The sequence below is a fragment of the Chiloscyllium plagiosum genome, unplaced genomic scaffold (assembly GCF_037043375.1).
Source record: "Chiloscyllium plagiosum isolate Xiang-an unplaced genomic scaffold, Cpla_swu_hap1 HiC_scaffold_48, whole genome shotgun sequence".
Taxonomy (NCBI): domain Eukaryota; kingdom Metazoa; phylum Chordata; class Chondrichthyes; order Orectolobiformes; family Hemiscylliidae; genus Chiloscyllium; species Chiloscyllium plagiosum.
Window position 1 is genome coordinate 40882225 of NW_028270186.1, and position 72089 is coordinate 40954313.

General features: G+C 43.0%; 2 non-coding genes across 2 annotated transcripts; both read left to right on the forward strand.

Annotated features, from left to right (window-relative positions):
* The first annotated feature begins 36637 nt into the window (after positions 1–36637).
* Positions 36638–36710, forward strand: trnar-acg (transfer RNA arginine (anticodon ACG)). Its single transcript has one exon. It is a non-coding gene; the product is annotated as a tRNA-Arg (tRNA).
* Positions 36711–71212: 34502 nt separating this feature from the next.
* On the forward strand, positions 71213–71304 carry trnar-ucu (transfer RNA arginine (anticodon UCU)). The gene is given in 2 exon segments: positions 71213–71249; positions 71269–71304. It is a non-coding gene; the product is annotated as a tRNA-Arg (tRNA).
* The last annotated feature ends 785 nt before the right edge of the window (positions 71305–72089 follow it).

Here is a 72089-nt window from a genome sequence, read left to right on the forward strand (position 1 = left end):
GACCTTATCTTCAGACAGAATCTAGAATCTTGTGAAAGACGGTTTCATACTCTTATTTTTTGGATAACATCAGTTTCGCAGGATTTTAGAAGGGTAAGATTTACAAACCAACCTCTCCACCATAATCTGATGAAGCCGCACACTTTATCCCTAATACAACTTGATCAGATTTCGAACATGAAATGAAAAAGCTCTGGTTACAGTGTGAGATAAAATCGTTCACTTATTGTGTGTGTGGACGAGGCTTCCACCTGTCATCAGACCTTACAAAGCTCAATTGCAATCATACTGAGGAAAGACTGGGGAAACGTGGGGATCCACTCCCTGTCTGAGCTGAATTCACGTGGACGCAATGATACCAGGAACGAGCCATTCACCTGCTTAGAGTGTGGGAAGGGATTCATTCTGTCTCTGACCTGCTGCGACACCTACTCGTTCAAAATGATGAGAAACTATTTCAATGCCTGAACTGCGGAAAATGCTTTAAAACATCCAGCGATTGGAGACCCGAACACCTCGCTCATATTAATTAGGAACCTTTTATCTCTCCGGACTTTGGAAAATGTTATCAACCCTCTATGTGCTTCATCTTTGAGAAATATGCTCACATAAGTAAGAGTCCAATAAGAATCAAAGAGACCTGACGTGTGATCCACGTGCTCACCCGGAGGAGAGACATCTCCAGTTCCAAATCTGTGGGACGTGCTGTAACGTCCGAGCGACCGGATGGCTCATCACCTTTCAACACAGTATTAACAGGTCTTTCTAAATGCCATGACTGCGGGAAGTGCTGAACTCTTTCCTGAATACTAACGTGTCATCAACATGTTCACACTGAGGATAGACATTAATCACTATAAACGTTCCTGGGGACAGTATATCATGAACGTCTTCACATTGAGGCGAGACCTTTCAAACATGTGGTCTGTGGGATGTGCTCTCTAGTCTCTGTAGAACTGATGTCCCATCGATATTTTCGAATTGTGAGAGACGTTTCAAGTGAATTTATTCCAGGAATATGTTCAAACAATCAACTCAACTCTCAGCACACCATCTGTTTTGCAGTTGTCAGCAAGCATTTACCTGCTCCATGTGAGAAAAACAGTTAGGTCACTCATCGACCCTGCTGAGAGAGTAGAGGGATCCCACTGAGGGATGGAATTCACTCACTCATCGACCCTACTGAGACAGCGGAGAGTTTACATATCTCAACACCGATTGAACTTTGTTCTTCACATTCAGATCTCCAAGCAAAGTTTTAATATTCTAGATAACAACCAAAAAAATCTGCTTTGTGTTAAACACAGTATCGAAGTTCATTGGAAGGATGGGATTACAGAGTACGTGAAGCATCAGCACAGGTAGTCAAGAAGAAATCACATTTGACAAATATATTAGAATGCCTTGAGGAGATAATGAGCAAGTGAGACTAATTCAAGCCTGTGGAGGTGACCGGCTTGAATTTCCATAGACATATTTCAAGGTGCAGTACGGCAAACTGCTAAATAAGAGGCCATGGATTGAGGCTTGGTTGACTGGCAGAAGGCAGACAGTTGGGTAAAGAGGTCTCTTCCAGGATGGCAGCCCGTGACTAGTGGAGTTCAAAGGAGTCAGGGTTTGCACCACAGCTATTCACATTATGTATGAATGATCCATTCAAAGGAACTGAGGGTGTTGTTGCTCCATTTGAAGAAGACACAATGATAGGTGGAAGGCCAGATCTTATTGATGAAGCGGGCATGCTGCAGAATGACTGGAACGGAGTGAGTGCTTCGAAAAACGTTGTAGTTGCCATACTTTGTGGAAAATATGAGGTCATATGTTTGGTGGAAAGAGTAGAGGCATAGACAATTTTCTGATAGGAGAAAGAATTCCAAGTTCAATTTTCTCTTATGTTAAGCATGCAGTTTCAGTTGGTGTTTAGGAAGGCAAATGCAATGTCGGCGTTCTGTTCAAGCAAATTAAAAAGCACGGGCAGAGGTTTAGGCCTCAGTCAATAGGAGGCTCTGGACCATTGCATTTGGAACATTGGGAGTAGGTTTTGGCCCCATATCTAAGTGATGGTATGTTTTGCGTGGTGGATAGGAGGTTTATAATGGCTGACTCAGTGGTGAGTAGTAATGTCTTGCATCCTCCGCGATGTTTATTCAATATCTACTTTGGACGAATGTGAATTTGGTGTTGGCACATCCTATCCGTTTCAGCCTGCATTTCCTCCCCAGACGAAAGATTTGTGGCTGACGTTCTTTCGTCATGGGAAATTCAGAGTTACAGGAATTGGGTAGAGGTGTGAGTTGGGTACGATTCCCTTCGCATGATTAGTGGGGGTTTCTTGGTCCAAATCTCCGTTTTGCATATTTTAGGTATTCCGTTAGAACAACGTTGATCGCAGGGATTTAGGCCTTGTCATAAGAATTTTTTTAACCGAGGTGACACCTTCCATATAAACACATGGTTTCAAGTGAACGTCTTGAACGATATAAGGAGTGGAGGGACATTCTTGAGGAGGACATCATAAAGGTCAATGGAGAATATTAAATAGCCTTAAACCATAAAGTTAAGTATAATCTAAAGAGATCCTGCAAGTACATTAAGAAATTGAGACGAAATAGGACCACTTTAAGATGAAAAAGCTCACCTATGCCTTGATCTTCAGCAGATGGAGAAACATATAATGTTCATTTTGCGTCAGCTTACACTGTGGAGAACGAAATGGCGGGTACACCTAAATACTGACGTTTTGAAAGCAGTTCACATTGAAAAAGGGAAGTGCTGGAGGACCTGGAATCTATAAAGTTGGATATTTCTCTGGGATCTGATCTCCTCTATCCCGGAAACTTGTGGGAAGTTAGGGAATGAAACTGTTGGGCCCTTCGTAGAAATATGTTTATCATCTATTATTGCGAGTGAGGCGCCGAATGACTGGGGGATGGCTAATGTTGTACCTTTGTTTAGAAAGGAATTCATGGAGAAATCTGGGATCGATAGACCTGTGTGTCTGTGTCGTGGGTAGGTTGTTGGATGCAATTCTTACCGATAGGATTTATTTGAATTTTTAGATACAAGGAATGAATCGGGATAATCAGCATGGTTTTGAACAAAATTGATTGAGTTTTTTGAAGGCGTAACCAAGAAGATCAATGAGGACATAGTGGTAGAGTTTGCTCACTTGGGCTTTAATAAAAGCTTTTACACTGTTCCACACGGTTGACTAATTCATAAAGTTAAATCACATAAGTTAAATGTAAGGATTCCAATTAGATATAAAATTAGTTCGATAGCAGGATGCTGACAAAGGTGGTGGAAGGTAGTTTTCGGACTGGACGACTGTTACCAATGGTATCCCATTGGCTGAGCGCACATTCATTTTATTTTTCATTTAAATAAATGATGTAGGTAGGAAGATAGAAAGCATGGTAAGTAAGTTTGCAAAGTTGGTAGTAGAATAGACAATAATAAGGTTCTGGAAGGTTGTGAAGCGATTTTCTCGTCAGGTCAGTTTCTCTCTGGCCTCGGGTTTAAAAAGCATGTGGGGGAGGAGTTGTGAAGGGCCATTCGTCCATCGTGAAGCGTACGTTATCAGGCATCCTTCTATTCTCGTCCCAGTTTGCAGCAATGAAATTGTCTATGTGATCTGAAATGACATAACAATGGTACTGAAGGTTGACCTGGTCACACTGTTGTAACCCCTTTGAGGAACGTATTCTCATGTTCAAATACAGAGGGAGTCACGCAGGCACATTCCCCGATAGTGACAGAGTCCTCAGGATTATACCCATTCCATGTGCTTTATATCTACAAGTATCTCCGGAGAAAGGAGGCTTTAAGTGGAATACAAGGCACTTCCCCAGAAAATATGCACCGTTGCTGTGAGCCGTGATATGAAATGGATACTGAGCTGAAATGGTCCCAAACGCTTCTCATGTGAAACTTTCAATAACACAAATCCCACCAAAACAAGCCCTCTGGCTCCTGGGACCTGACAGGTTAGCGCCCAACAGACATTCCTTCCTAAAAACAACGGGCACACGGCAAAACCTAAACACTTTCATGTCTCGTCTTGTTCTGTTTCTGTCGCTGTCACACATCCCGCTTCCTCTGAACGTCTAGTCCCGATGTCAATGAGCTGTTTGATATAAACACAGGCACATCGAGAAAGTAGTCTTTATTTCAAAAGCAGAGCCAGGGATTGTAAGCTGCAAGGGCTTGCTCTCTGCTGGGTAATGAAAAATCACAGTTTCGTTGTCCTCATTACCATATAGACTGATTCCACAAATATGCAACGCAACAGTTATTACCAATTGAAATGTCCCAATGAATACCGTGACGGACAGAAAGATCAGGGGAGAGTAGCTTCGACCCCTTCCTCGCCGAGGGACATTTTGCAAAGAATGTCCTTTTACTTGACAAAATGACCTCCTCGAAGCTGGCCATGGAAGTGTCTAGCACAATAATATCCTTTGGCCCATACATCTGCACCAGTCCAACACAATCCCCTGAACTGTTCTTATCTCATTTGGCGTCAATTGGTTCAGAGGGGCAAATGTATTCAGTCATGGAAGTGGACAACTAAATGGGTCTTACCTGCTCTGGAGTTTTCTGTCTTTTCCATCCTGACAGGCAGTTGGTTGCAGATTCTTAACGTTCCTTATTTGAGTTTACGCATTTCACCTAATCCTGCGATTGAATTTCAAACAAGAAAGTAGAGAACAAGCACTCTTCAAGTTCACTCTCGGCTTTCAATCACAGTCAGCAAAATGCTTAGCTGAATGAGGAATCCACATTGCATTTAACGCCCATCGCCTAAACTACATGGCCACATCTGCAAAAGCGTGCTGCTAAACTGGTTTCAAGTACTCCCTCCCTGTGGAGCTGAGGGACAGGCAATCATTGTTCGGTTTGTTTGAATTCAATCATCACAGTTTCGACAGGGTTAAATGTCAGGACATGTTTGGTCTGTGTAATCAATCTCGGTGGTTGAAATGGTCATTCAGTTAAAAAGAAAGGTAGAGATTGCAGGAGAAACTAAATAGATCTGGCAGCATCTGGGGAGAGACAAATAGAGACAACGATTCAGAGCTTCTCCAGGAGTTTCTCTGAACTCTGTTTTCTCCGACAGGTACTGGCAAACCTGCCGAGTTCCTTCATCAGTTTCTGTTTTTGTTTTAGATTCCGAATGTCCACAACCCTTCACTAGCCAGTCAACAATACAGTAACGCATTTGTGGCTCCTCACTGGATTTGCTTTCCGTTTGGATACGTATCCTTGACCCTATTAAAAACCCAAAAGTGCACAGCAAATGAGTCGGATGGATAAGAACACCTGCCGCTCCATGCGTGTGTACACTTTCTCGGTTAACAGCGAAACGAGAGGACTAATTGCTCCACAGAGACTACGTAGTCCCTTGTAGCAGGATCTCCTAAAGCAGACTGTCAGTGAATTCAAGCTATCGCCTGCCCTTCGCAGAATGAAAATTGTCCTCAATTGGTTAAAGTTTCCAAAATGAATCCTGGGGTATTCATTGTGGACAATAGGAACAGTCTGATCTCATGCTTTGCAAACACATACATGTCACCGGGAAACAGCTCTCCTAAAACGGGGATCTTCTCCCTTTGAACATTCTGAGAAACATTTTCCTGACCTTGGTAAAAACCCAAAACTGTGCGCACAAAAAAAAAACAGATGGTGTGAGAACAGCTGTCGCTCTGTTCCTGGGTCGTAGGAGAACAGCAACCTGTCAGTGAAGAGCCGAACGCACTGACTAACATCGTCACAGAGACTAATGAGCCAACGGCTTCAATGATCCGTGAATGCAAGCTGCAGCCTGTCTCTCCCATATTGACAATCATCCTTAATTAGCATTTTTCCAAAATAAATCCAGGGAAATTCACGGTGAAGACATGGGAATAGTCTGATCCCACCCACTATAGACACACCCATGACACCGGAACCAGTTATCCTCCAACCGGGATTGTCTCACTTCCAGCTTTTCAGTGTCCTATCAATTCCCGCGTTTTCGCATTGCCCTGGAGCTGAGATGAGATTTGACAACCTGACGTGCAGGAATGAGAATACTTCACTATCATAGATCATTTCATGTCCGGAGAATATCAGAGTCAAAGTACCGCCTCCGAAAGAACGGAAAGATTTCTAAACTGTCTCTGCCCAGTCGGCCATTTCACCCTTCATTTTCCACTGAATCCGCGGCCCAAGGAATATCTGAAGATTCTGAAAGCTCGAGGCTGGGATTTCTGTTTTGCTTGTTGACAGTTTTCCCACTTGACAATTGGCAACATTTTCCCAGAATCTTTTCACAATTCTGCTTTGCACCATGTACAGAGATTCACGACCCTGGGAATGTTTTGATTGGAGCAAAGAAGATTAATGGGAAATTTCTTGGGGACGTTGATAATGATGTGGGAGAAAGAGCTGTGGATGGGCGGATTAATCGTCAGGAGGAACTGCTGCCTCTGACCAGGGTAATTGACCAGAGAACGAGGAGTGAAGACGTTTAATGGAAGAAGACAACTTGTTTCAAATAAACTCAGTGAAACCAACATATATCCCATGGGTTTTTTTTATCATCTGTGGTTAGAGAAACAGGTCCGTTTTGAGTCAGGTCCGTTTCTTGTTCAGAACGCAAGTTTCCTGCATGTCAAGAAATGAGTAGACCTGAGAACATATCGAGTTGTTTCGGCGGGTTTTCTGGAGTTGCAGCGATAACTCTTCCAGCAAGAAAACATTTAAAATGAACTGTGAGGGAAACATGCTCGGTATTGATGAGAGATAGAATGAATATGAAGGATCCCTTTTCATGAGCAGAGAGATTAATAACACGGCAATGTTCGAGGAATAACGATGTACTTCTATCGCGGTTTTCAGCTCCACTTTAATCACAGGCACTGAAGCACCTGTGAAGCAAATGTGTCATTGTCAATAATAATGTGATAATCAGGGCAGTTTGTTCAAACAGAGGTCAAAAAAGAAAACTCACAACTGGCACTGGAAACGCCAGTGAGATTATGTTTTACTTTTAAAGTTTATCCTTCTCTTGTTTATATCCAGAATTGTGCAGGACCAGTGATCCCAATCTCAGGGGAAGGCGTTACCCTCTTAACAAACAAATGAGGAGGATGTTCTCACATTCAGTGTGTAACAAGTATGTAGAAGTATTTACAGCCGAGGCTTGTCAAGACTGGGCATGTTCAAGGGTTCAATTATCTCTCTGTTAATAGCATGCAGCAAGTGGCAGTGTGAAATGTGTCCAAATGTGCTGACAATACACACTCGTGGGAGCGCATGTTATGATAAGATCATGGCAATATGCATAGGCAAAGGCATATAGATAGATTGCGGGAGTGAGGACAAACTATTCAGGCGCAGTTTCATGTCCGGATTATTAGATCATGCACTTTGGTCGGAAGAGTCAAAAGACAGATTACTATTAAAATCGAGAGAAAGTAGAAGAAACATGTGATGCAGAAGAATATTATACACGGCACAACGTTTAGTATCATATTCTTTCCCTGACAAAAAGGATGTCTTCCTTCCCGAATGCTGACAATGAAAAAGATTGTTTCCCAGGAAAGAAAAATAACTGAAACTAATAGCCTAATCGAAAATTTAGAGAAGACTTGGATCGTTCCAATGGACGACGTTGATGTTTATGGTTCGCTAACAGAAGGTCAGGCAGCATCCGAGGAGCATGATAATCGACGTTTTGGCCGAATGCCTGATGAAGTACTCATGTCAGAAACGTCCATTCTCCTGCTTCTTGGTTGCTGCCTAACCTGCTGTACTTTTTCAGCAACGCACTCTCCATTGCTCAGACTGTCACAGAACCGAACTTCGAGCCACGGAATCAGCGACACTCAGTGTCATGAGTCAACCTACTGAGGTCACCTGGCAGTGGTGTTTTGTGTCAAGTTGATCTTCATGAATGCGTATCGTGAGTTGTCTGTCCTTTACAATGCGGCTGGGAGTGGGAGTTAGGGAACCTGGGGAGTGGAAGTCAGGTTACCCTTCATCTGTCTACGTCATTTTGTACGTTTTATTTCGCATTTTGGTTCCTGTGAGTGCCCTTATAAACTGTACCCGCTGGGGACTTATTTCCCTGGTTGTTCTTAATCACGACTCGAAAGAATTCAAAATTCTTTTCTCCTTGATTTCGGTGATCTCTAATCAAATGTCACCAGTACCTCGATACTTTCCACGCCTGTTAGCCTTCTTGCAATGTCAGTTGATCCGTCACTGTGTTTCTGTTTCACAAATCAAGAACAAATCACACAGCACCAATAGCATCTAGGTTCCGAACGCAGATAACTGCAGCCGCTCCCCAGAGCACTGCCAACTGTGCGATCACAGAAGCACACATTGAGCAGCCAGGAAACTCAAAACAACAGAAACACTCTTTTGGGTTACTTACCTGGTTGTATATCTCAATCAGCAAACGAATTTTACATTGGTGATCTCAACAGTTCCCTCGCACAAGGAACTAACTATTGCTGCAGACGGAGGAGAAAGTGAGGACTGTAGATACTGGAGGTCAGAATCGAGAGTGTGGTGCTGGAAAACACAGAAGGTCAGGCAGCATCCGAGGAGCATGATAATCGACGTTTTGGCCGAATGCCTGATGAAGTACTCATGTCAGAAACGTCCATTCTCCTGCTTCTTGGTTGCTGCCTAACCTGCTGTACTTTTTCAGCAACGCACTCTCCGTTGCTCAGACTGTCACAGAACCGAACTTCGAGCCACGGAATCAGCGAAACTCAATGTCATGAGTCAACCTATTGAGGACACCTGGCAGTGGTGTTTTGTGTCAAGTTGATCTTCATGAATGCGTATCGTGAGTTGTCTGTCCTTTATAATGTTTCCTGCAGTCACTACGTAGAACATTGTTTGTCCAAATGTGTCCTGCAGATGATGGGTATTGGGCCATTTTTTGGTGAAATGTTGTCAAACGTGGCTTTCGGTTTATATTTCTCATAAATGCGAGTGGTCAGAGGTGTCTGCCTGTACGTGCCGAGACATTTTTTACCTATAATGTAGAGTGATTGGTGTGTTGGGTCGTGGCATGTCTTCCTCGCGTTGATTTTGGCAAGGGATCTGCGACAATATCTAATGTTGCAAAGTATTTCTGGAGGATCCAGTAAACAACACAACCAGCTGTACCGAGTAGCAATGAACAGCGATGACCAGGACAACAAATTCGACTGGATCAACACAAAAATAATAGGACAAGCTAAATAAAGTTCAGCCAGAGAATTTCTAGAATGACGAGACTCATCCAATGACTCCATCAAAAAACAGTTGATCTGAACCCAACATACTGGGACATGCAAAGGACGACTAGAACCAGCAACTGAAAGCTGTGGGAAGGAAATCAAACCAATTCGAAACGCTTCAGGACAGCAGTGTTTCACACGAGTTTCATTTGCCTTGAGGATATCACCGAGAAAAGGGAGGAAACGGCCGCCAACCAACTTCCCAAAACCACCAAACATCCCCACACCATCTGCACCCTTCACTGGAACTGCAGATCTTTACACAAACCTTGAAACCCTGAAACAGTCAGAGCCGCCCCAGCGGGAAAATGAACCCTGGCCTCCCACGTGACAACTGAGGTTACCAAACGCCACCCGGTGGATGTCAGAGCTAACTGAGCCTGCAAGCTACTTGTGCATGCTCTTGTCAATAACACCTGCTTGATTATCCTCATCCCATTTTACATCATTTAACGTTGTATGCCTTAAGCATTGCAAATTCACAGTTAAATATCTCTAAAAATTGTGAGAATTTCTGCCGCTCTGACACATACAAACAGTGATGTCCAGATTCCAACCACTCCCCAGCTGATAAAGTTTTCTATGTACAGCTACTCGAACATTTATGACCCTTATCTTAAATCTATGGCTACGGTTTGATTGATCCCTCCATCATAGGGAAAGTTTTCGTTAAGTGTATCCAACCCATTCCACTCATTATTTCCTACATCTCAATACTGTCTCCTCTCAATCTCTACAGCTCTCAGAAAAACAAGGCCAGTCTAAATGAACTCTATCATAGCTGAAGTTCTTCAATCCAGACAATATATTGGCAAATCACTTTTGCACCGTTTCCACAGCTGCCATATCGCATCTTTTATGTGAATTGCAGTATTGTACATAATACTCTAGTGAGAGACGAATAAAGACTTGAAATAAATGTGGGGAATTCACAAACATTGGTCTTTTCCAATAAAGTCTCTTTCCCTCGAAATTGTTCTGTATCCTTTCATGAACCCAGTGCTCCAATGAACTCTGGTCCATGCAAATCAAACACTGTACATGAGGAATGATAACCAACCACATTATCTGATTGCATAAAGTGGCTTAAAGGTCCTCATGGTGGTATTCGGGCATGTTCACCTAACAAGAGTGACAGCTGCCACACTAACCAACCGGTGTCAATGTGAAAGTGAATGTTAATTTGTGCAATACCCCAGAGACATGGGAGGAGGGATGGAAAGAAAGGATAGTGATTGCGAAAGAGACAAAATTCTCCGAAATTCGATGCAGATAAAGTTTGAAGCAAATAAATCATCACCTGAGAGTATTTTCACATTAAAATTGATTGGTTCCTTTCTGCGTTTGTTTTGCAAGGGTTATGTGAAGTAACATGGAACAAATGAGCATTACTGATACTCGGATTTGAATGGAGGTTGCTTCGGCCACAATGCAGAGGACGAACCACTATACGATCACATGAAAAACTCAACAGTAAAAGCAATGAATGCAATGGCTGAGATTGGCGAGGAACAGCACCACCTGCACAAGAGGACAACGAACTGAGATTGGAATGAATTGTCATCTTCGATGCCCTCATTGGCTGTGGAGATTCCATCATTGAGAATGTTGAAGACTGAGTTCAATAGATTTCTAGCAAAGATTAAATGTACAGGCGATAGTACACAAATTGTTGAAATGTAAGTCTCAAAAACAACGAAGTTTCACATCGTTACTTTATCAGTACAGAGGGACCACGTAGTAACAACTGTTGAACACTCACATCACACCGGTTCCCAGGTCTGGAATAAGAGAAATTTAGTGGTGCAGTGGCGAAGATCCGATCGGAAATTGGGAGTGGAATGAAGGCGTGGATCTCTACTCAATCTGCCAGTGACAATGTCCGTGAGAATGCATTCCTTACTCTGAACGCAGAGAGGCGCGTGAAATGCCCAGGCTGGGAGCTCCAAACTCGGCTGGGGCAACTTCTGTTGACATGGAATAGGGAGCTTTGGGAAAAGAGGCTGGGAGTTCTAACCTCATCTGGATACACTTCAATTGACATGGCGCAGGAAACTTTGGGTTGATGGAAAGTACCCTGAGCCATTTCAATCTGAACTGAAATAGTTTTTGGCAGCATACATCTTTGTGGATTGAGGGAGGATCTTCCCCAGGAAATTGTCGCAATTGTAAATAAACATTTTGCAAAGACTCAGCTCGTGTGGGAGTATCTGTGCATTATGAAATGGACTAAATATCATTGCACTCTGACATTTCTCATATTCTGACACTGCAGTCGGTTAATTTTCTGAAGGATATTTTTAATTTTTTTTGGTGTGTTATTCAATTTCCTGCAAGCTTGTTCTGGTCTGGTCATTGATGTAAAATAAACAACCAGAAATTAGCATGAAGTTAGGATTCGGTTCGAGGTTCCGTCGAATTACGGAAGACCAACAGGAGAGTAGAGGTGAAATTTATCAGAACAGCAGTGATCAAATTGAGTGGACGGGCAGACAAAGGGTCAAAGGAAGCTTCATGGGGATAAATGTGCTTTCTTTGCAAATGAAACGTACCGTGTCACAAAGTGGTGACAATTGAAGTCAAGCATTGTGGGTGATAATATTTGCTGGTTTTGTGAATGTCTCACCTGCGCTGACAGGAATGGAGCTTTTAAGTCCTTCTACACAGAGTGAGGCAGGGAGAATGTAAACACAGCAAGCTCCAAAAATACAGAAATATTTCTTCTTTTCTGAACTTCAGTCCCAAACTAAGATGACCTTTGCAAAATTATTTTACACCATGTCAGAGGAGGATTTACAGATTCGAACACGGAAACCAAATTATGTATCAAGATTAAATCATGGCACTTTATTCGCTAAGACAAAAGCAACATGGAAGTTTTACCTTCTGACTCGCAGTAATTCTTGCACAATATCATAAATTTGTTTCCCATGAAACGGGAACAGCTGCTCTTCCTCTAACTTCCTAAACGTATTAAAACCTTGGTATGTTGAACAAATCACACCTGAATAGTTTTTGATCTCTGTAGAACAACTTCAACTTCTTCACCCTGAACTAAGATATAATATTCCGCTTTTCTTTGACTGTTTTGATAAATCTCCTTTTCGATTTCTCCACAGACATTCACATTCTTTGTCGAGATCACCTGTTTGCGCAAACCCAAATGCTGTGTATTCATGTGGGTGATATTATCACACACAGGTAATTGCTCAGTAACATCACCCTGATTCCTGGGTATTTCCTCGAGTGTGAACGTTTGCTTTGACCACAGTGCTTCTGATTTCGTTCGAGCTGCCGGGTCCAGCATTTGATTAGCAAGAGGAAATCAAATAAATCAAATAAATGACTTCAGTATATTTAACTGATAATCTACTGTTACAATCTGACACAATCTTTTGTACTGTCTACTCTACTACCAATCTTGATATCATCTGCAAACTCACTGACCATGTTTTATACATTTTTATCTAAATCATTTGTATGAATGAAAAACGAAAGTGGGCTCAGTATTGAACCCTGTGGAACACAGCTGGTAACAGTCCTCCAGTCAGAACACTAACTTCCACCACCGTTCATGCCTTCTACCATTAAATTAATTTTATATCTAATTGTAAAGCTTACGTTGAATTCGATGTTAAAAATTAATCAACCTTGTGGAACCTTTTAAAAGGATTTATTAGATTCCAACTGAACAATGCCTACCACTTAGTCCTCATCAATATTCTTGGTTACGTCCTCAAATAACCCAACCATGTTTGTGGGACAGAAATTCTCTCGCACAAAACCAAACTGATTAGCCCTATTCATTACTCGTCTCTCAAAATACATATAAATCCGATTGCTCAGAATTGCTTCCAACAAGTTACCCACGACCTTAGCATGCCTCACAGGTATATCATTTTCAGTTTTCTCCATTCATCCCTTCCTCAACAAAACTACACCCTATTTATTGGGCACATCACTCGCAGTAATAGGTGATGCAAATATTTCTACCAAGGGCCCAACAGTTTATTTCCCTGTTTTCCCACAAAGCCCTTGCTGCACGAGATCAGATCCCAGAGAAATTTTATATTTTCCAAGTCTTCCGGAACTTCCTCTTTTCAATGTGAACTACTTTCAAAACATCAATGTTTGTAGCCTCCATTTCGTTCACTAATGTGAAATGAACATTTAGTGTCTCTACCATCTGCTGAGGTACAAGACAAATGTTAGCTTTTGCATCTTCCTGGGATCCGATTTGGTCACGAGCACTGAATGTACTTATAAAATATCTTTACTTTATTTTTAAATTTATGTGCTAAGGCTATCTAATATGCTCACTTTGCCTTCATGATTTCCTCCACTCCTCATGTTATTCATGAGATTGACTTGAGATCGCATGTTTACATGGAAACTGTGATTTTTAAAAAAAATAAATTCTTAGACGACAAGTCCTTCATCCCTGCGATCAACGTTGTTCTAATAGAATCCTGACAATGTGCAAAAAGGCAAATTAGCCCAAGAAGAACCCATGAAACATTCAAAGATCATTGCACATAAGCTCACACTCTACCCGATTCCTGGAACTCTGCATTTCCCATGGCCAAATGACGTCAACAACGTATTTTCCTTCTGTGGAGAAAACTCACGGAGACACGGAAAGAACGTGCAAACTGCAGACAGTCGCCCGATGAATAAATTGAACCCCCGTTGCTGAGGCTGGAAGACAGCAGTGCTACCACTGTGTCAGCCATTGTAAACCTCCTGTCCACCACTCATAATATATCTCCCCTTAGACACGAGGGCAAAAGCTATTCCAGATAATCCAAATGCGTCTGACAAGAGCCTCTTCTCGCGTCAGTTGCAAACCTCTGCAGTTGGTTCTTAACTCGCTTGAATGAATGCCAACATTGCATTTACCCTCCTTACGGCCAACAGAACCTGCATGTTAAACATAAGAGAAACCTCAACTAGGTCTCTCAAGTGCCTTTAACCGAGGGATCTCTGAAGCCTTTCCCCGTCACAAAATGGTGTATGCCTCTAATCATGCCATTACTTTATGACCTCTCTTTTCCACACAGTGTTCTAACTGCAACAATTCTTTATCCATGCATTCATAAAGTCCATGTCATTCTGCAGCCTGCCCACTTCCTCAAAACTATCTGTCCTTCCACCTGTTGTTCTGTATTCTGCAAAATATCAACAAAACTCTCAGGTCCTTTGACGCATAACGGGAATAGTTGTGGTGCCAAAACTGACTCTTGCTGAACCCCACACGTCACGCGCTGCCATCCTGGAAAAGACCCTTTCACCCAACTGTTTTCAGCCAGTCAGCCAAAACTCAAGCCATGCCAGTACTTTGCCCCTGACACCATAGACCCATATTTCGCAGCTTCCTATACTGCACCTTGACAAATGCCAGCTGCGAATTCAAGCTGATCACATTCACAGAATATACTGTTTCTCACTTGCTCATTACCTCCTCATAGAATTCTATTACATTTGTCCTTAAGAACTTGTGTTGATGCTTCAAGTACTACGGAACCCCATCCTTATATTGATCTCTCGTACGCTATTGAATACAAAATTGATTTGTTTGACATTTATCTAAAATTTTAAAACTTTGCTTTCAGTCCTAAATGTCACGAACAACAAAGTCCAATTGCAGTTGAACTCTGGGCTCTCAGCTCTCTCAGCAGGCTCGATGAGTGAGTGAATTCCTTCCCCCAGTGGATCTCTCTGCGGTCTCAGCAGGGTCGATGAGTGAGCTAATCTCAAATGATGCATGAAAATACGTTCTGCCCACTGCAAACTCGCTGGTGTACTGAGAGTTGAGATGATCGCCCGAACCTAGTCCCACAGTGAAAACAATTGAAGTGTCTCTCAACTTGTGAAAATGTCGATGGAACAGCAGTCCTGCAGAGACTGGAGAGCACATCCCACACACCGGATATTTGATAGTCTCTCCACAATGTGAAGACGTTCATGATTAAACGATCCCAAGGAACTTGTATAGTGATTACCACAATCTCAGCATTTGAAGGGTCTCTTCTTTGTGAATACGTTGATGCCATGTCAGTCCCCAGGAACATTTGCAACACTAGTCACGGTCTGGGCGTTGAAAAGACCAGTTAGTAATGTTGATGAGACTTCACGTCGATCGGACATTTGCAGCAGGTCCCACAGTTGTGGAATTGAAGATGTCTGTCCTCTGGGTGAGCACATGGATCGGACGCCAGGCTCCCAGAAGTTCTAAAGGACTTTCATTCGTGTGAGCACATTTCCCATGCATCAACTACACAGAGGGATGATAATATTTTCGAAAGTCTGGACAGATGAAAGGTTTCTCATAGGTATGAGCATCGTATTGGATAATCCAATCACAGGACGTGTTATCGCATTTTCCGCAATCTAGACTTTGAAATGATTTCTCGTCATTGTGATCGAGCAGGTGTCGCAGTGGGTCAGAGAAGGAGTGTATCCCTTCCCACACATTGAGCTTGTTCCTGATGTCATTGCTTTCATGGGGTTTCAGCTCAGATGGAGAAATGAATCATCACTTGTCTACAGTCTCACGTAAATATGACTACATTTGTAGTTTGTGAGCTCTGGTGGGTGCAGAAGCCTTGTCCACACACACAACAAGTGAACGATTCTCTCCCACCGTAACCGGAGCCTTTTCCTTCCATGTTCAAACTCTGGTCAAGTTCTATTTCGGATAAAATGCGCGACTTCATCTTTCATGGTGGAGTGATTGTTTATTAAAACTTCCCCTTCTAATATGCTGTGAAATTGATGTTATAAGTTTTTTTTTTAAATCAAGAGAATGAGAAAGAGTCTCTCACAGACTGTGGATTGTGCCTGAAGCTAGGATTGCAGTTAAGGGATTTAGGAACCAACAATTTGACAGGAAATTTGCAAGAATCTTTCAGACACACAGCCTCCACTTCTGAGAAGGAGCAGGTCAACAGGTAGATGTGATCACCATCAAATCCCTGTTCGCTTGAGGTCAAACACTGTCCGGACTTCTCTGATGTCATGTCCTGTTGGTGCAGACATTTCCTACAATTGAATCGTGCAAAAGTGAGGCCTCTATCTTCAGTCCCCAACACAAATCCACTGCCTCACCACTGAGTAGAGATTCTGGACTTGGAAAGGCACAGCAGGGCAGGTCGCACCCGAGAAGCAGGAGAATCGACGTTTCAGACAAGAGCTCTTAATTTGGAATGAGGTTTGTGAACCGAGGCGGTACAGAGACAAATAGGAGAAGGCAAGGTATCTGAGAGTATGATAGGTAGGTTGAGGTGTGGGTAATGTAAGATTGGTAAGATAACGAGTTTCTTTTTATTCTTTGTTTTTTCAACAGTTTTTCAACCCCTGGGCCGGACGGGATTTATCCTAGGATCCTCTGGGGAGCCAGAGAGGAGATTGCCGAGCCTTTGACATTGATCTTTAAATCGTCATTGTCCACAGGAAGAGTGCCAGAAACTGGAGGACAGCAAATGTGGTTCACCTGTTCAAGAAGGGGAGTAGAGACAAACTGGTAATTACAGACCAGTTATCCTTACTTCAGTTGTTCGTAAAGTGTTGGAAAAGGTGTAAGAGACAGGAGTTATAATCATCTGGAAAAGAATAACTTGATTAGGGATAGTCAGCACAGTTTTGTGAAGGGTAGGTCGTGCCTCACAACCTTTATTGAGTTCTTTGAGAAGGTGACCAAACAGGTAGATGAGAGTAAACCGGTTGATTTAGTGTATCTCGTTTTCAGCAAGGCGTTCGATAAGGTTCCCCAGAGTAGGCTGTTGTACAAAATGCGGAGGAATGGGATTACGGGACACATAGCAGTTTGGATCAGTAATTGGCTTGCTGAAAGAAGACAGAAGGCGGTTGTTGATGGGAAATGTTCATCCTGGACACCAGTTCCCAGTGGTGTACCGCAAGGGTCGGTGTTGGGTCCACTGCTGCTCTTCATTTTAATAAACGACCTGGATGAGGGCGTAGAAGGGTGGGTTAGAAAATTTGCAGACGACAATAAGGTCGGTGGAGTTGTGGATAGTGACGACGGATGTTATAGTTTACAGAGAGACATAGATAAGCTACAGAGCTGTGATGAGAGGTGGCAAATGGAGTTTAATGCGGACAAGTGTGAGGTGATTCTTGTTGGTCGGAGTAACCGTAATGCAAAGTATTGTGCTAATGGTAAGTATCTTGGAAGTGGAGATGTGCAGAGAGATCTCGGTGTTCAGGAACAGAGATCCTTGAAATTTGCTACCCAGGTTGACAAGGTTGTTAAAAAGGCATACAGTGTTTTAGCTTTCATTAATAGAGAGTTCGAGTTTCGGAACCATGAGGTTATGCGACAGCTGTAAAAAACTCTGGTGCGGCCGCACTTGGAGTATCGTGTACAGTTCTGTTCACCACATTATAAGAAGGATGTGGAAACTTTGGAAAGCGTGCCGATTTCCTCGGATGTTGCCTGGTATGAAGGGAAGATCTTACGAGGAAAGGCTGAGGGACTTGACGCTGTTGACGTGGGCGAGAAGAAGGTTGAGAGGTGACTTAATAGAGACATATAAGATAATCATAAGGTGGTAATTATTTCTGATGAAAAAGCGTGAAGTAGTTTTCTCCAGGGCTAATCTGTTTGAGTTTGGAATTCCACTTCGGTGTTTCTCCTTCGAGGAACATGTGGATAACAAGCAGCTGACGCGAAGAATGCTCCAGTTTGGCAGGAAGAGCAACATGAGAGAATAGAAGCCGTAGAGTAACGGGGAAACAGTTGGGGAGGAGACATACGGGAAGCGGCTTAATGCTTCTCTTCCTATGTAACGACAACGCAACTAGAGGAATCCAAAGTAAACAGGCAGGAGGATGGGAGATTACAGGAAACCAGGCTGCCTCAGGAGGTATACATTCATCGTGTATCAATTCTTAATGGCTGGGCCTGTTCTCGAATGGCAGCCTGGTGCCTGTTTACCTCTTTGCTTACGTAATCAGGCTCTGGTTTTCAAGTCTGAAGTGAAGGAAGAAGTAGCCAAATGGTTAAATTCCTAATTTTCTGAGGCATTTGTCACTCTCGCAAGATGTGTCTGTGGTAATAGAAAGAACTAAAATTCCACCGAATCGTTCAAAAGAATTGACGTCTTCATTGGAAGCATCTTGCAAAGCAAGTTGTTTATCTTCTTAAACTCGGTATTCCTAAATATCTCTCAAAAATAAGCTGTTTCTGAGTACTTTGTAGCCAGAACATTTGAAAGAATTTCATTCTGTTTGAATTATTTGTGGCACTTCTTAATATACCGATTAATGTCTCCGATCGATGAATGAAACCGAGAATATCAGAGTCAATCTCAGACCGCTGTCAGAGGAGGGGAAGATAGGAGCGTCTTGCACGGTGCTCTTGTGCACATTATCAATTTCAAACCAATCCAATACCTGCAACCCGTGGGAGTTTGAAGGAAACAATTTAAAAGAGCCCCGTTTCAACTCTGTGAATCTTTAAGGGAATGAATGATGAACTGACCGAATGAGCAGAGACTGTCAAGGTACCTTCCCCTTCTTGAAGGAGCAGGGACATGATCTCTGAAGTTCTAGAGGCATGAACTGATCTGAGATATTGAAGCATTCCCATCAGAGCTGCTCCACTGTCGTTGTTGTCACTGTCAGCAACAATATAACCTGATTCCCTGACCAGGCACCCAACCCTGGCCGCAGTGAAGAAAACACCGACTCTTAACCAATACATCACCACTGCTGCCTCGCAAGCTGTTGAACTGCTTATTAATGCAAAAGCATACGGCGTTTAATTTATCAGTACATAAGTTTGAGCAACTCATCGACTGTTCACAGAATGGGAAGAGGCCCATCATCAAAGTTTTCAGCTCTTGGCCTCTCCCCTTGTGTTCTCAAATGTTTCAAGCACTCGTCGCAATGCTATCATCCAGGCACGTTTTACAATGTATGCGACTGAAGTTTAAGATGGATAACCTGTGTTCACACCCCCTCGGTGATCTAAACCCCATTTCACTTACAGAGGCAAACACACAGAAACGTTCTGGCGAAGTGACTGTGGCCTTTGGAGAGATCAGCCAGAAAATAGGATTGCACTCAATTGGCTTATTTTGTCCCTTTTCAAATTTCAACACCAGAGTTTGGTTGCAGCAAAGAAAGGAAGCATTCAGCCATTCCCCTGTCCGTATTCCTCCCCTATCTAAGCATTGAGCTACGGAGGCGGTGTGCTCTGAGAGAAGGATTCTCACTCTTTAGAAAAAGCAACATAATAGATGATTGGATAGCCCGTGCATTAGAAACCAGTCGAAACAAAACCAAGACAGAACTGAAGGCATCATGAGCAGAAGGATGGGAGACTGTAATGCCGAATCAGACAGTGTCCATGTTGATAGACACAGTGACTGTCCCTGGAATCCAGTCATTTGGATTCCGTGCTCTCACAGCCATGGCCTGCGAATCGTTATCATTTATTGTTACCAATATGAAATGCTGCCTTCCCCTCAAAAGTAGAATTATGACCTGGACATGCACACATAAATTGTGAAATTGATATAAATTGATGAAATTTTTTAATTTCATATTTGAGCAGAAAGAGTAACATGTAAACACTTAGATTATCATTAAAATCCAATATTCAAGCCAGTTAGTGTCGTCACAAAATTACAAAACCAGAGGAAGTGCTGGGAGTTGCATGACTGAAGGAGGTGACTGCTCCTGCTTCCGACCCACTTTTCATCCCTTTTGTCCCAAAAACAAGTGCAGAAGCCAAATACTGGCAATCTGATATATATTTTTAAAAAAAACCAGAAAATGCTGGAAGTATTCAGCTTGTCAGGCAGCTTCTGAAAGTGTGGTAGAGGTCAACACCATCACAACCTGATTGTCTTTACTTTGTATTCACGATAACTAATGTCCAAGTCACAACTCATTCAGACACATTTCCTCATCTTTAAAATGTATGCACGCTTTGCCATGAGAAACGTTTTGTCAATTAATTCAGTACTGACAGAATAACCGTCTAAAGCTGTATGAGAAATGTTGCAAACAGTCATACCAGACAAAATGAGGTGCCACGTGAAGAAATATGTGTTTCATTCAGGAAAGTTAAAATAGAATTGTTCATAGAAAATTGTGGTGAACTTTCTGGCGATTTTTTAATGAGGTAAGAAGAAGTCTTGATGATGCTAATCCAAAGCGATTAGCTCCGGTGCTCGTTGCTGTGTTTCTGTTCGCCGAGCTGGAAGTTTTTGTTGCAAACGTTTCGTCCCCTGTCTCGGTGACATTCTCAGTGCTTGGGAGCCTCCTGTGAAGCGCTTCTGTGGTTTTTCCTCCGGCATTTAGAGTGGCCTGTCCCTGCCGCTTCCGGTTGTCAGTTTCAGCTGTCCGCTGTAGTGGCCGGTATATTGGGTCCAGGTCGATGTGTTTGTTGATGGAGTTTGTGGATGAGTGCCATTCTTCTAGGAATTCCCTGGCTGTTTTTTTGTTTGGCTTGCCCTATAATGGTAGTGTTGTCCCATTCGAATTCATGTTGCTTGTCGTCTGCGTGTGTGGCTACTAGGGATAGCTGGTCATGTCGTTTCGTGGCTAGTTGGTGTTCATGGATGCGGATCGTTAGCTGTCTTCCTGTTTGTCCTATATAGTGTTTTGTGCAGTCCTTGCATGGGATTTTGTATACTACATTAGTTTTGCTCATGCTGGGTGTCGTGTCCTTCATTCTGGTGAGTTGTTGTCTGAGTGTGGCTGTTGGTTTGTGTGCTGTTATAAGTCTTTAGATTAGATTAGATTAGATTACTTTACAGTGTGGAAACAGGCCCTTCGGCCCAACAAGTCCACACCGACCCGCCGAAGCGCACCCACCCAGACCCATTCCCCTACATTTACCCCTGCACCTAACACGATAGGCAATTTAGCGTGTCCAATTCACCTAATCTGCACATTTTTTGGAGTGTGGGAGGAAACCGGAGCACCCGGAGGAAACCCACGCAGACACGGGGAGAATGTGCAAACTCCACACAGTCAGTCGCCTGAGGCGGGAATTGAACCCGGGTCTCTGGCGCTGTGAGGCAGCAGTGCTAACCACTGTGCCACCGTGCCGCCCACAAAGTCCTAGTGGTCGCAGTAGTCTGGCTGTCAGTTCAGAGATGTTCTTGATGTATGGTAGTGTGGCTAGTCCTTTGGGTTGCGGCATGTCCTCGTTCAGTTGTTTTTCCCTTAGGCATCTGTTGATGAAATTGCGTTTTTGGCGAATACCTTGTATAGGTGTTCCTCTTCCTCTTTTTGCAGGTCTAGTGTGCTGCCGTGTGTTGTGGCCCTTTTGAATAGTGTCTTGATGCAACTTCGTTTGTGTGTATTGGACTTAGTCTGTGTGTGTGGCTCTCCTGTATACCCTTGTAGTGAATTCTCCGTTCGGTGTTCTCTGTACCATCACGTCTAGGAATGGGAGTTGGTTGTCATTCTCTTCCTCTCTAGTGAATCGGATTCCTGTTAGCGTGGAGTTGATGGTCCGGTGTGTTTTCCCTATTTCCGCATTTTTAATGATTACAAAGGTGTCCTCCATTTGTGTCCTTAATGTAGCGACTCAGAAAACTATCTCATACATACACCACGTAAGTCTCCTCCATAGTATTGTTACTGATCTGACTTGCTCAGTCTATGGGCAGGTTGAAGTCACACGCAATAGCGAGAAGGCCACAAGATAAAGGAGCAGAATTAGACCATTCAACCCATCGAGACCTCTCCGATATTTGGTCATGGTAGATATGTTTCTCAACCTCATTCTTTGGCTTTCTGCCATCTCCTGTAACTGTTGATCCTCTCATCAATCAGGGACCTATCTATGTCTGTCTTGAAAAATTGCAATGACTTGACCACTAAGCCCTCTACGGCAAAGGGTTCTAAAGAATGACTAGCCTCTTGCTGAAGAAATTCCTCCGCATCTCACTTAAAAATGGTCATCCTTTCTCTATATAATATGCAGTCGGCTCCTGGTCTCTCGTGCGAGTTGGAAATCTTCTCCACAGCCACTTTAATTGCCCCTCTTTGTATTGTTTAAGTTTCAATCAGATTTTCCTCAAACTTCTAAATTGTATCAAGTACAGCCTCCGAGTTTTCAGCATTTTATGACAAGCATTTCTTCCCCCCAGGATCATTCTTTTAAACCTTCTTCGGACCCTCTCCAATGTCATCATATCTTCTGGAGTATTGTGTGCAGTTCTCGTTTCCTCGTTATGAGAAGGATTTTATTATATTGGAGAGGGTTCAGAAAGTATTTACCAGGATGATGTCATGAATGGAAGTCTTCTGTTATAAAAATAGGCTGCGGTTTCTTTTTCACTGGAGCAGAGGACTTCGACGTTTGGCCTTTTCGAGATTTGTAAGATCACGAGGAGCATAAATAAGATTACAATCAAAGGTGAGGGAGTTCGAATCCAGGGGAATATGTTTAAAGTACGAGAAGGAAGATTTATAAAGGACATGATTGGCAGCTTTTGTGTCACACCAGTTGGTCACTGTGTGCAATAAACCGCTAGAGGAAGTGATGGATGCAACTACAGTTAAATTATTTAAAAGTCATTTGGATAAGTAACTGATTAGGAATGTATTGGACGTTTTTGGGCCAACGGCAGGCAGGCGGGTCTATTTTAATTTGGCAATGAGTTCTGCATGGTATATATGGAGTGAATGGTCTGTTAAACTGCTGTAGGACTCTGAAATACCCTTAGATATCGGGCCTAACTTCCTGCAATATTCCAAATGCAGTCTGACCACGACTATGTAAATGCTCAACTGGACAACTCTGCTCTTGTATACGAGGCCCCTTGATATGAATTATAAAATTGAATTTTCCTTCCTTAATTCCAACTGAACCTGCCTGAACTAGGGCTCCCAAGTCACTTTGTGCTTCGGATTTCTGAAGGCTTTCCGTGAACAGAAATTAGTCGAAGCCTGCCTTCTTCTTTTCATACCGCATACCGTGACACATCCCATTTTGTATTGCATTTGCCACTTATTTGCCCACTCTCTTTGCCTGCCTAGCATTTTATGAAGTTTCCCAGCTTTCTTGGCACGACCTATCTCTTCAACTACGTGTAACGTGAATAGTTATGCTCTCAACACCGATGGGTGTGCAAGTCTTAAAAAATCAGTAGCTGCCATCCTGTAAAAGACCCCTCTGTTCTCACTCAGCCAGTCAGCCAATCCCCTCCTTGTCACTAACAGCATGCTTTTACCTTATTTAGCAGTCTACTGTATGGCACTTTATCACATGACTTATGAGTATTGAATTAGATCACGTCCACCGGCTCTGCTTTGCCTAACTTACTTGATACTTCCTCAAAGAGATCTAGCATAGCTGTCAGACATGACGTCGACTTGATGAAGACATGCAGACTTTGCTGTATTTTACCATCCATTTCCAAATACTGTGCAACACTGTCGTTAGCATGGCCGAAAGTAGGCCGTGTCTGCCTCTCCCCTTTCTTTCAGCAGGGGTGTTGCATTTAAAAATTTCCACTCATCTTGGGCCCACCCTGACGCCGATGACTCCTGAATGATCACGACCAATGCCTCCACAATCTCCTCAGCAATCTCCTTTAGAAATTAGGAATGCAGTCCATCTGGTCTCAGTGACTTAATCCCTTCAGACCTTGCAGCTTCCCTGGCATCTTCTGGTTATTGTTGGCATTTCATTCACTTCTTCCCTACGTGTCTATTAATTCACAAATTTTGTTGTTGTCTTCCACTGTGAAAACTGATGCAAAGTACTTGTTAAACTGCACCATTTCGTTGTTCCCCATTACGTCTTCTCCAGTGCACCAATTTGCACTCTTCTCTCTGTTGTCTCTCCACCATTCAGGCGCTCTGCCTGAATTGCTGATGACGGGCTTTTGCCCGAAACGTCGGATTTTCCTGCTCCTCGGAAGATGCCTGAACTGCTGTGCTTTTCCAGCACCACTCTACTCCAGAATCTGGTTTCCAGCATCTGCAGTAATTGTTTTTACCGAGTTGACTTTAACCCTACTGCGAATCCTCTTGCAAAGATGCGTGCCTTGAAGAAATTTTCCACCTCTCTGTACAAGAATCTCTTCCACTGCTACTCCCAGGTCATTTCCTCTGCCCTGAAGCTACCTTCCCCCACTCTCCTCACTGACCTGTCACCTTCATACCCAACCACACTCACCTATTGTACTCTATTCTACTTTCTCCCCACCCCCACCCTCCTCACATTTATCTCTCCACCCGTCAGGCTCTCTGCCTGTACTCCTGATGAAGGGCTTTTGCCCGAAACGTCGGAATTTCCTGCTACAGGATGCAGCCTGAACTGCTGTGCTTTTCCAGCACCACTCTACTCAAGAATCTGGTTTCCAGCATCTGCAGTCATTGTTTTACCTTACTATTCTCTCCGTAACCTTTTAAATATGTGAACAAACTCTTGCACATTCTTTATATTTCAAGTTCACACACTTACGTAGTAAATCTTAATAACTCATCTTGCCATTTCGATTGTTCTCTGCTCGTTATTGAACCCTTCCAAATGCTCTAGGTTTCACTAATCTATACCAGATGGTGTCTTTTTCTTCTGTTTCTGTGCTCTCCCTGACTTCTCTTGTCAGTCATGTTTTTTTTATCCTCTCTTAAGCATGTTCAGGTGGCGAGAGCAATGGATCCGGTGTTACTAGGAGCTGACGGAGTGCCATTTGGACTTGGGATAACGCCTGCCAACTTTACAGTACAGCACATCGTGTTCATGCCGGTTTCCTGAGCAGATTAGTTCACCCCACTCTCCAGCCCTTTCATGAGCAAGACTGGCTGATATTGTCAATCTTTAATTGCCTGTGTAGACGTCGATGGATTATCTTCATGAACTGCTGCAGTCCACGTAGTGCACGTGGTCCCAGATTACTGGCAGGTGAGGAGTTACAGGTTAAACACCTGGAAATGATGAAGGAATTGCAATGGATATCCAAATCAACAACATAAGATTATAATTCTACCCCGTCTTCCATCTGTCAAAATGTCCAAAATGATTCACAGGAATGTGAAAAGGCAACACTTGACACTAAGCCACATAAAGAGTTTTTTAGGCACTTGACCGAGCATGTTTGAATGGGTTCTCTCTCAATTATAATCTTCAAATCAATTTTACACGGTAATAGAAGGATTGATCTGCAATCAGCAAATTTGGATCAAAGATCACAGCAGAGTCTGACGGAGCCACATCATTTATCCGAACATGAATAGTATGGTGTTCTGAACAGGAAAGGTACAAACTTCGTTGAAAGTCAGGAGAAACAGAGCACGTGTGTGTGGGCGAGGCTTCAGCTGATCATCTGGCCTGGCAAGACGCAAAGGGAATCAGCACAGTGAGAAACTTTGCAAATGTCAGGATTGTGGAAAAGGAGAAAGTGAGGATCGCAAATGCTTGCAATCAGTTTCGAAGAATGTGGTACTGGAAAAGCACAGGCCGTCAGTCAACATCCAATCAGAAGCCCTTCATCAGGAGATTAAATGTCCCAACAATATGAAACAAGGGGCAAAACAAATAAGAACAAGAAAGAGGTCGTACTTCAAAAGTTAAGTGGACTAAAGTTTGAGTCAATTAGACCAGACAGGCTTTATCCCAAAATGTTGAAGAAAGAGGAAGTCAATGAGAGAATGTGGATGCGCTGGGAGTCATCTTTCAAGTTATGTGATCTCTGCAACGTCTCCTGTGGAGTGGAATTCACGTTGGTACCCCACTGTTTCGCTTGTTCAGGAGGCTTTTTATCCGGTCCCACACAACTTTACGAAATACAATGTGGTTGTTGTAAACGTACCAGCATTCATTAAGGATTGTTTACCAGCTGGAAAGCATAGAGTAGGAATAAGCGCACTTTTCTCAGGTTGGTGTTCTGTTACTGGTGGAGTAGCACAAGGATCAGTGACAGCACTGCTGCCTCACAGTGCTAGAGACCGGGGTTCAATTCCACCGTCACGCGATTGACAACATGAAGTGTACACATTCTCAGTGTCTGCGTGGGATTCCTGCGGATGCTGCTATTTCTGCACACAGTACAAACATTCACGGTTCAGATGAATTGCCCATCATATCCAGGAATGTACAGGCTAAGTGGATTGGGCATGCTAAATGCAGCATTATAGGGAGAGAGTAGGCCCTCATTGCCGTGACTGCTTTGCAGGGATTCTATGATTCAATGCTTGAACCAAATTGTTCCCAACGATTATACATGATTTGCACATTTGGACCTCTTGTAATTTTTCCAAACTTGTTGATGACACCAACTGGATCGGAATGTATATTGTGAGGAGGATGGTGGGAGCCGTCAAGTGAAGTTTGACAGCCTCACGAATGGGTCAGTAAATGGCAGTTTATCCATAGCACACGATAGCTCCACAAAGAACTTCAATAATCTGGTAAAATCTGACTACACTTTCGCAAAGTATCTTGAATTTTCGTCATACCCTTGATTTTCTTTGTCCAAGTGCCTTGCTCAACAGCTTTATTAAAAAAAAAGAGAAGCTTTCATGTGACAGATGTTAAGCTAACTGCTTGTCATTTCCTCCTTGACTTCCCTTCTGTTCTGACTAAATAAAACTCACTGATCTGCATTGGTTCCCAGGATGACTCTCCACTGATTTTATAATTCTCAGATTTGTTTTCAAATCCATCCATGGTCTTACACCCCATTAATCCACCACTGCTTCCAGCACATTCCTCTGTGCTCTTCCCACTCCTCTACTTCTGCTCTCTGTATTCGAACGCTCCTTACCCCCCCCCCCCCCCCCCCCACTGCCAAATATGGATTTTACACTGAATGAGAGAGTCTGAAGCAGTGTTGCATTTCACTAAACACTACAGGCTACTTTTCTTGGCGTTAATATGGAGCTCTACTCCATCACCATGTTATCTAAAAAAAATTATATCAATTCATTCTCATGACTATGATGTAGATTCCTGCAAAATACTTGACTATTTTCTGTGTGCTGGCAAGCCCAGTATCTTTCTCTGTCCCCTGTTTCACTTTGATTGTGACATGGCACATTTTACTGCTCATTTATTCACTTATAACTGTCGTTTGTTTGAGGTCTGTATTTCTGGTTTTGTGTGTGGTGGGGAAGTGACAGCCTGATGTGGAATTGCAGAGGGTTATGAAGTTGAAAGTGTGTGGTGTACCTTGAAGAGAGGTAGAATGTTGTTCTACACTGACAGCTTACGAGGGCAGTGTCAGAGTTTACTGGAAAATTGAAAATATATAACATTTGGCTGTGAAATAGGTCCCTGAGTTGGTTGCCATTTTGACGACAATTCAACTTTAACCATCGAGATTCAATTACGTCTCTGTAAACTAAAAGCAAATCGATTTTGAATTTATTATTCTGCCAACATCGAACCAATGAGATAATCTGATTTTGGGGTATAAGAATGGTAGGCATTTTGATCGTCAGACAGAGTTACTGCCATCAAGGGAGAACTACAGGAGGAAAAGAAAAGCCAAAAACAAAAAGACAGATTGGGAAATTAAGGGAAATGACTCTGGCAATTTGTGCAGCTAACACAAAACAAATGTTGGCATGAAAGTTGCTGGGTTGCGCTATTGGATCTCATCATCACCATGATCACATGTGCCCCACACGCTGACATTGATAACTCGTCCGAATCTCGTTTCGTCTGCTGCTGAAACTCTCATTTTTCCCCCTTTGATATCATTAGAGGGGACTTTAAATGAAAAGGCTGGCGATTTTGCTCCATTGAAAAATTGCAGTTCTGAGGAACGATGTTTTAAATGAATATTAAACGCGACTGTAAAAATTCAGCGAAGGAACAAAAAATGCAGTGACAGTGCTGGAAGAATTCCACAGAGACCAGAACAACTTAGCAGTATAGTGGAGCTAATGACAGTTAATTTCTCAATAATGATCAAATAAAAGGGTAGAAATAACAGTGGATTTTCACAACTCCAATGTAGTGTGTCATTGTAATGCGAAATGATTTTTGAAGTGATTTCAAGAGCACTGTTTTGATCAGTCATGGCAAGACCAACAAGAGGAGCACAATAGAAGGAATGGCGTCGGGAGAGCATCATGGTAGTAGAGATCACAAACCAGTCAGCTTAACATCAGACTGAAAGCCACCGAGCACAAGAATTAGACTAGTATGGTTGACCTGGTGTGTATTTATTTTACCATGGCTGGTTAAAAGCTGAAAATGTGTTGCTGGTAAAGGGCAGCAGGTCAGGCAGAATTCAAGGAGCAGGGGAATCGACGTTTCTTGGATGCTGCCTGATCTCCAGCATCTGCAGTCCTCACTTTCTCCTCGAAAAGGGTTTAAAAGATTAACGTCAGTGGCATTAATGGAAACGTAGACAGTGAGGTGCCATACTGGAAGTCAAGACAAATTGGTAGCAGGTCATCTCTGGTCCATGACAGTAAAGACTCCAACATGATGATTGATTTCACAACCACCGGGATTGAAATGGATCGAGTGGTTTCATGTTCCCGATGATGGGATTGGACACGTTTACCCATCAAGAGTGACAGCAGCAGCACAGATAGAATGGTGTCAGTGTGCGCGTTAGATTATGGAATGGCTCTGTGAAATGGAAAGAGCGATGTAAAGGAGGGTTAGTGACCATGGAAGTGAGGCAAATCTCTGAAAATGCGTGGGCGTGAATTCTGATTTATGAAATGGAGAATTGTGATATTCCACAGAAGTAACCAATGTTGTGGAATATCATATAATCTCGTGTTCCCAGAGCTAAACTAAGAGAGACTGAGTGGCGCAGCAGCGAAGATCAAACTGGAAATGGGCATGAGGATGAGCCCGCTGTGACGGTGTAAAGGTGCAAAAAATGCCGGGGCTGGGACTCCACAATCACCTGTAGGAACTTCTGTTGACATGGAGCAAGGAGCATTGTGATATCAGATTGGGACCTCCAACTTATATGGAGCAGCTTCTGTTGGCATAAACCAGGGGGCATTGTGGCAGCAGGCTGGAAGTTCCAACCTCCCCTGGAGCAGATTGTATTGATAAGTAGCACGGAGCAATGAGACATCAAGTTGGGAGAAAGTGTACTCAGTTATTTTAATCTGAATTGAATTAGTATTTAGCAGGAACCATGTTTGTAAATTCAGTCAATACCTGTCCCAAGGAAATCTCCCAAAAATAAGGGAAAATGTGGGAAAGATACAGCTCGTGGAGGAGAATCTGTGCAGAAAGAAATGCAGGCAATATTTTCTTTTTCTGACTTTTGTCATAAGACTGACTGCGTATTTGTTTAAATTGCAGCAAGCGATTTTCAGCTCGTGTCATGATATTACATTTCCTGAAAACGCACGCACGTCATTCCAGCAAACTAAACTTCAAATAATTAACGGTATATAATTAGCTCAAAGGGGGAGGACCGAGTTTGGTGCTGGAGGGTTGTTTTTCAGACTGGAGTCCCGTGACCAGTGGAGTGCTACAAGGATCGGTGCTGGGTCCTCTACTTTTTGTCATTTATTTAGAGGTGTAGTGGACAGCAAAGTGAGTTACCACAGATTAGAACAGGATCTTGAACAGTTCGGCCAATCGGCTGAGAAGTGGCAGATGGAGTTTAAATCAGATAAATGTGAGGTGCTGCATTTTGGGAAAGCAAATCATAACGGGACTTCAACACTTAATGGTAATGTCCGAGGGAGTGTTACTGAACAAAGAGCCCTTGGAGTGCAGGTTCATAGGATTCTGATATTTGAAATTTAACTTGAAAGTGGAGTCGCAGGTAGATAGGATAGTGAAGAAGGCTTTTAGCACGCTTTCCTTTATTGGTCAGAGTATTGAATACATGAGTTGGGTGGTAATGTTGCGGCAGTACAAGACATTGGTTAGGCCACTGTTGGAATATTGCGTGCTTATCTGGTCTCCTTCCCATCGGAAAGAAGTTACGAAATTTGAAAGGGTTCAGAAAACAAATAGGATTTTGCCTGGGTTGGAGGATTTGCAATATAGGGAGAGGCTTAACAGGCTGGGGCTGTTTTCCCTGGAGCGTCGGAGGCTGAGGGGTGACTTATTAGAGGTTTTCAAAATTATGTGGGTCAAAGATAGGATAAATAGAAAAAAAGCTTTTCCCTGGGGTCTGTGAGTCCAAAATTAGAGTGCATAGTTTTAGGGTGAAAGTGGAAAGATATATATGAGACCGACGGGGCAACTTTATCACACAGAGAGTGATAAGTGTATGGAATGTGCTGCCAAAGGAAGTGGTGGAGGCTGGTACAATTGCAATATTTAAGAGGCATTTGGATGGATATACGAATAGAAAGGGTTTGGAGGGATATGGACGGGGTGATGGCAGATGGGACTAGATTGGGTTGGGATATCTGGTCAAAATGGACGAGTAGGACCAAAGGGTCTGTTTCCATGCTGTACATCTCTCTGACTCTATGACTCTATTTGATGTTGCCATTATGCTCGAGTTTATCTTGATTTATGGAGGAAAAGCAGGGAACTAATGTTTAAATTTACAGAATCACCGATGATCCCATTCAATGGCTGAACAGACAAGAGGCTGAATGGAAACTTCATCATGACAGATATTTTTTCATTATGAATCGCGCTGAAACACGAAGTGGGGAGGATTGGACTGAAGCAGAGGTGTTGATTTTCTTGCCTGGTTAAATTTTTGAATATGACAGCTATTTCTCCTGTCCACGTTAACATCACAACTCTGAAGCATGAAAGCGTGAAGAACACGTGGGACAAGTGGTGCAAAGTCTAACTTGCCTGACTCCAGATCTGAACATTGTAAGTTTCACTCCACTCGAGCTCGAGGTTAATGCAGGTATTTATTACACTTACAACCTAATGTTCCTCATTGTTATGAAGCCGAGATGAAGTTTGAGCTCCTGATATGCAGACACGAGAATCTCTTTCAGTACACGTCCCGGAGAACATCACAGTCAATGTCGCCGCGTCATCACAAGTGAGGAACACCAAATAGTCCCACACACTGCGAATCGGCACTTTTCAATTTCACAGAGCCATCGACCCAATCGCTGCGGCTCCTCGAAATGGCAAGGAAACAAAATAAATATCTCAGTCTCATGTTGGTTCATGGAGTGCCGAAGCACCTTCTCCTTCTTTAAGAGGCTGGAACATTGACTCTGATGTTCGTGGAGACATTGATTGATTCGAAGCATTGAAAGGAATCCTATCACAGATGCCCAGCTGTTGATGCTGAGCAAAACAGCCCTTACGGGGAATTGAACCCGGGCCGCAGTGGTAAAAGTGCCAATTCAGAACCACGACACGACCAGGGACGAGTACAGCGGTCAGACGCACGTAGAGTGACAGCTCTCAAATGTGTTGGACGCGTTCTTTGCAGAAACAACCGCTTCACTATTCTCATTCCATTTTCCATCTCTTTGCCTTGTAAGACTTAGCATGATAAATACAGACTGAATACCTCAGAAGGTTGTGTGGATTTCATCATAATGAGTTGCAGATTTATCCACCACCACTGGTGGATAAAGTTTTTACTGCTTATATACTGAAAACTTTCTGTATCTTACATTTAGTCTGCGCCACATGGCGCTTGACCGAGAGATACCATTTCGTTCAGGCTAATATGCCTTCATCTCTCATTGTTTCGCACATTTCAATCATGTTTCCTCACAATCTCCTCTTCTCCATTGAAATTAGATCAGAGAAACTGATCGTTTCCAAAAAAAAAGCACCCTTTGCTGAATACTGCATTGTGTCCTTTTTTCTGAGCATGATGTTCTAGTGATCTCCGGTACATGTCAGTAAAAATTGCTACATGAGCACTGATCTCACAACAGCAGTATGTAAATGGATCGATTGGTTTTAAGGTCCTAATTGTGGGATTGGGTCACGTTCGCCCAACAACATTGACTGCAGCTGCACAGCCTGAACAATGTCAATGCGAGTGTTTGATTGCCAAATGCCTCAGGGAAATTGGAGGAACGACCTAAAGCAGGGTTACTGATCGTGGGATGGGGAGAAATCTCCCAGAATTGTTGGGTATGAATCCTGAGACATAGACAGCAGAGATGTGAAAGGGCGAGGGTTTGAAGGAGCAAAATCATCACCTCGACGAATATTTTCATGTCAAAAAAGATTGATTCGCTCCTGCTTTTGTTAAGCATGTCTTACTCCGCATAAAACGGTAACAAGTGACAATACTGGAAGTCAAATTGGAGATGATCATTCTGCTGCCACTACGCCAAGTGCTAACATTGCACAATACCGGCACCACATGGAATAGCATGATGCAAAAAGCAGCAAAGATAGTGGCAGAGGATATGTTAGGAACAGGACTACATGAACAGTAGTAATACTTGACAAACAGTGACTAAGACATGCAAAATCATGGTGGGCTGAATGGTTAACTTTAGTATCTCCAGAGCCGATGGATATTTCATCACTTAGTTTATTGAAGGCGAAGATTGATATAGTTCTCCAGAAAATGAAAGCGTCAGGGAATAGTGCAGGGAATTGCTGGAACGTATTTCTGCAAAAGAAATGTAGTTTTCCTTCGGTTTCTTAACCAATTGCGTCATGCAAGCAAATGTCCACTGCTGTGGAATATCATATAGTGCGAGGTTTCAAGCCTGGAATACGAAAAACTGTATGGTGCAACAGCGAAGATCAAACTGGAAATGGGGATGGGGATGAGTCAGCAGATATGGGTTCAGTAATGAAATCAGTGAGTGTGAAGTATTTCGTTGAAAGTATAGAGTGAATTGAAATGCCGGGGACCGGGAGTTCCAACATCGCGTGGAGCAGATTCTATTGACGTGTTATACGTCGCATCAGCCTGGGAGCTCCAACGTGAACTGCAGCAGCCTCCATTGACACGAAGCTGGGAGCACTGGGACATCAAGCCGGTAGTTCCAACTTTACCTGGAGCAGCTTCTATTGACATCTGCACAGAGAGAAACGGAGGTAATGTTTTCGCTCTCTAACCTTTCTCATATGGCTAACTCTGCTCTGGCTGGAATGGTTTTTTTTGTTCATTTCATTTTATCGAATTTCTTGTAAACTCGCACAGGTCGTTAAAGTACTTTCAAACTTCGAAAATTAGCTTGAATGCGATGTTGTGATTAGGCATTAGTTTATCAAAAGTGATGGAGCAAAATCAGTGAAGTGAATTTGAAATTCATCAGATGAGCGGAGATCCCATTGAATGGCTGAGTAGACACAAAGTGAATGGAAGTTTCATGAGGCTGAATGTCTTTTCGTTGCAAAACCTCCCACTGCGCAATGAGCGGATGATTGGAATGAAGCAGTAACAGTGGTTATCTTTCCTGGTTATTCAACTTGTGAACATGAGTACGATTGGTCATGTCGTGTTTAGATCACAACTCTGGAGAATACCAACCTCAAGCACGCGCAAGCGCAGTGTCACAGTGGATAATACGCTTGGTTACGGTCCAAAAATTGTAGTTAAGATTTCGACTTGGTTCAAGAGCAAGACTGGCAGGCTTCAAATTCACATACAAGCTAACTTACCGCACAATGTAACACATACATCGGGCTAGTGGCACAATGGATAACGTGCAGAACTACAGATCTGCTGAGTGGAGTTTCGATTCCAACCTGGCTTGCGGGCAGCGCTGACTTTATTGCACTAATAACTGACTGTTCTGAAGCCCAATTGAGTTTTGCACCTTGAACTGCAGGGTCAAGGGCCCTTTCATTAAATGTCCCTGCTAACGTCAGAGTCAATATCCCAGAGTCATCACTGGGAGGGGAAGCTGAATTCGTCACTCACGCTGCCCTTTACACCTGTCAACCTTCCGAGGTTCACTGTGGCACCTGTGATTGGGAAGGAAACAAGACACAGAGCCAAGTCTCAGCTTTGACAATTTTGGGAAAATCGTTAGGAATCAGAATCAGAGGAGAATGGAGAGTGAACTGTTTGAATGAGCAGAGACTGCCGAGGCACCGTCCCCCTTCTTTAAGAGACTGGGATGTCGTCTCTCATTTCTCGATGTCATTAATTGATCCGAGGTACTAAGAACACTACACTTGCAGGTGGTCTGCTTTTGCTGATGTTGTTGTCAGAATCGAAACAAACCCCAACTCCCGGACTGAGAATCAAAGCCGGGTCACAGCGAAGGATGCAAAAAAAAAAATGGAACTGCTCGCCACCACGGACAGCTACACGAATACCACGTATATGTAGAATGACAGCCCTCAAGGTCGTTGTACATGGTTTCGTTAGATGCAATCGCTTAACTATCTTTATTCATTTTCATCACTTACCCTAGTTTGCAAACACAACTCAAGTTCAGATCCGTGTATTTCTGAAGGTGATGTGGGTTCGCCTCTGTGCATCTCTTCATAGAGTGAATCCAGATTCAACCATATACTTGCTAATGAGATTTTTCTGCATATCTCCCCAACCCTTTCCACCTCTGAACTTCAGTTTATGCCCCTATTGATCGGTCAAGAGGAAACGTTTCTTTTAGCTTGCATTGTCCATGTCGCTCATTACTTAGTGCATATGAAACAAGTATCGTCACAGTTTCCTCTGCCTTAAGAAAACAACCCCAGTCAAAACAATCTGTTTTCATAACCTAAACGTTTCAACTTGGTCAATTTCTGCACGGTTTCCAGTGCGATCACATGACTACTGTAATGTGAGATGCAGAACTGACCATAAGACCATAAGACATAGGAGTGGAAGTAAGGCCATTCGGCCCATCGAGTCCACTCCGCCATTCAATCATGGCTGATGCGCATTTCAGCTCCACTTACCAGCGTTCTCCCCGTAGCCCATAATTCCTCGCGACAACAAGAATCTATCAATCTCGGCCTTGAAGACATTTAGCCTCCCGGCTTCCACTGCACTCCGTGGCAATGAATTCCACAGGCCCACCACTCTCTGGCTGAAGAAATGTCTCCGCATTTCTGTTCTGAAATGACCCCCTCTAATTCTAAGGCTGTGTCCACGGGTCCTAGTCTCCTCGTTTAACTGAAACAATTTCCTAGCATCCACCTTTTCCAAGCCATGTATTATTTTGTACGTCTCTATTAAGTCTCCCCTTAATCTTCTAAACTCCAACGAAAACAATCCCAGTATCCTCAGCCGTTCCTCATATGTTAGACCTAACTGCATATCTCCCCAACCCTTTCCAGCTCTTAACTTCACTTTATGCCCCTATTGATCCGGGCATAAACTGCAAGCAACTGCACGCAATATTTCGGGGGAACCGAATGAACAAATGAAATAAACGACTGGAGAAAGCCACAGAAACCTGTCGTTTCCAATAAAACATCTTTTGCTCAATCCTGCGCTGTGCACTTATCCTGAGCCCGATGCTCCAGTAATCTCTTGTCCGTGTCAGTAAAAGCTGCTCCACGAGGATTAATTACAGAACAGGTGCATCTAAATGGATTGAATTGCTTGAAGATGTAGACCATGGGATTGAGCACTTTCACCCAAAACAGTGACTGCAGCAGTACAGAATGAACAGTGCAAATGTGAGTATTATATTGCGCAGTACCTCAGTGAAATGGGAGGGTGGACGTTTAGGCAAGTTAGTTCTTGTGGGAGGGAGAGGTTACTCCGATAAAGGGTGGTTATGATATGTGAAACGCAAAGATGTGAGACAGCGGGTGTTTGAAGAAGGAAACTGATCACCACGAAGAGTATTTTTATGTAAAAAATAGATTGATTTTCCCAGCGTTTGCTAAGCACATATTACATGGAGTAAAACGGGAAAAATGCCGATTGCTGTGACAGTGATTCGAGCAGAACTTGCTGTGTTTACAATGCCAAGGAAGAACCATTTCATGATACTGGTGCCACATGGAAAATCACGATGCAAAAAGCAATAAGGATCATGGCAGAGATTATGCCAGGAACAAAACCACTCGCACAAAGGAATACTTGTGAAACAGTGACTGAGATGTGGGAACTCAGATTCGGTTGAATCTTTCACTTCTGTGCCCCGAGACACTGTAGTGATTGCAACACTGAGGTTGTCGGATATTACATTTGCGAGATATCTACAAAACTTCAAATGATCGCAAAGGTCGTTACTGTAATCGAGACCTCAGAAAATTAACTGGTATATCCGATGTGGTGATTAGGCTCACGTTCACGTCAGTTATGCTGAAGAAGTGGATACGAAATTCATCAGATCAGCAGTGATAACATTGAATGACTGACCAGTCAGAGTGTGAATGGAAGCTTCATGAGGACATATGTGTTTTCTTTTTGAAAATTCGCTGCTTTGAAAGGTGATGAAGATTGCACTGAAGCAGTGACGGTAATTATCTTTATCGCTTGTTCAATTGGTGAACATGACTGCTATTAACGATGTCCGTGTTAACATCATGGCTCTTCAGGCTCCGCATCAGGCCAGTGGCGTAATGGATAACGCGCCTGACTACGGATCAGGAGATTATAGGTTCGAATCCTACCTGGCCTGGTGACAGCGCAGACTTCTAATACGCATAAAAACTGATTTTTCTGAAGTCGAAATACGGTTGGAGTTCCTAATCTGCAGGTAAGAGAATGCCTTCATTAAATGTACCCGAGAATATGAAAGTCAATGTTCCAGCGTCATCACAGGAGGGAAGCCAAATAATCGCACACGATACTCATGAGCATCTTTCCATTTCATAAAGCCACTGATCGAATAACTGTTGCTCACGGTAATGCTCGGCTTTGAGCATTTTTCGAAACTCTTTGGTCAGTGGAATCAGAGAAGAGTGAAGGGTTTACTGTCCAACTGATCTTTATAGAGCGTGAGTTCCAGACTCTACCACTCGCTGACTGATAAAGTTTTCCTACAAGTCTATTCAAAGCTTTCTGCATCTTATCTGAAATCTACAAACCCTGGTGATCGATCAAGAGCAAATATTACCTTCAATCTTTAATTCCATGCTCCTCATTATTTCGTACATGTCAAGTGGGTGGCACGGTGGCACAATGCCTGAGATCCGGGTTCAATTCCCGCCTCAGGCGACTGACTGTGTGGAGTTTGCACATTCTCCCCGTGTCTGCGTGGGTTTCCTTCGGGTGCTCCGGTTTCCTCCCACAGTCCAAAGATGTGCAGGTCAGGTGAATTGGCCAAGCTAAATTGCCTGTAGCGTAAGGTAAGGGGTAAATGTCGGGGTATGGGTGGGTTGCGCTTTGGCGGGTCGGTGTGGACTTGTTGGGCCAAAGGGCCTGTTTCCACACTTGAATGTAATCTAATCTAAGAAAAAATGTGTTTCCGCACAATTAACTTGCTCTGAGAAAAAACAAACTCGTTTTGCCTCGGCCACACCACTCAAAACATTCTTATGCTGGCAATGCAGAGCGTAACGTCGTTATTTGTTTTGGTGAATATATAGTAAAATTTACTCGGAATATTTTAGTTAGTTTGACTTCCAGTTTTTAAAACAGAGAGAAAATTATTCACAATATTAAGGGATGAAACACAGTGAATGGAACATAGAATATCCACAGAACTCAGCTATCCAAAATAAACTTAATTATGCTTTTCCAAAGGTACGCAACATTCCTGATAATTATACCCCGTAAACACAGAGTAAAGATGAAACAAGTTGACAGGTCGAAATTAGAGGGGCAGAAGAAGAGAGACAGGCACATCACTTGCATCGATGGGCACCTTGAAAGCTTTCTTGTGATTAGTTGTGGATGATACTTTGGCAATAGGTAACAATGTATTTAGGCTGTCAAATACATTTTGAAAGTCTTGTGTTCACTGAAATTTCTTGCCTGTTTTTAACAATTCGGTGACTGGAGCAGTCCCACTGATAACATTCAGCACAAACGTTCAGTAAAAGCCACTCAATCCGGGGAACGGTCATACTGCTCCTTTCGTCAACAATGTGTAAATGTCCCCTGTAACTTTCGATTTCGATTTCGTGGGGCTATTTGTCCGCGTTCAACGACATATCCCAGGAAGGTGACGTTGGCTTTGGCAGATTTAGTTTTAGTTAGGTTTACAAACCAGTTTGACATCCGAATTCGATCAAACAAGCCCGATAAATGCTGTAAATATTCAATCCATAAGAGAGTGACAGTCACCAGGCACAATATACACCACACAGTTGCGTATCTGGCAATTACCTTGTCAGTTAATCTCTGAAATGTGGCTGAAGTGTTTTCCGTACAAACGGCATTACTTTAAATGTCTGCAGGCCAGTTGGCGTTATAAAATTGCCTTTGACCTTTCTGACAAGGTTCACTGCCATTTGAGGAAGTCCAGCTTAGAAATATAAGTTACTCTTCCAATCTTTTCCACGCAGTCCTTCAACTGTCCATATGTATTTGCGTCAGTCTTTCTAACAACATTGATTTTGTGACCGTCCACACATAACTGTTGGGACATATCTGGCTTTGGCGCCATGGTGATTGGTGAACTCCATTAATTGAAACTCACTTCCGTTATGCCAGTTGGAGCATACGTGATATCTCCTTATGAATTTGTAAAATTTTAGAGGGTTATGCCTGCAATGATGTTACAAAGTTAGAACAACTCTCCGATATTTACATCATCTACAATTCGATTATTAACTCCCAGTTTATTTCAGCAGATCTCTCCATGCAAGAGTAATAACTTTTTCGATTTTCTTCTGGAAGATAACTGAATAACTTTACCAATATTGGACAACTTTTGGATTATCCAATTTTATTTCAGGAACGTCCAATGCAGAATTCCCTGACATTAGTTCTTCCCAGTGTTTCGTAGCCAATAACACATTCTCCACTTGCGTTCGTTCTCTCCCAAAATACCGTTAGAACATATTCCCATCGGACATTCTGTGAGATTCTTTCATGCCTGGAGTCGCTATCAAGTAGCTAACCTCACTCAATTTCCTCTCAATTTGATCAGGTCTTCTAAACCTTACTTTAAAGTTTCACCGATTAATGTAATTCAAATAAATACATTATTCCCAGTGGCAAAATTGTGATTTTTTTTATTTCTCATGCACTTCCTGCATCACCATTTGCTGCGATACTTTTAAATACTGTCTCTACAACTCCCCAACATTATTTAGTCCAACTCTAAAATTTGACACATCGTCCAAATGTGTGGTCTCTGTAATCTGACTTATTAATTTTCCTTCATAAATTTTAATGGTCCTCTTACTTTATGCCCAAAATTGGTTTCAGATGGACTTAGTTTGGTGGATTCTTTTGGTACATCTCAGATCGCAAACAGCACTGACGCAACTCCCTTATGGAAATAATCTGGCTACTCCGAACCATAAAACCTCAATATAGTCTTTAATAATTGACGTCACCTTTCCAGTGCACCGTGTGATTCTGGATGGGACACAGTAGATTTGAATCGTTTTATTTTCAAACTATCTATATACTCCTTGAAAAGTTTGGATATGAAGTTTGGCCATTGAGCTAATTGTATCTCTGATGGTAGTCTTAATCTAGATTTTAAAAAAATCGTAATTCTACCACAATCCTTTTAGCTGTCATATTGCACGATTGAACAACATTTGGAAATCTCGTCAATACATCAATTTCTGTTAATTAATGCTTATTCCCATCTTTTATTGGATGTAGGGAACCTACACAATGAATGAAGACACTTACGAAAGATTCCTCGAACGCTGGGATATGTATTAATCGTGCAGTCTTTATTATTTTCCATGGTTTTCCTCTTAGTTGCAAAGTATGATGCGTCTGGCAAAATTCAAATGCATTCCCTGTAATCCAGGCCGGTAAAAATGTCTTTGCACTTTAGCCTCCGTTTTCCTCATGCCGAAGTAACCTCCAATTTGTGGCACATGCGGAACTCGCAGCACGACGTTTTTTTACCCTACTGTAAAAAAGTTCTGCCCATTTCTCACTTGCTTGAATATGTGTTCCTCTCCAATTCCTCCTTAACATATCATTTGCTAAGCAATATCACACGAGGATGCATTCACTCTCCTTCCAAGTGCATTTCTTCTGATCCAACTGCTTTATTTTTTCTTCTTTCTGCTGTAAATCAGTAGCACAGCAGAACTGAATATGCTTGCATTTTAACGCTTGTCCCCTGCTGTGTCCCACTTATCTGATAAAAAAATATTTTGTAATCATATTTCAGCTTCCTTATCCGTGCGTTTTGATTTCTCCTGCTTCAGCTTGTGACTCTGTGATCGCATTAAGACACAAAGAAAATTCCTTTGATAAACATCCTGCATTGCGACTCTTGCCTGCATCTTGACTGGCTTTTCAACTGGAGTAGGCAGCACGCTTACCAGTGATTGAGCTATATCACTTGCAAGCACAAATTGTATTCTTGAAGCTGAGAATCGTATATCTCATACTGCTTTAAACCTGGTGTCCTTTCCTTATCTCTTGCGTCTAACTCAAGCTGCTTCATTTTCAAATAAATTTTAACCATCTCTAAAGATACTCATGGATTTTGCAGCTTAGTTAAATGCTGAGCTATTGCGAGAATGATCTCTCCTTCCCTCACAGAAAGAGGCAAATACAATCTCAGCATGTCTGCTAATTCCAGAAGCCAGGCCTGAATTATTTTTTGTAAAACTACCAACTTTGCATCTGCCATAGCCAGACAACTCGTTGTACCTAAATGAGATATTGCTTTCCTCGGCATTGTCTACTCCAATCCAAATCAACACCCGTAATGAAGACACAAGCACCAATCAGTTGTTATTTTAATCCACCAACTACCTCCCGATTTGTTATGGACGAGGCTAAAACATTCAAAACTTTATTAAGCAGACAACCCCGATCGTAACATTATACTTTTTTCTTTAAGTTTATGGTGAAAATTACCTGAGGAAGCTAGTTACAAACATTATTCACAAAATGACGGATTGAAAAACAAAATCCAGACTATAGAATACCCACAGAACTCAGTCTGTCCAAAGGAGACTTACTTATGCTGTTCTGAAAATATACAACAATCCTAAAAAAAACCAAGCACCTTAAACACAGTAAAAATGAAACAGCAGCTTACAGGTAAATTTTAGAATTGCAGAAGGAGAGAGGTTATTAGTTCGTGCGCCACTGCTGCAGGATCTAAAAACCGGAATTCAGCTTTCCAGAATGACCACTCTTTTACCATTATACAGTTCATTTTAAAAACATAACATCCTTGGCCTTCAGCCTCAGCTGTTGAGGGAGAAACGAAAAGCCTCACAGCGAACACTTTCATCTCTGTAACACTTCATCCGATTCGGAGCCTGAAATGTTTTACAACGCCTTTGATAAAAAAAAAGATATCAAGACACATTATCCTTGAGAAAAAGTACAGCTCCGTTTTTTTTTTAAAAGAGAACATCTTTGTGACAGCCCAGTCCGTCCAAACTATCTTCATAAGTGGAACTCTTCGAACAGACTATATCCGGGTAAATCTGTTTTGCACCGTTTCCAATGCTATCACATCCCTGCTATAATGATAATTGCAGAAAGACACACAATACTCCAGCTAGAGCCGATTGAGCAAATGATATTAACAACTTAGAAAGCCACAGAAACTGCACTTTTCCAATCATGTGACTTTTACACAATACTGCCCCGTGGAGAAAGTGAGAACTGCAGATGCTAGAACTCAGAGTCGACACTGTGGTGAGAGAAAACACAGTAGGTCAGGCAGTATGCGAGGAGCGGGACAACTGATGATTCGGGCATAAACCCTTCATCAGGAATGAGGTTTTGTGGCCGTGGGGACTGAGAGATAAATGGGCCGCTTGGGGGTTTGGGGGCATGATAGCTTAGAATGCGATGAGAAGGTAAAGGTGGAGTTCTGACAAGAGGTGGAGCGGGTAGGCTGGAAAGGTGATGTGCAGGTCATGAGGGCAATGCTGAGTTAGAATCATGAAACTAGAATAGCGTAAGGGAAGGACGAATGAGGAAACTGGTGATCCCATGTGGCATCAAGGGCCCAAGAGGGCGATGAGGCCTTCTTCTTTCAGGCGTCAGGTGTTTAGGGAATGTTAATGAAGGAGGCGCAGGACCTGCATGTGCTTGGCAGAATGGGAGGGGGAGAATGAATTGCATCAATGATGAGCTTCCAACTGAATTTCCAAATTATCATTACGAACATGTTGTTACATCTCAGGAATTGTACTTAACACTACCCCAACTGAGGAGAAGGCGAGGATTCCAAATGCGAGAAATTAGAGTCAGGAAGGATGGCGCTAGAAAGCACAGTGGTGCGGCAACATCTGAGGACCCGGAGTGTCAATGTTTCCAATTATGCTGACGAAAACATTATGGTCGAAACATCGACTTTCCTACTCCATGGATGCTGCCTTACCAGGTGTACTTTTCCTGATCCACACTTTTAACTCGACACTACCTCAGCTCAACTGCATAGGAAAATGAAGATACACCTGTCACCACTCAGTTGATTCTTCTGTCGCATGCAAAACAAATCCAACATTCTTTTCCCCATAAATATCAGGTCATTCAGATTACTAAAGAAAAAAACTACCGAGGCTGAATATCTCAGCGAAAATTAATAATTGTTTTAGAATTCAGTAGTCTGTCACTTCAACTGAATGTTTGAATATTAAAATTGGTACAGGAAAAGAGAAAGCTGCAGTTTAATAACTGCTACATTCTGTTTCTCAAAAGAAAAAAGAGTTTCATGAACTGGAATGTTTCGATCAGGCAATGCACACTCAACTCGTCAAGTGCTTATAGGAATGGAGGAATATATATTGGCTTCGCCACTGCTGAACAGATGAAAAATATCATTTTGCTTTCCGAATTAGTTGATGCTCCTGCAGAAAAGTCAATGTGACTCATATCCCAGCACAGCCAGTTTGGTGTGTATTTCAGAGTCCTGCAACATTTAAATTAATTTAAAAGATCTTTAATTTAAAAGATCCTTATACATATGACATTCTCCATTTCATAGTGCATTGGACAATACTGTACCCACTCACTTATTCATCGGTACATCATTCAATTTTAGTACCCCTAACGTTCCATTCACGACTTAACCACCAAAATACTTTCACAAAAAAAAAGTTTGTTTTTAAAACCGAAAACTGAGCTGAAGCAATGACTGTTGGAAATCAACCATCATTCTCTCACTCTCTATACCTTATTTAGTGTGTCCCAGTGCCTGTCACCTTAAACCTGTGCCCTCTAGTTTTGAACTTCATCATTCTACGCATACGATTTAGGCCAGTTGCTTATCCATCGCCCTCAGCATTTTATAAATGGTGAGAACGTTACGCGCTACCTGGAACATTCCTGCGAAAAAGGCCCTGCCTACCCCATCTCCACGCTTTACCCAAGCCCTCAGGTCCCCGTAACATCCTTGTAAATCGTTCGTGGACAGTTTCAATTTTCACAAAATCCTTCCTGTGGAAGTTGACCATAATTGCAATCAGTATTCCAAATGTGATCTCACCAATGTTCTATATCGCCACAACATGATATTCCAACTTGGATAATCGACTTTCTGACTAATGACAAAAGGTGTGCCAAGTACGTTCTTCACCATCTTGTCTACTTGTGACACCACTTTATCTGCTTTTATAGATTTTGCCTTGACTGATAAAGTTGTGATTTTCACTATGTTCTGCTGCCTTCACAGATATGTGGCCCAACATGCAAAGTCTATATGTTCTTCCAGGTTTCCGCGTGTCCTGCCATTCATTGAGTAATCCGTTGATGTGTTACTTCCAATGTGCATTACCACATGATTTTCATGGTTAGTTTCAACATCCCCTATCTGAATGTGACATTTGACAAATCCATCTCTGAGCTCCTCCATCCTAAGACCTTCTTCCTCACTATTAACCACTTTGCTCATATTCGTATCATCGACAACTCTGCTTACCATTTCCCACAACTTGTTCTATATTCTTGACACACATTCACAAACAGCATGGGACCCAGCATTCATCCTTGTGTTACACCATTGAATACCAGTTCCAGTCACACAAACAGCCTTCTATCACCATCCTGTGCCTCCTACCACCACCAAATTAAGTTTGGATCCAAGTTGCTTGGCGACCTTAAATCCGTTTTCACTTTTATCCTCTTACCAGTCTCCAGTGTAGTGTCGTCTTAAAGGCTATGTTGAAATCCACACAAACAACATCAACTTTACTGTCCTCGTTATAAAAATCCTGATCGCTTGCCAATGAAATATATTTAATCCAATCTGTTAGGCATGACATTCTGTAACAAAACCGTGATGACTCTCCCTGATGAAACCTTGCCTGGACAAGTGGCAGTTAACTCTCTCCTTCAGGGTTTGCTCCAAAAGGTTCCCTTGTAACTGATGTGAGACTCACTACTGTGTGATTCTCTGGTTTATCTCTCCCAATCTTGCTGAAAAGTGGAACTGCATTAGTCCAGTCCACTACAAACCCAAAGTGGAAAGTTAAACATTGCTCAGAACACCTGTAATTTTCTCCCTTGCCACAGAGAGGAACATAAGATACAAGTGCGTCCTGAATTGGGAATATGCCCACTTCAACTGGTTAGAACCACGAACACTTCCTCTGTCCCTATGTCAAACTTCTTCAGAACCTTTCCATCCCTCTTCCTACATTCTGCCCCTATATCTTACCACAACAGGAATGTTCGCTAGCTGAACAAGTAAAGTGAATCACTCAGTTATCCCCTTTGCTGACACAACTGTACTGTCACACTGGAAGGAGAGCATTCAGATATTTTAAATTAAAAACGCTGTATTAAACCTATGCATGGCCTATAATGGTAGTGTTGTCCCAGTCGAATTCATGTTGCTTGTCGTTTACATGTGTGGCTACTAAGGATAGCTGGTCGTGTCGTTTCGTGGCTAGTTGATGTTCCTGTATGCGGATCGTTAGCTGTCTTCCTGTTTGTCCTATATAGCGTTTTGTGCAATCCTTGCATGGGATTTTGTACACTATCCTCATAGGTCAAGACAAACAAAGAACAGCCAGGGAATTCCTAGAGGCATGTCACTCACTCACAAACTCCATCAACAAACACATCGACCTGGACCCAATATACCGGCCACTAGAGCAGACAGCTGAAACTGACTGCTCCTTTAGCACAGAACTATGTTTCCGAACCAACGTCTCTATCTCAGGCTGACTGCAGTGTTCCACCATAGCTCAGCGCATGCTGAAAAAGCAACAGACCATTTTCTGTTTGAGGACCCCGCAACCCTCCATATTACTTTCAATCATTTTAGAGGCCTGAAGCCTCCCATGTCCTGGCCCCCGCCACACCCACCCGGCCTAGTTATAGCATAGCAGCCAATACGCACTACCTATGGTTCGTCATAAACAGTCTCCGTGATCAGTTGTTAATGCTCCAAACAAATCATTATCGATTCCTATGTCCAACTGTTAGTCTCTCTCTTTCGGCTCTATCCCGACATCTTGTTTCCTCCTAATTATTGCACCCCCACATATCTTCTGCGTATAGACCAAATTTTTTCTGAAAACCATCAGTGCTGGGGACACCGTCACTGGACCGAAAATGTTAACTCTTTCCAACATCTTTTGGTCTTGCCCCGAGGAAGCTTGATACTGTGCTTGTGCAATCACCCCCTGCACATAAGACAGAACTGTGTTAATCCTGAAGTTCTCTTGTTGATGAATCCCATTACAATATGAGCCATTGGCATCGACTTCGTAGGTCAATGAATATAGAAATCATGTTGTTGTGGTTCTGTTCGCCGAGCTGGAAGTTTTTGTTGCAAACGTTTCGTCCCCTGACTAGTTGACATCCTCAGTGCTTGGGAGCCTCCTGCGAAGCGCTTCTGTGGTGTTTCCTCCGGTATTTATAGTGGCCTGTCCCTGCCGCTTCCGGTTGTCAGTTTCAGCTGTCCGCTGTCGTGGCCGGTATATTGGGTCCAGGTCAATGTGTTTGTTGATGGAGTTTGTGGATGGATGTCATGTCTGTAGGAATTCCCTGACTGTTCTTTGTTTGGCTTGACCGATGATGGTAGTGTTGTCCCAGTCGAATTCCTGTTGCTTGTTGTCTGCGTGTGTGGCTACTAAGGATAGCTGGTCGTGTCGTACCACTGGGACAACACTACCATCATAGGTCCACTACCTGGACCCAATATACCGGCCACTACAGTGGACAGCTGAAACTGACAACCAGAAGCGGCAGTGACAGGCCACTATAAATACCGGAGGAAGCACCACAGAAGCGCTTCGCAGGAGGCTCCCAAGTACTGAGGATGTCACCCAGTCAGGGGACGAAACGTTTGCAACAAAAACTTCCAGCTCGGCGAACAGAACCACAACAATAAAAGTTCATGTGGAACAAGCTGCTAAACCTTTCCTCACAATCAGCACATTCTGTACTGAGTCGTGCTCCTTGGCAGGTGTTATGAGATTTCTTTCCAATTAACATTAACCAATTAGAGAGTGTGCACCTAACACGTACCCATCCTAGCCGTCCATACTCCCTGCCCTGGTGAAATTTACTCCTTGTGTGTCTGCACGCGTCTTTCCAAATATTTTAGAATCAGCTTCTGAATAATTTTTCCTGCGAAAAAGTAATAATTTTTGAGTTCAATAGCTGTAGAGGGAAAAAAGAAAACGTGCTCCAAACTTCTCTTTATCATTCATCAACTGGTTTTGAAGTTCTAAACTCTAGATGTAGATCCATCCGAATGAGGGAATTTCCCTCCTGTTTACTCTTACCAAATTCACATCACCTGGAAACCTTCTCTATGGACACAAATCAGTTTTACCTGGTGTCACGCCATATGATCTAATCGTCTTTTCCACCAGCCCATGAAACCCCGTCTTGTCTTTTCAAATGGCATTATCCCTCACTACATCGTTGGCTTCCTTTCCATTTCCTTGTTTCCAAGTAAACGCTGCCCATTCTTCCTAACGTCTTTTCATTCCAGTCATCGGAATCCATGGCTTTTATTATCTCTTTATACCCCAGTATAGAAAGGATGCTGGGTCCAATGCAACACATGAAAACCCGCTCTAATGCTGGATACTGCCATTACCAATGCAGGGAAAATGGGAGCTCGTTCAGTCAAAAGTGAATCCGTTGGTTGTTCCACAATGGATCAATCACTGATGGGGCCTTGACTGTTTTTACTCACTTTTCTCCCCTGTCTGAACATGTGCCAAAGCAACACAATAAGGGAACATGGAATGCCCACAGTTCAGAAACTGGCTATTCGATGCAACAAATGCACCGAACGCGTACCCATCATGGCCGCCCAGACTCCCTGTCGCGGTGCAATTCATTCCTTGCGTGTGTGCAGGCGTCTTTACCAATATTTTAGAATCAGCTTCTGATTTATTTTTTTTCCCAGCGAAAAAGTAATCATTTTCGAATTCAATAGCTGGAGAAGGAAAAGGAAAACGTGCTCCAAACTTCTCTTTATCATTCATCGCTGGTTTTGAAGTTCTATAGTCTTGATATAGATCCATCCGAAAGAAGGAATTTCCCTCCTGTTTACTCTCACCAAATTGACATCGCCTGGAAACCTTCCAAACGGACACAACTCAGTTTTACCTGGTGTCACCACGCATGATCTATTCGTGTTTTCCACCATCCCTTGAAACCTTGCCTTGTCTTTTCAAATGGCATTACCATTGACTACATTAATGGCTTCGTTTCCATTTTTTTTGTTTCCAAGTAAACGCTGTCCATTCTTCCTGACGTCTTTTCATTCCAGTCATCGCCATCCATGTCTTTTATTATCTCTTTATATCCCAGTATAGTCCATGTTTAGAAAGGATGTTGTGTCAAATACAACACATTAAAACCCGCTCTAATGCTGTATCCTGCCATTACTAATGTAGGGAAAATCGGAGCTAGTTCAGTCAAAAGTGAATCCGTTGGTTGTCGCATAATGGATCAATCCCTGACAGGGAAGTGACAGTTTTACCTCACTTTTCTCCCTTGACTGAACATTTGCTCAAGAAACACACTAAGAGAACATAGAATGCCAACAGTTCAGAAACTGGCTATTCAATTCAACAAATGCACACAAATCCTCCAGGGATTAACACTCAAAGAACAATTCCTTACCCTTTTTCTCTTCATTTGATACTGAAGAAAGCACCTTATTGACAGTCAACCCAGTTGTAGGCAGACCATATCTCTTGCGCTGTGAGGCAGCAGTGATAACCAGTGAGCCGCCTTACGGCCCTGTACAATATTGCAAGGCACATGCGGACGCGTTTGTAATGTGATTCCTGTCAAAGATGCTCTACTTTTGTTGTTGCCCTTAGCAGGAACAATAAATCCTGATTCCCTGAACAAGAAATAAACTCAAACCACAGCGGTGAAAGCGCTGCATCGTAACCACTAGTCACCAGGAAGGACGGCATGTGCAATTGCGTCTTCTCTGAACAGCATAGATTTCTTTTCCAGCGATGAGAAATTTCTATCAAAAAAGAATGTTCGTGACACCGTGCTTTTACAGCACAGAACAATACATTATGTCAGTGCCAGCCATCAAACATCCATCCATTCTCCTTTCCAGTTACCACTACCTAGCCCACAGCCTGACGTCTGAAGTGTTCATCTCAATGAGACTTTCCATGCAAAGTTTTAATCTCAAATGAACCAGCGATAGAGACTGAATTCAGATCCCGTCACATTTGTTCATGACCTGGGGAGAACTGCACCTCATTTTGACCCATAGAAGGAACTACACAGACACATCATTTGAGAGCGACAAAGAACTTAGTAGAGCCCAACTTGCATAAAATGAGGAATTGAACAGTCTGGCCTCTTCTTTGTTCACTATTAGCTTTAAAACCCGTTTCGGTTTACATAAGTAAACTGGCAGGAGGCTGTCCTTCTTAGACTGCCCCAATGGTGAATATTTGGTACCTGCTAAACGTTGATTTCTCCACCTCTGGGGCAGCCTGGCGAGCTCTGCTCTTCCAGCCTCCAACCTGTTTCATTTGGATTCCAGCACATTCCTGTCTCTACATAAGGAACAGAAGCGCACAGCCGCATCCCTGTACGTTTTCGTCCTGCACTGTTTCACCGTTACTTTACTGCTCCTACTGAGTCACGTTGTTCTTTCTGACAAATGAAGGCATTATTCGCATCAGAAGCTTATCATCCTCATGTTCCTCGAAAGAAAAACACGGATGTGGACTTCCAAACTGAAACAGATGAGGCCTGGTCTGCGTAAAAAAAATGACTTCCAGCCGTTCCTGCAAAAATAATTCCTCACAACATATAGAACACACCTTCGGCTGCAATAGTTGAAAGAAAATTCAGCAAGGCTGCCGTGAGAATGGAGGTTACAACTCCTGATTTACAAAACCAGGGCTGGAACCACTAAGTTAAGGAAGCACTAACGTCTTGAGACTGACAAAAGATGATGACCTCGAGCAGAACAAATTCTGTCAAATCAGTTTTGTGATATAAGCTTGGTTTTGTATGACAAAATACGACTTGAAACCCACTTCTTTGATCACTTGTTTGATATAACACTTTGTCAGCATCCCAATATCTCATAATGTGACAGGGATCAACATTTGTTTAAACTCACACAGAGGAAAAGCTTTGAAGTTTCTATTATGAAAACGAAACGACGTAGTGTTGATACCAATTAATTGCCCTTCATTTCAGCATTTATTACAGTTTTTCTTCATCACTTGGTGAGTAATTCCTTTCCTATAGCCCTGTGCGATTTATGTAGCGACGGGGTTTCATAATTTATGGCTTTGGCAGATGACGTTTAGGCACCAAACGTGAAACAGTTCAATTTGAACATGCTCTGGAGGTTGGAATTCGAGGGAATGCAGATATCTGAGAGAGCACTTTAAAACATAATCTGGGTGTCGTGTCCGCTGGCTGGGTTGGCATACTATTGACCAGCTCCGTTTGCTCTTGAGTGGACTGAAGGACATGACAGTGATACATAGAGGGAAGACAGTCAAGAGACTTGTAGAAAATGATGAAACCTTTGAAATTTAGCTGCCCAGTGATGGGTGAGCAACTCTTGTTGTGAGTACACCCAGAGGTATTGGAAGACATCAGGATTATATCATTGGGTGAATACCTGCAACTCCTTACCTTCCACCATGAGGGAGCACGTGTAGAAAGATAAAGCTGCGAAGGCCGCATTGCACGTTTGGGAAAATGGGCGTTGGTAAAAATGTCATTCAGATAATGCACAATGAAACAGTGAACAGAACGCAAGTGCACCCTTGAACAGAAGCTGAGGGGGTTAGAGCATAGAACATAGAACATTGAACATTACAACACAGTACCGTCCCTTCGGCCCTCGATGTTGCGCCGAACTGTGTACCAATCTGAAGATCGTCTTACCTACATTATTCCATGTACGTTCATATGCTTGTCCAATGACGACTTAAATATACTTAAAGTTAGGGAATCTTCTACCGCTGCAGGCAAAGCATTCCATACCCTTACTACTCTCTGAGTAAATAAACTACCTCTGACACCTGTCCTCTATATATCATCCCTAAATTTAAAATTATGCCTCCTCGTGATGGTTGTCACCATTGTTGGAAGACACTTCTCCCTATCCACCCTGTCTAACCCTCTGATTATAATTTATGTCTCTGTTAAGTCACATCTCAACCTTCTTCTCTCTATCGAGAAAATTACAAGTACCGCAGCCTTTCCTGGTAAGACATTCCCTCCATACCAGGCAACATCCGAGTAAATCTCCTCTGCACCCTTTCCAAAGCTTCCATATTCTTCTTCTAATGCAGTGACCAGAACTGTACACAATACTCGAAGTGTGTCCGCATTAGAATTTGTACAGCTGTAGCATAACCTCATGGTTCCAGAACACGATCCCGCTATTAATAAAAGTTAAAACACTGTATGCCTTGTTAACAACTCTGTCAATCTGGCTGGCAACTTTCAAGGATCTGTGTACCTGGACACTGAGATCTTTCTGCTCCTCTACACTACCAGGAATCTTACCATTAATCTAGTACTTTGCATTCCTCTTACTCTGACCAAAGTGAATCACCTCATACTTGTCCGCATTAAATTCCATGTGCCACCTCTCAGCCCAGCTCTATAGCTTATCTATATCTCGCTGCAACCTTCTACGTCATTCGTCACTATCCACAACTCCACCAACCTCAGGGTCGTCTGCAAAAGTACTAACACACTCTTCTCCGCCCTCATCCACGTCGTTAATAAAACGAACAGCAGTGGACCCAACAGCGATCCTTGCGGTTCAGCACTGTTAAGTGGACTCCAGGAGAAACATTTCCCAGCAACCACCACCCTGTGTCTTCTTTCAGCAAGCCAATTACTGACGCAAACTGCTTTATCTCCAACAATCCCATTCCTCCGGATTTTTTACAATAGCCTATTGTGGGGAACATTATCGAACGCCTTGCTGAAATCCATATACACAACATCATCTCATCTACCTGCTTGGTCACCTTCTCAAAGAACTCCATAATGTTTTTGAGGCACGACGTAACCTTCACAAAACTATGCTGACTATCCCTAATCAAATTATTCTTTTCTAGATGATTATAAATCCTATCTCTTATAACCTTTTCCAACACTTTACCAACAACTGAAGTGAAGCTCACTGGTCTATAATAAATAGGGTTGTCTCTACTCCCATTCTTGAACATGGGAACCACATTTGCTATTCTCCAGTCTTCTGGCACTATTCCTGTCGATAATGACGATTTAAAGATCAATGCCAAAGGCTCGGCAATCACACCAATAGCTTCCCAGAGGATCCTAGGATAAATCCCATCCGGTCCAGGGGACACATCTACTTTCACACTCTGCAGGATTTCTAATACCTCCTCCTTGTGAACCTCAATCACACCTAGTCCAGTAGCCTGTATCTCAGTATTCCCCTCGACAACATTGCTGTTTTCTAGACTGAATACTGTTGAAAAGTACACAACTTCCCAAAAATGTCACTGATTGGCCCTAATCTTACTCTCGTCATTTTCTTATCCCTTAAATACATATCGAAAGCCTTCGGTTTAACCCTGATCCTATCAGCCAACAACTTCTCACGTCTCCTCCTGGCTCATTTGAGCTCTCTCTTTCAGTCTTTTCTGGCTACCTTGTAACCATCAAGCGCCCTAAATGAGCCTTCGCATCTCATCCTAACATAAGCCTTCTTCTTCCTTTTGACCAGAGAATCTACTTCCTTCGTCAACCACGGCTCATGCGCTCTACAGCTTTCTGCCTGCCTGACAAATTCATACTTATCTAGGACACACAGTAGCATTTCCTTGAATTAGCTCCACATTTCTAATGTGCCTATACACTGCAGTTTCCTTCACCATCCTATGCTTCCTAAATCCTGCCTAAGCGCATCATAAATGACGTTCCCCCCGCTGTAACTCTTGCCCAGTGGTATACACCTATCTATATCTATCACAATAGTAAACTCAACAGAACGGTCATCTCTATCACCAAAGTGCTCACCTACTTCCCTGTCTAACACTTGATCGGGCTCATTACCCATTACCGAATCTAATGTGGCCTCGCGCCTTGTTGGCCTGTCTACATACTGTGTAAGGAACCCTTCCTGCACACAGTGGACAAAAACTGAACCAAATATAATAATCGTACTATAGTGTTTTCTGCCAATATTTGAAAAGTTGAAGTCTCCCATGACAACTACCCTATCTCCATCACTCCTGTCGAAAATCATATTTGCTGTCCTTTCGTCTACATCTCTGGAACTATTCGGAGGCCTATAGAAAACTCCCAATAGCGTGACCTCTCCTTTCCTGCTTCTAACTTCAGCCCATATTACCTCAGTTGACGAGATCCAAACATCCTTTCTGCAACTGTAATACTGTCCTTGACCAACACAGCCACACGTCTCCCTCTTTTACCTTCTTCTCTATTCTTACTGAAATCCTGGAATCTGCAAAAACCATTACTGTCCCTATTCTATTCATGTCTCCGAAATGGCCACAACATCGAATTCCCAGGTACCAACCCATGCTGCAAGTTCGTCCACCTGATTCTGGATGCTCCTGGCATTGAAGCAGACACACTCCAAACCACATTCTTGCTTGCTGGTGCCATCTTGCGCCCCTGAAGCTTGATTCTGCACCTCTCTCCTCTCAAAATTTTCTGTACTTGAACTACAATTTTGGTTCCCATCCTCCTGCTGGATTAGTTTAAACACACCCCAATAGCCTTAGCGAATTCCACCCCCCACCCAAAGATATTGGTACCCCTCTGGTTCATATGAAGATCATCCTGCTTGTACAGGTCCCACCTACCCCAGAAACAGCCCCAATTATCAAAGAATCTAAAACCCTCCCTCCTGCACCATCCCTGTAGACACGTGTTCAACTCTCTCTCTCTCTTTCTCAATTCATTGCCCCACTAGCACCAGAGCAGGGAGGGAATTTGAAAGAACGGGTGGAAGTGTATTATGACCGTGTCGTCCAAACGAATGGTTTCACGTTTGAGCTGCAGAAGAGCAGAGACGTGGAAGAGTTTATGATATTAATGAAGTGCAAGTCGGCTGACATGGTGATGATGGGGATATGTGGTTAAAAACACATCACGAGGTGAAGGATGTCACCATGGTAATGACGTGTCTGTTTAGACTCAAACAATTGCCAGGGAGAAATTTGAATCAGTGGCGAGGCATTTTCTCCTATCACGTCGTCGCTGATGCCTTCCAGCTCATCTCTTCCACTTCCCTCAACGCCACTCCCAAAACCCATCCCTCCAAATATGACGAGGACAGAACTTCCTTCTTCATCACTTTAAAATCTAACAGTCTCTGTAGACATCATGTCATCCTCCGGTATTTCCGTCAGCTGCAAATGAACCCCAAAAATTAAGATGGGTTTCCTTCCACACCCCTATCCATTTTCTATGAAGATCATTCCCTCTTCAACTCCCTTACAAAGTCCACGCTACCACAAAACCACCCTCCCCTCCCAGCACCTTCTCATTCCAACAGGGTATTTGCAAAACATCCACCCACACATCCGTCCTCAACTCCGTCAAAGGTCCAAAAGGACCCTTGCATGTCCATCAGAGTCTTATCGGCATTTCCACGCATATCATTTATTGTATCAATTGCTCCCTTTGCTGTCTCCTCGACATTGAGGAGATCGGATGCCTAATTACAGACCGCTCCAGAAAACATCTCCGCGACACCGCACCAAACAACACCACTGGCCCCTGGCTGAACAGTTAACTCTCCCTCCCACACAGCCAAGTTCATTCAGGTCCAGGGCTTCCGCCACTCTCATGAACTGTCCTATGTGTACATTTTCCATCCGACCTATCTGCTCCAGCCTGCGCTGCGACCTTTCATCATTATCCCCACCTCCATCAATCTATCACTCTCTCAGATACCTTGCCCCACTCCCATCCGCTTCCATTTGTCTCTGTACCCCCTCGGTTCACAAGCCTCTTTCCTGATGAAATCTCGTGTCCAAAACATCGATTGTCCTGTTCATTCGTTGCTGCCTGCCCTGCTGCGCTTTTCCAGGATCACACTTTCGATTCAGTGGAGAGGTAGTGGATTTTGAGTTAGGGATTGAAGTCAGAGGCCTCAGTTTTGCAATGATTGAATTGTAAGAAATGTCTGCTTCAACAGGACTGGATGTCAGACATGTCAGGACAGTGTTTGACCTGGAGGGAACAAAGGAGGCGATCGTGTTCATATCCACGTGATGACCTGCTCGTTCTCTGTGGTGGAAGTTGTGTGCATGAAAGATTCTGACAAAATTCTGGTCAAATTCTTAGTGTCGAAAATCCCTTACCTTCACACCATATCTTCAGACAGATTCTAGAGTCTTTTGAAAGACGGTTTCACACTCTCATTTTTCGATCACATGAATTTCGCAGGATATTAGAAGGGGTAGATTTACAAGTCAACCTCTCCACCATAATCTGATGAAGCCACGAATTGTATCCCAAATACAACTTGATCAGATTTCGAACATGAAAGGAAAAAGCTCTGGTAAAAGTGTGAGATAAGTCGTTCACTTACTGTGCGTGTGGACCAGGTTTTTACCTGTCATCAGACTTACACACCTCAGTTGCAGTCATATTGAGGAATGATTGTGGAAAAGTAGGGATGAATTTCCCTGTCTGAGTTGATTTCCCATGGACACAATGATACCAGGAACAAGCCATTCACCTGCTCAGAGTGTGGGAAGGGATTCACTCTGTCTCTGACCTGCTGCGACACCTGCTCGTTCAAAATGATGAGAAACGATTTCAGTTTCTGAACTGCGGAAAATGCTTTAAAACGTCCAGCGATTAGTCAACCGAACACCACGTTTATACTAATGTGAAACCTTTCTCTCTCCGGACTTTGGAAAATGTTATCAAACCTCTATGTGCTTCATCTCTGAGAAATATGCTCACATAAATATGAGTTCATTAAGTTATATAGAGACCTGACGTCTGACCCACGTGCTCACCCGGAATAGAGACCTCTCCAATTCCAAATCTGTGGGACCCTGCTGCAAAGTCCGAGCGACCGCATGGCTCATCACCTTTCTCGCAATATTAACAGGTCTTTCTAAATGCCATGAATGCGGGAGGTGCTGCACAAGTTCCTGAATACTTACGTGTGTTCAACGTGTTCACACTGAATAAAGACAGTAATCATTATAAATTTTCCTGTGGACAGTTCATCATAAACGTCATCACATTGTGGAGAGATCTATCAACTATGTAGCCTGTGGGATGTGCTCTCTCGCCTCTGTAGAACTGATTTCCCATCGATATTTTCGAATTGTGAGAGACGTTTCAAGGAACCTACTCCAGAAATAGGTTCAAGCGATCATCTCAACTCTCAGTACACCATCTGGTTTGCAGTTGGCAGCAAGCATTTACCTGCTCCATGTGAGCAAAACAGTTAGGTCACTCATCGACCCTGTTGAGAGAATAGAGGATCCCAATGAGGGAAGGAATTCACTCACTCATCGACCATACTAAGGCAGCGTAGTGTTTATAAATCTCAACAGCAATTGAACGTTGTTGTTCTTCACATTCATTCATGGAATCAAAGTTGGAATATTCTCGATAACAATCAAATAATTCAGCTTTGTGTTAAATGCTTTGAGTAGGTAATGAGCAAGTTAGACGAAGTCAAGCCTGTGGAGGTGACCAGCTTGAATTTCCACAGACATATGTCAAGATGCAATACGGCAAACTGCTAAAGAAGAGGACATGGATTGAGTTTTGGCTGATTGGCAGAAGGCAGACAGTTGGGTCAAGGCGTCTTCTCCAGGATGGCAGCCCGTGACTCGTGGAGTTCAGCAGGAGTCAGTGTTGGCAACCCAGCTATTCACATTCAGTATGAAGGATCCATTCAAAGGAATTGAGGGTGTTGTTGCTCCATTTGAAGAAGACACAATGATCGGTGTAAGGGCAGATCTTATTGTTGAAGCGGGCATGCGGCAGAATGACATTAATAAACTGAGTGCTTTGAAAAAATAGTTGCAGTTGCGATACTTTGTGGAAAAGTGTGCGGTCATATGTTTGGTGGTAAGAGTAGAGGCACAAACAATTTTCTGAAAGCAGAAAGAATTCAAAGTTCAATTTTCTCTTATGTTTAACATGCAGTTTCAGTTGGTGTTTAGGAAGGCAAATACAATGCAGGCGTTCAGTTCAAGCGAATAGGAAAGCACGGGCAGAGGTTTACACCTCAGTCAATAGGAGGCTCTGGACAGATGAATTTGGAACATTAGGAGCAGGTCGAGGCCCCATATCGAAGTGATGATAAGTTTTGAGTGGTGGATAGGAGGTTTATAATGGCTGACTCAGTGGTGAGTACTAATGTCTTGCGGTCTCAGCGATGTTGGTTCAATATCTACTTTGGATGACTGTGTATTTGGAGTTTGCACATTCATCCTTAGACTAAAGATGTGTGCCTGACGTTCTTTGGTCATGGGAAATGCAGAGTTACAGGAATTGTGTCGACATGTGAGTTTGGGTGTGATTCCCTTCGCAGGATTAGTGGGGGCTTCTTGGTCCGAATGGCCGGGTTCCACATTGTAGGTATTCCGTTAGAACAACGTTGATTGCTGAGATTTTCGCCATGTCATAAAACTTTTTTTTAAAGAAAAAGCTGACAGCTTCCATATAAACACATGGTTTCAAGTGAATCTCTTGAATAATATAAAGAGTGGAGGGGCATTCTTAAGGAGGACATTATAAAGGTCAATCGAGGATCTGACATGTCATCAGAACATAAAATTAAGTATAGTCTAAAGAGAATCTACAAGTAATAAAGAACTTGAGACCAAATAGGACCACTTTAAGACGAAAGTGCTCACCTTTGTCTTGAATCTCAGCAGATGAAGAGACATATAATGTTCACTTCGCGTCAGTTTACACCATGGAGAACGACATAACGGTTACAACTAAATATTGATGTTTTCAAAGTAGTTCACATTGAAAAGGGGAAGGGCTGGACGACCTTGAAAATATAAAGTTGGATATTTCTCTGGGATCTGATCTCCTGTATCCCGGAAACTCGTGGGAAGTTAGGTAAAGAAACCTTTGGGACTTTCGTAGAAATATTTTTATCATCTATTATGACGAGTGGGGCACCGAATGACCCGGGGATGCCTCATGTGCCTTTGTTTAGAAAGGAGTTCACGGAGAAGCCTGGGAGCGATAGACGTTTGTGTCTGATTAAGGTCGTGGGTAAGTTGTTTGGTGCAATTCTAAACGATAGGATTTATATGAATATTTAGATACAAGGAATGAATCGGGATAATCAGCATGGTTTTGCACAGAATTGATTGAGTTTTTTGAGGGGGTAACCAAGAAGATCAATGAGGACAAAGTAACAGACTTTGCTCACTTGGACTTTAATAAAAGGTTTTGCACGGTTCCACATGGTTGACTAATTCATAAAGTTAGATCGCATGGAGTTAAATGTAAGTTTTCCACTTAGATATAAAATTAGTTTAATAGCAGGATGCTGAGAATGGTGGTGCAGGGTCGTTTGCAGACTGGAGGTCTATTACCAAATGTGACTCATGGGCTGAGCGCACATTCATTTTTTTACATTTAAATAAATGATTTAGGTGGCAAGATAGAAGTAAGTTTGCAAAATTGGTAGTAGAAGGTTGTGAAGCGATTTTCTCGTCAGGTCAGCTTCTCTCTGGCCTCCAGTTTAAAAAGCATGTGGGAGAGGAGTGGAGAAGGGCCATTTGTCCATCGTGAAGCGCACGATATCAGGCATCCAACTATTCTCGTCCCGGTTTGCAGCAATTAGATTCTCCCTGTGATCTCAAATGACATAACAATGGTACTGAAGTTTGACCTGGTCACAGGTTTGAAACCCCTTTGGGGAACGTATTCTCATATTCACATACAGAGTCACATTCCCCGATAGTGACAGAGTCGTCAGGATTCTCCCCACTCCATGTGCTTTACGTCTGCAAGTTTCCCTGGAGAAAGGCGGCTTTAAGTGGAATACAAGGCACTTCACCAGAACTTGTGCACCGTTGCGGTGAGCCGCGATATGAAATGGATACTGAGCTGAAATAGTCGAACACGCTTCTCATGTGTAACTTTCAATAACACAAATCCCTCCACAACAAGCCCTCAGGTTCCTGGGACCTGACAGCATAGCGCCCAGCAGACATTCCTCACAAAAAACAACGGACGCACGGCAAAATCTAAGCACTTTCTCGTCTCGTCTTGTTCTATTTCTGCCTCTGTCACACCTCCACTTTCCCCTGAACGTCCAGTCCCGATGTAAATGAGCTGTTTGATGTAAACACAGGCACATCGAGAAAGTAATCTTTATCAAAAAAGCAGAGCCAGGGAATGTAAGCTGCAAGGGCTTGCTCTCGGCTGGTTAATGAGACATCACGGTCTCATCGTCCTGATTATCAGATAGACTGATTCCACAAATATGCACCGTAATAGTTATTACCAATTGAAATGTGCCAATGAATACCGTGACTGTCAGAAATATCATGGGAGAGTTGCTTCGACCTCTTCCTCGCCGAGGGACATTTTGCAAAGAATGTCCTGTTACTTCACAAAGTGACCACTTCGCAGCTTGTTATGGAAGTGTCGAGCACAAAAATGCCCTTTGGCCCACTAAGTCTGCACCAGTCCAACGCAATCCCCTGAAATGTTCTTATCTCATTTGGCGTCACTTGGTTCAGAGGGGCAAACGTATTCAGTAATGGAAGTGTACAACTAAATGGGTCTTACCTGCTCTGGAGTTTTCTGCCTTTTCCATCCTGACAGGCGGTTAGTTGCAGATTACTAACGTTCCTTGCCTGAATTATACACATTTCATCTTATCCTGCTATTTGAATTTCAAACAAGAAAGCAGAGAACAAGCACTCTTCAAGTTCACTCTCGGCTTTCAATTACAGTCAGAAAATGCTTAACTGTATGAGGAATCCACAGTGGATTTAACGCCCATCGCGTCAACCACTTGGCCAGAACTGCAGAAGCGCGCTACTAAACTTGTTTCAAGTTTATTTGCTGGAATTCAATCACCACAGTTTCGATAGGGTTAAACGTCAGGACATGTTTGGACTGTGTAAACAATCTCGATGGTTGAATTGGTCATTCAGTTAAAAAAGAAAGGGAGAGATTGCAGGAGAAACTGAACAGATCTGACAGCATCAGGGGAGAGACAAACAGAGATAACGATTCGGAGCTTCTCCAGGAGTTTCTCAGAACTCCATTTTCTCTCACAGGTAATGTCATAACGGCTGTGTTCCTTGAGCAGTTTCTGTTTTTGTTTGAGAGTCCGAGTGTCCACAACCCTTCACGAGCCATTCCACAATACAGAAACGCATTTGTGTTTCCTCACTGGATTTGTTTTCCGTTTGGGTACACATTACTGACCCGATTAAAAACCAGAAAGTGCACAGCAAAGGAGTCGGATGGATAAGAACAGAGACCGCTCCATGCGTGGGTGCACCCTCTCGGTTAACAGCCAAACGAGAGGACTAATTGCTCCATAGAGGCTTGGGAGTGCCTTGTCGCAGGCCCCTTGCAGGATCTCCTAAAGCAGACTGACAGTGAATTCAAGCTTTTGCCTGCCCTTCGCAAAATGAAAATTGTCTTCACTTTTTTTGACGTTTCCAAAATTAATCCTGGAGCATTCATTGTGGACAATGGGAACAGTTTGATCTCACACTTTGCAGACAAATACATGTCACGGGAACCAGCTCTCCTAAAACCGGAACGTTCTCCCTTCGAGCCTTATGAGGAATATTTTTCTGACCTCGGTAAAAACCCGTAACTGTGCGGACAAAAAAATAACAGATTGTGTGGGAACAGCTGTCGCTCTGTTCCTGGGTCGTGGGAGAACAGCAACCTGTCAGTGAAGACCTGAACGCACTGACGAATATCAGCACAGAGACTGATGATCCAATGGCTTCAATGATCCGTGAATGCAAACTGCAGCCTGCTCCTCCCATATTGACAATCGTCCTTAATTAGTATGACGTTTCCGAAATAACTCCTGGGCAATTGTCGGGGAAGACATGGCAATAGTCTGATCCCACCCTTTACAGACACACGCATGACACCGGAAATCAGTTTTCCTCCGACAGAGATCATCTCACTTCCAGCCTTTCAGTGTCCTATCTGTTCTCGTGTTTTCCAATTGCCCTGGAGCTGAGATGAGATTTGACATCCTGACGTGCAGGAACGAGATTCCTTCAAATGTCACAGATCAATTCATGTCCGGAGTACATCAGAGTCAAAGTATCGGCTCCTGAAAGAACGGAAAGACTTCTAAACTTTCTCTGCCCAGCCGGTCAGTTCACCCTTCATTTTTCTCTGAATCCGCGTCCCAAGGAATATCTAAAGATTCACAAAGTTCGAGGCTGGGATTTCTGTTTTGCTTGTTGAAAGGTTTCCCACTTGACAATTGGCAACATTTTCCCAGAATCTTTTCACAATCCTCTGCTTTGCACTATGTAGAGAGATAAATAAACCTTCTTTTGTGGAGAGATTCACAACTCTGGGATGTTTTGTTTAGAGCAAAGAAGATTAATGGGAGATTTATTGGGGACGTTTATAAGGAAGTTGGAGAAAAAGGTGTGAATGGGCGAGTTAATGGTCAGGAAGAACTGCTGCCTCTGATCAGGGCAATTGACCAGAGGACGAGGAGTGAAGACGTTTAATGGAAAATCACAACTTGTTTCAAATACACTCAGTGAAATCTACATATATCCCATGCGTTTTTTTATCATCTGCTGATAGAGAGACAGAGATAACGTTTTGATCAGATCCGTTTGTGGTTCAGAACGCAAGTTTCCTGCATGTCAAGAAATGAGCAGACCTGAGAACATATCGAGTTGTTGAGACGGTTTTTCTGGAGTTGCAGAAATAACTCATCTGACAAGAAATCATTTAAAATCAACTGTGAGGGAAACATGCTCGGTATTGATGAGAGATAGAATGTATACAAAGGATCCATTTTCATGAGCAGAGAGATTAATAATATGGCAATGGTCGATTGAAAAAAGATCCACTTTTATCGCGACTTTCAGCTCCTCTCCAATCACAGGCACTGAAGCACCTGTGAAGCAGATGTGTCATTGCCAATAATGATGTGCTCATCAGGGCAGTTTGTTCAAACAGAGATCAGAAAAGGAAACTCAGAACTGGCACTGGAGACAGCAGTGAGATTCTGTTTTACTTTAAAAGTTTGCTCTGCTCTACTTTATATCCAGAATAGTGAACGACCGGAGATCCCAATCTCAGGGGAAGGGGTTACCCACTTAAGAAATAAATGAGGAGGATGTTATCACATTCAGAGGGTAGCAAGTATGTAGAAGCATTTACAGCCAAGGCCTGTCAAGACTGGGTATATTCAAGGCTTCAATTATCTCTCTGTTAATAGCATTGAGCAAGGGGCAGTGTAAAATGTGTCCAAATCTGCTGACAATACACACGCGTGGGAGAGCATGTTATGATGAGATCGTGGCAATATGCATAGGCATATAGATAGATTGGATGAGTGGGCAAAAACTTGTCAGATGCAGTTACATGTCCGGATTGTGAGGACATGCACATTGGTCGGAAGATTCAAAAGACAGAGTAGTATTAAAATCGAGAGAAAGTAGAAGAAACGTGTGACACAGAGGAATTTTATACTCGGCACAAAGTTTAGGATCATATTATTTCCCTGACAAAAATGTTGGCTCCCTTTCCGATTGCAAACAATGAAAGAGATGGTTTCCCAGGAAAGAAAAAATTACTGAAACTAATAGCCGAATCGTAAATTTAGAAAAGACTTGGAACGTTCCAATGGACGACGTTGATGTTTATGACTCTCTAACATTTGTTTACAATGGGCTGGGTGTGTGAAATAGGGGAGCTGGGGAGTGGAAGTCAGATTACCCATGATTACTTCATCCTTCATCTGTCTTCGTCATTTTTACGGTTTATTTCGCATTTTGGTTCCCGTGAGTGCCCTTGTAAACTATACCCGCTGGTGACTTATTTCCTGGTTGTTCTTCATTACGATTCGAAAGAATTCAACAATCGTTTCTCCTGAATCTCGGTAATCTCTGATCAAATATCACCAGAACCTCGACATTTTCCACGTCTGTCTGTCTTCGTGGAATAATAATTGATCCGTCACTGTGTTACTGTTGTACAAATCAAGAACAAATCAAACAGCATCAATAGCATCTGGGATGTAAACGCAGATAACTGCAGACGCTCCCCAGAGCACTGCCAACTGTGCGATCACAGAAGCATACATTGTACAGCCAGGAAACTCAAAACAATAGAAACACTCTTTTGGGCTGCGGACCTGGTTGTATTTCTCAATCAGAAATTGAATTTTACATTGGTGATCTCAACAGTTCCCTCACACAAGGAACTAACTAATGCTGCAGACGGAGGATAAAGTGTGGACTGTAGATACTGGAGATCAGAGTCAAGAGTGTGGTGCTGGAAAACACAGCAGATCAGGCAGCATCCGAGGACTAGCCGAATCGACGTTTTGGCCGAATGCCTGATGAAGTATTCATGTCAGAACCATCCGTTCTCCTGCTTCTTGAATGCTGCCCAATCTGCTGTACTTTTTCAGCAACGCACTCTCCATTGCTGCAGACTGTCACACAATCCAAGCTTCATGCCACGGAATCAGCGACACTCAGTGTCATGAGTCAACCTCCACTTGGCAGTGGTGTTTCGTGGAGAAAGTGAGGTCTGCAGATGCTGGAGATCAAAGTTGAAACTTTATTGCTGGAACAGCACAGCAGGTCAGGCAGCATCCAGGGAACAGGAGATTCGACGTTTCGTGCACAGGTTCGTGTCAAGTTGATCTTCAAGAATGGGTATCGTGAGTTGTCTGTCCTTTATAATGTTTCCTGCAGTCACTACAGGCAAAATTGTTTGTCCAAATTTGTCCTGCCTTTGATGGGTATTTGGTCCATTTTTTGGTGAGTTGTTGTCAAATGTGTCTTTCGGTTTATGCTGTCTCATACATCCGAGTGGCCAGAGGAGTCTGGCTGTACGTGCCGAGACATGCTTTTACCTATAATGTGGAGAGCTTGGTTTGTTGGGTAATGGCATGTCCTCCTGGCGTTGGTTTTGACAATGAATGTGCGGGAATATCTATTGTTGCAAAATATTTCTGGAGGATCCACTAAACAACACAACCAGCTGTTCCGAGTAGCAATGCACAGCGATGACGAGGACAACGGATTCGACTGGGACAACACAAAAATATTAGGGCCAGCTAAACAGAGTGCAGCCAGAGAATTTCTAGAATGACGAGACTCATCCAATGACTCCATCAAAAGACATGTTGATCTGCACCCAACATACTGGGACATGCAAAGAACGACAAGTACCAGCAACTGAAAGCAGTCGGAAATAAATCAAACCAATTCGAAACGCTTCAGGACAGCAGTGTTTCACACGAGTTTCATTTGCCTTGAGGATATCACCGAGAAAAGGGAGGAAACGGCCGCCAACCAACTTCCCGAAACCACCGAACATCCCCACACCATCTGCACCCTTCACCGGAACTGCAGATCTTTACACAAACCTTGAAACCCTGAAAGAGTCAGAGCCGCCCCAGCAGGAAAATGAACCCTGGCCTCTCACGTGACAACCGAGGTTCCCAAACGCCACACGGTGGATGTCGGAGCTAACTGAGGCTGCAAGCTACTTGTGCATGCTCTTGTCAATAACACCTGCTTGATTATCCTCATCCCATTTTCCATCATTTAACATTGTATGCCTTAAGCATTACAAATTCACAGTTAAATATTTCTGGAGATTATCAGAATTTCTGCCGCTCTGACATATACAGACAGTGATGTCCAGATTCCAACCACTCCCTAGCTGATAAAGTTTTTATAATGTAGAGCTACTCGAACATTTATGACTCTTATCTTAAATTTATGCTTGATTGATCCATCCATCATCGAGAAAATTTTCGTTCAGTGTACCCAATCCATGCCCCTCATTATTTCCTACATCTCAATACTGTCTCCTCTCAATCTCTCCTGCTCTCACAAAAGCAAGGTCAGTCTGTCTAAACTCTTTCATAGCTGAAGTTCTTCACTCCAGACAATATATTGGCAAATCACTTCCGCACCGTTTCCACAGCTGTCATATCGCTTCTTTTATGTGAATTGCAGCATTGTACATAACACTCTAGCGAGAGACGAATAAAGACTTGAAATAAATGTGGGGAATTCGCAAACATTGGTCTTTTCCAATAAAGTCACTTTTCCTCGATACTGTTCTGTGTATTTTCCATGAACCCAGTGCTCAAATGAACTCTGGTCCATGCAAATCAAACACTTTACATGAGGATTGATAACCCAACCACATTATCTGATTGCATTAAGGCGTACAGTTCCTCATGGTGGTATTCGGGCATGTTCATCTAACAAGAGTGACAGCTGCAGCACTGACTTAACGGTGTCAATGTGAAAGTGAATGTTAGTTTGTGCAATGCCCCAGTGACATGGGAGGAAGGATGGAAATGAAGAATAGTGATTGGGAAAGGGAGAAACTTCTCCGATATTGGGTGCAGATAAAGTTTGAATAAAAAAAGATCATCACCTTCGAGAGCATATTAACCTTAAAAATTGATTGTTTCCTTTCTGCGTTTGTTTTGCAAGGGTTATGTGGAGTAACATGGAACAAATGCGCATTACTGATCCTCGGATTTGAATGAAAGTTTCTGCGGCCACAATGCAGTGGACGAGCCACTATACGATCACATGATTAAATAACCAACAGTAAAAGCAATAAATGCCATGTCCGAGGTTGGCGAGGAATAGCACCACATGCATAAGAGGATAACCTAATGAGATTGGGTTGTGTCGTCATCTTCGATGTCCTCAGTGGCTGTGGAGATTCCATCAATGAGAATGTTGAAGACTGAGTTCGATAGATTTCAAGAAAAGATTCAATGTACAGACGTAGCACACAAATTGTTGAAATGTAGGTTTCAATAACAACGAAGTTTCACATCGTTACTTTACCAGTGGCTCGAGACAAGGTAGCAACTAAGGTTGCACACTTCAATCACACCGGTTTCCAGGTCTGGAATCAGAGAAATTTAGTGACGCAACGGCGAAGATCCGATCGGAAATTGAGAGTGGAATGAACGCGTGAATTTCTCCTCTTTCTGCCAGTGACCAAGTCCGTAAGCATGCAGTCCTTCTATGAAGGCAGAGAGGCGCATGAAACGCCCAGGGAGGAGCTCCAAACTAGGCCGGCGCAACGTCTGTTGACGTGGAATAGGGAGCTGTGGGAGACGAGGCTGGGAGATCTAACCTCTTCTGGATACACTTTAATCGACATGGCGCAGGAAACTTTGGGTTGATGGAACGTATCCTGAGCGATTTTACTCTGAACTGAAATAGTTTTTGGTAGCATACATTTTTGTGGATTGAGGGAGGATTTGTCCCAGGGAATTGTCACAATTATAAATAAACATTTTGCAAAGACTGAACTCGTCGTGGAGTATCTGTGCATTGTGAAATGGGCGAAATATCACTGCAGTCTGACATTTCTCATATTCTGACTCTGCAGTCAGTTAATTTTCTGGAAGGAATTTGAAAAATCTTTTATGTGTTATTCAACTCCCTGCTAGCTTGTTCTGGTCTGGTCATTGATGTAACATAAACAACCGAAAATTAATATGATGTTGGGATTCGGTTCGAGGTTCCCTCGAATTACGGAAGAACAATGGGAGAGCAGAGGTGAAATTTTTCAGAACAGCAGTGATCAAATTGAATGAATGGGCAGACAGAGGGTGAAAGGAAGCTTCATGGGCATAAATGTCTTTTCTTTGCCAATGAAACTACCTGCGTCACAAAGTGTCTCACCTGGACTGACAGGAATGGAGTTTATAAGTCCTTCTTCATAGAGTGAGGCGGGGAGAATGTAAACACAACAAGCTCCAAAAAAAAAAACAGAAATATTTGTTCTTTTCTGAACCTCAGTCCCGGACTGACTAAGAAGACCTTTGGAAAATTATTTTGCACCATGTCAGAAGAGGACTTACAGATTCGACCACGGAAACCAAATTACATATCAAGATAAAGTCATACCACTTTATTCGCTACATCCCCCCTTTTGACACATGGCCCTCACTGTGTATTAATTGGCAAGGAATGGGAATAATGATCGCATTGACAGGGTTTAGCAATGGGGCCACACCACACCCATTCCCTCATTCTGCATCCTGCCATTGTCTATTCACGCTTGTCCCCGGCGTGGCCTGCGACTCGACCTCCCATAAGTCTGCTTTGGATTACAAATATTCGACATACACATGTCAACTAATCACGTGGCGGCTGCTGGGCTGCGGTCCTTCCCGCTGAGTTTGCATTCGCATTGTCTTGAGAAAGGGAATCGTACTTTTTCGTGTGGGTTTCACATTTACAGACAGCGAATGATTTAGGCGGTAGGACCTCTTCCAGGAGGTCAGAAGTCAGGCCACGGTGTATTTTGGGCTTTCCAGAGTAGGTCAAGAAGCCCCTGTGTTTACACAGAGTTCCACAATTATTTACAACCCCGTATGCATATCTGCTGTCCACTGCTTGAGCTGACAGATGACAAGGGAGTGATTCCGTTTTGACTACCTCATGAGTAGTTACGACAGCATACCAAACACAATTCTGGCCGATCCATTTGCTCCTGAATGCTGACCCATTCCCCCCAAAATAACGCCATATCCTGATTCTGAGTTTGTGAATCCTGCATGTCTGATCTTGGGCTGCAATTTTATTAGTTACAGGACACAGTCATGTGAGTCTCCGTCTCCTTCTGTGGGGAGAAGGCTAGCAGCATTACGGACGTTACATCTCGTTATTGTAATGTTAGGCATTTCCAGTAGCACAGTATTGTTTCTGAGCCAATGTGCTGCCGACTTGTGTGCTGTGTTTTGCTCGGAAACCAGTAAGGATGCATGTGGGACCAGGAGGGTTAATTATCCAAATCCGACTGTGTCCCTGGACGCTACAACAAACGTTTTCAGCTGCAGCCACGGCTCGCAGGCATGCAGGCAATCCTGCCGCTACGGGGTCTAAGTTTAGCCAAAATGTAAGCTACATGCCTCAGTTTTCCCACATTATCCTGCATCAACACAGATGTCATGATTCTACTGTTTGTACCAAAGGCTTGTTTGGATTCGGAATCCCCAGTGTAGGTATGGTTTGGAGCGCGATTTTCAATTCAACTGGTACGGTCTCTGGTTCTGCAACTCCTAGCCATTGGAAATTTCATTTAGGGGGCCTCAAGGGTTGTATAATGTGGGATAAAAATTCTACAGTAGGAGTGCATGACCAAAAAGAACAGCAATTGTTTCTTCGTGTGAGGCTTTGGAATTTGCTGGATTGCTTGAACTTTGTTTTGACCAATGGCCTTCCCTTGTTCAGACAAGAAGTGACCTAAGAACTTCACCTGTTGTTGCACAATTTGTAATTTTGCGAAACTAGCTTTGTGCCCATTCCTGCCTATATGGCAGAGCAACACAAGCGTATCTTTCTCACATTGTTCCTCTGTTGGTGCTGCTGTTAAGCATTCGTCTACATACTGCAGACGCGCTGACCCCGGGGTTAAAACAAGAATCTCCAGACTCCAGCATCTAGCCCCATTAATTATGGCGGGGGACTCACAGTCATCTTGACAAAGTTGCTTGAATGTGTTTGATTTGCCTTTGAGTGGAAAAGTGAACCAGAAGTGACTTTCTGGGTGTATTGGTACACTAAAGAAGACATTTGCTAAATCCATAGCAGAGAACCATTTACTGTCCGTTGGAATTTGAGCTAAGAGAGTACAAGGATTAGGAACATTTGGGGCGGGCGGAACAACAGCATAGTTGACTACCTGCAGGTCTTGAACAAAGCTCCGTTTCCCTGATTCACCTGGAATGTTTGCCTTTTTGACCGGAACAATGGGGGCTCTCACCGGTGATTATCCACAGGGAAATATCACTCAAGCCTTCAGAAGGGATGCAAAGTAGTATCCTTTGAGAGCCTCGGGTTTTAACGAGTCTTCTGTTCTGCAAGGACGATACTCAGATTTCGGAGCTATTCTTATGGGGTTCACAACTTCGTATGAACCCCACATCACGTTTGCCTTTTGCCCTGCACTCAGTAGGGACCCTTCTTAATCTTGGGTCCGAGACATCTACCATAGCTAATCGCCAGGGGTTTACCTGGACTGCTCTATCTGCCTGAGTTAGCCAATTTAGTTTCTTCATATCTGTCCTTATATCTGTATTGAATCAGATACGAACATCGTCGCTGAAGACACAATCTTTTGTTTTTTTTTGTGCCTGCTGTACCCATCGTCTCAAATCCTGCCACCTCTCACTGGATGCCTTCGCCAATGGTACGTGAGGAAAGTTGCCTTCCACATCAAAAGGATAGGGTCTACTTGCCGTCACAGATACTTTGGATAAGTTTACACTGACTGCACATCTGTGATCATTCCAATAAACCTCGCACAATACTAACTGATCTGGTTTAATCAATCTCCTCAAACGATCTTTCTTATATGATTTGTAAGGGCCATCACGGTGTATGTGTGCTGTGCAGTGCTGCATAACCCCAGCAAGGAAATCTGTGTTAATGGAATTAACATGGTTACTTGATTGCTGGGCGAGTGAATCGCTTACTGAACGTTTGGTTCTCTGGCTTAATCGCCACTCATAGACATGCATCTTGGTCGTGAGTCGTAATTTACAGCTTGCACTGGTAAATCTTTTTTTCGTATTACCTGCAAGCCTGTCAGGGTACTGCACAACCCGACCCCAATCTCACAATTTGATCGCGAGCCATCTGATTTAAAGGACAGATTTCCGACAATAGGAATGAGAATTGGAATCCTTCACCATTACTGGTTCCGCACAATAGTGGTGCAGTTAAGCTCTCTCGTATCACGACTCCTGATGCATCCACTGCATCGACTTTCTCAACTGTGTTGATTTAAGGACAGTGTATGTTGCTCCTGTATCTACCAAAAAGGAAACTAGCTCACCTTCCACAAATAATACATTTTCCCTTGATGCTAGAATTTGCTTCTTCTTATCAACACCTCAAGTTCAGGGACCTGAAACATTCGAGTTACTTTCCAGATACGGAGTTTTTTTCTCATTCCTTGACTGTTGATATGGTAGTTTACTGGCCTTGTAAGTCTGCTATTATTTCGGCTTAGCTTTACATTTTTTTTTCACTCTGTCTGCAACACTTGCCTCTTCAAAGTTAGGTACTTACTTATTTGTTTCCCTGTGCTTTTATTGGTTTCAAAATAAATGTTGATTTTCCATTACAATGGACATCACATTATTTTACAGGTCGCGGCAACAGCCAGGGCCGAAGTGCCTGTACTGCATTGTAAATGTTGTAAGTTACATTTCCTGTTGGTTTCCGATATCTCTCTTTACTGTGGAAGCTTCTCGTCACATCTTCCAGAGATTTGTCTGCACTTCATTTAATCGAGGCAACTGTATTTCCTGCTCAGAATGTGAACTTTCTCCAATAGAGAGAGGAAAATAATGTCGGTGACAAAGCTGAGATCACTTACGTTCTGTCCAGAATCAACAAAAACTATCCCGATCTTACAGTCTCCTGTACTTCAACATTACAATGTGTTCCCACCCTTCTGTGTCTCTGCCTGTATTCCTGATGAAGGGCTGTTGCCCGAAACGTCGATTTTACTGCCCTCGGATGCTGCCTGAACTGCTGTGCTTTTCCAGCCCCACTCTAATCGAGACACTGTGTTCCCAGGCAATCATTTCAGTTTCTGGTCTGCTGCTGTGCTCTTCAAGACACAACACAAGCTGGAAGACTGGCAACTAATTTTCTACCAACAGACCATGCAAACATTAGGACCCAACATCCAGTTCAATCATTTTAGAAACCGTCCGCCCTGTTCCACATTCTTCGTCCACCCGCCCTTCCCATCAGTTCTGAAGACGGATCAGTGAACTCGAAACGTTAACTTTCCTTTCTCATCAGAGATGGACAAGAGCTGCTGATTTTGTTCAGGCCTTTTGGCGTTCCTTCTGAGAACTTTGCTTTTCCGTTGTAATCGCCAGACTGCTGGAAGCGTCTGATTGCAGGAGGAGAATTTCACTGGAGATGAAAAGAATGGCAAGGGCTGGATCTCTCCCATTGTGAAGATACACGAGCTAGGCTGGGGATGTTTTTCTAAGCGCAGAGAAGGCTGAATGAGAAACCGATTAACGTGCTCATTTTATGAAGAGGATAGATATGTGTGACAGGGATAAGCCTGTATTGGGAAGGAACAGAGTGACATAAATGAAAGACAGGAGACAAGGATTAGATTTAGGAAGAATGCTTTCACCTAAAAGAGTATTGATTATCTGGAAATTATTATCTGAACATGTGGTAAAGCTAAGTATCATGAGAACGTTTCAGCAGTCTGCAACCGAACACTTGATGAGCCAGAGCACACGTGGCAAAGGACCAGGTACTGGAAAGTGTGACGAGGACAGACAGGCGCGAGATGGGTGTCCTGAACGCAATGCGTCAAAGGCAAACTTGTGTGCTTAAAACTCACTCTGTGTGCGGCTCTGTGGCGCAATGGAAAGCGCGTTGGACTTCTACATCTCTGTACAAGTTGCTATTCAAAGGTTGTGGGTTCGAATCCCGTCAGAGTCGAGTTTTAATTTATGTATTGCAAAATGGTCAGACCAGACACGGCTGTCATCTGAAAACCCAACAATATTCGTGCAGAAACCCACTGTCTCAAAACGGAACATTTTCCTCTCACAGATTTACATTTTCGAAGTCTATTTATGATAGAGATCGATAAATATCTGCTAGCCACTAGGCAACACGATGACGTGGATGGGCTGGAAAAAGACTTAACATTGTTGTGTCAGCCATGATGATATCGAATGCCGTGGCGGGGCAGGATCGGTGTTAAGAATGGCCTCCTTCTGCTCCTTTGTGTCTGTGACATTTCTGGCCCGGGTTTTTAAACAATCACAATGAGGACAATATGAAATAAACGCCAAGTAATATTTTGGTCTTACCTCCACCTCGCTTCCCTCCCAGCTCGAATAGACAGCTCTTGTTTCAGCTTTAGATCAGACAGCAGAGGATTCTCACAAGTTCCCCTTCAGTTTGAATGTTCCTTCACATAAGTTTCCAAGTGGACACATGGAGCAAGCAATTGCATGGATTCAGGGGATTCAGGGGCAGATTTCCCCTTTGCTGGGCTGGAATTCTGCCCAAGGTAATAAACGTGAATTTCTGACATTTTGAATCTTACTCTGGTTTCCTGCGGCTTTACTAATTAAACTGAATTTCAATTTGCCTTTGCATAACATTATCCGAACTTCACTGTTTATGAAAACTATTCCACATGCTCATGGATGTAGTATGCTGAACATTGTGGATGTTGTGTGCAGTGTGAGTGGATGTGTCATATGAACATGCCA